General features: G+C 42.4%; 2 protein-coding genes across 5 annotated transcripts; both read left to right on the top strand.

Moving 5' to 3' along the window:
* The first annotated feature begins 2,554 nt into the window (after positions 1-2,554).
* Positions 2,555-20,877, top strand: fes (FES proto-oncogene, tyrosine kinase). 2 transcript variants are annotated; one of them, XM_079664651.1, is made up of 18 exons: positions 2,555-4,373; positions 5,968-6,141; positions 8,369-8,465; positions 8,600-8,783; positions 9,654-9,791; positions 9,887-10,006; positions 10,177-10,299; positions 12,052-12,247; positions 13,383-13,463; positions 14,297-14,506; positions 15,129-15,251; positions 15,561-15,614; positions 16,104-16,222; positions 16,408-16,502; positions 16,755-16,878; positions 19,555-19,712; positions 19,847-19,969; positions 20,061-20,877. In XM_079664651.1, exons 1-18 carry the CDS (start codon positions 4,149-4,151, stop codon positions 20,213-20,215), a joined length of 2,499 nt encoding a protein of 832 aa, XP_079520777.1. In that variant the 5' UTR covers positions 2,555-4,148; the 3' UTR covers positions 20,216-20,877. The 2 variants fall into 2 exon arrangements, with proteins under 2 accessions (XP_079520777.1, XP_079520778.1); XM_079664652.1 differs by having other exon boundaries at positions 2,558-4,373; positions 20,073-20,877.
* A 1,643-nt stretch (positions 20,878-22,520) lies between these two features.
* rhcga (Rh family, C glycoprotein a) lies at positions 22,521-50,532 on the top strand. Of its 3 annotated transcripts, XM_079666916.1 has the most exons (12): positions 22,521-22,621; positions 42,910-45,198; positions 46,169-46,361; positions 47,171-47,321; positions 47,432-47,579; positions 47,686-47,852; positions 47,950-48,087; positions 48,516-48,652; positions 48,805-48,929; positions 49,290-49,363; positions 49,486-49,562; positions 49,655-50,532. In XM_079666916.1, the coding sequence occupies exons 2-12, from the start codon at positions 44,973-44,975 to the stop codon at positions 49,686-49,688; spliced, it is 1,470 nt and encodes a 489-aa protein (XP_079523042.1). In that variant the 5' UTR covers positions 22,521-22,621; positions 42,910-44,972; the 3' UTR covers positions 49,689-50,532. The 3 variants fall into 3 exon arrangements, with proteins under 3 accessions (XP_079523042.1, XP_079523044.1, XP_079523043.1); XM_079666918.1 differs by lacking the exon at positions 42,910-45,198 and having other exon boundaries at positions 22,538-22,621; XM_079666917.1 differs by lacking the exon at positions 22,521-22,621 and having other exon boundaries at positions 40,357-45,198.
* The last annotated feature ends 10,884 nt before the right edge of the window (positions 50,533-61,416 follow it).

Here is a 61,416-nt window from a genome sequence, read left to right as displayed (position 1 = left end):
CCTTTCAGCAACAAGGCCCCAATCCAGGGTGCCTCCTCCCTGGACTGTGACGGTATGGAGAGGCTCGGCCTGCTCCGCATGCCGCCCATGGAACCGTTGGTGGCAGCCCACCTCCAACCGAGGCTGGCTTTGACACCGAGCAGGAACCCCACGTTACCGGCAAAGGCGAACCGTTTTCAGTCAGCGATGACCGAACGGGCCTATAAAGCCGGGCAATAAACAATAAACAGGCAATAAACAGTCTGACGTCTACGCCCCTTCTAAGAGTGGCTGCTACCTCTCTCAGAAGGCGGACGATGGACGGGACTGTGAAGGCAGTGTCGACTGGGGTTGTCAACCTGGGGTACCACCGTGTTCAGACACTAGAGGGCCCCATAACACAACAAATAAAGACACAGAGGGCAGACGACAGAGATGTGACATCTCCACTCGCTTTGAGAAGCGAAAAGTGGGGGATGCTCACAGATTCTGCTTGGGTTTTCAAGACAATAGCACGGGGTTACAGACTCCAATTCGCTGTCACCCCCCTTCACTTTTCGGGCATTCTGCATTCGCAAGCCCGGGGAGAGTCGGCCCATATTATGGAGCAAGAGATTCTCTCGCTACTAGAAAAGAAGGCTATATCTATAATACCCTCCGAACAGAGTCAGAGCGGCTTTTATTCCAAGTATTTCCTCGTTCCCAAACGGGGAGGGAACGGAATTCGGCCTACACTAGATTTGAGGGCTCTGAACAAATATCTCAAAAGATACAAATTCAGAATGTTCACTCACACATCTCTGTTGCATCTCGTGTGCCAAAACGATTGGTTCACATTTGTCGACCTGAAAGAGGCTTATTTTCCACATCCCAGTATATTATTATCCTGGGGCTCATGGCGTCAGCCATCCTGGTGTTACGATTGGGACGCTTACACATGAGGGAGTTTCAGCGCTGGGTAGCTGCCCTCAGACTGGACCCCGTGCGTCATGGCGCGCGGAGAGTGATGGTCACTATGAAATGCGTAATGGCACTGCGTCCACTGGCTGCACCCGACTTTTCTAGTACGGGGCGTGCCTATGGGTGCTGTCCTATCACGGAAGTTGGTCACCACAGACGCATGTCTGACGGGCTGGGGGGGTATATACAAAGGTCGACCTGTGAGGGGTCTCTGGAGCAGAGACCTCCAATGGTCACACATAAATTATCTGGAGCTTTTAGCGGTGTTCCTCACCCTGAAACGCTTTCTGCCTTTTCTCAGAGGACATCATGTCCTCGTGAGGACAGACAACACGACCACAATATCGTATATAAACCGCCAAGGGGGTTTGCGTTCTCTCCAGTTACACATGCTGGCACGCAAACTGATCTTATGGAGCTGCGGACGTCTCCTCTCTCTGAGATCGACGCACGTACCAGGAGTGATGAACCTCGGGGCAGATCTGCTGTCCAGAGGTGCACCACCAGTGGCGGCTGGTGGAAAATATCTTTGGTGGGGTTGTTGATATAGTGAATAAAAACATTTTATTTGGGAGAAATGACCCCTTAAATTGGGTACTTCTGGTGATGTAATGGCCCCATAAAATCATGGTTCTAGGGCCAGGAACAACCAGGCTGAGTCGGGCTGAGTATGCTAAACTAACTGCGGTCAAGCCAGCCTCCACTCGGGAAAACCTAGTCAAGCCAGTCCTCACGTGATATTGTGGTGCGCGAATATCCTATGCATTACGGTAGAGTAAAAAAAAAACATCCCTCTGTGTTTAGATGAGAATAAAACAAAAACTGTCCTGCAGGACATCCCATCTAGTCACTCAGAAAAAATCAGGACATTCTGATCTAGGGTTTCAAAATAAAAGACCTTTGAAATCTCTATTGTATGAGCTATCATCCCTGTTTTTAGATGAGAATAAAACCAAAACTGTCCAGTATCATAGATCCATCTCACTCCAGGGTGATAGCAGGACACCCCATGTAGTCACTCAGAAAAAATCAGGACATTCTGATGTAGAGTTTCAAAATAAAAGACCTTTGAAGTCTCATATATGAGCTATCATCCCTGTTTTTGGATGAGAATAAAACAAAGACTGTCCTGTATCATAGATCCATTTCACTCCAGGGTGATAGCAGGACACCCCATGTCGTCACTCAGAAAAAATCAGGACATTCTGATGTACAGTTTCAATATAAAAGACCTTTGAAGTCTCATATATGAGCTATCATCCCCAAAGGTCTTTTATTTTGAAACTGGACATCAGAATGTCCTGATTTTTTCTGAGTGACGACATGGGGTGTCCTGCATAGGATATTCGCGCACCGCAATATCACGTGAGGGCTGGCTTGACTAGGTTTTCCCGAGTGGAGGCTGGCTTGACCGCAGTTAGTTGTTTAGCATACTCAGCCCGACTCAGCCTGGTTGTTCCTGGCCCTAGAACCACGATTTTATGGGACCATTACATCACCAGAAGTCCCAATTTAAGGGGTCATTTCTCCCAAAAAAAATGTTTTTACTCACTATATCAACAGCCCCACCAAAAATATTTTCCACCAGCCGCCACTGCATGCATCACTGTGTTAATAACATCCTGTGGTAGCTTAAATAGTCCGGTGATTCAGTCCATTGTACAGTGTTGCTTAACTCTATGCCCAGCTTTTTAAAAAATTGTATTTCACTTCCCTATCTAAATTACTTCCGAGAGTTCAATACCACCTCCACAGTTTAAATATAAGAACAGTTTCTTTGTTGAGCATGATTAGTGAACTACTGTAAAACGTCCTCTCGCAGCGTCCACAGGATGTTCTGCTCTGTGTGGTTGTCATCACGTAACCTGAAAGCTTTGTTGACACTGAATCTCAAGATAAAAGCAGACATTTCCTCTGCGGTTTGTAAAACCAGCGTGAGAAATTAGCTGCATTGTTCAGCACATTGCTGTCCCTTCTTCTCTGTTATGTGTATTTGATGATGTGTGGCTGGTGTAATTAAGCCAATACGTTTACAGCATAGAGACTGCATTCAACACTAAACAAGTCATAACTGCGAGTAATGAAGGGAGACTGCATTCAACCTGTGGTTAAAAAGAAAATTCCAACATTTTATTTATTTTATGCAAGAAACATTATCAGTTTCACTGCGCTGGTCATCGCTCAAAGTTAAGTAGCACTGGGAACTATAGTCAAATGATTCTGTCTTCATTTCTGTACAGTAGCATGGAGCTGCCTGCCCTCATCTGACTCAAGGACACACAACCTGCTCTGCTGATCATATAGAAATGTATAACATCAAGACAATAAAAGCCCCTTGGTTGCTAAAAAGAAAAAGATATTCAGATAAGTTACCTTAGTTGCAATGAAATACCACCCTTAGACATCCCCAACTCCACCACTGACTCAAATACGCCACAAAGGCACTTTTTAAACAATTATTGGATCTATGCAAACAATGCAATGAAAATCCTAGACTAAGAGGCATCAAGACCAACAGGGAACATATAAGTAACTTTACAAATTAAAAGTTTTGCATTCAAAGCTTTGCAGTCACGATGTACTTAAAGTATTTAGTCATTTAAATTGCTCCTGTGGGTGTTATAATTTTATATTGTTGTACTTTATTATCACTGTTTGAAGTTAAGGCCTATACTTAACATTGTTAATACCTGAAGCAAATATAGGGCCTACAACAAAGTAAATATATTGCTGTTAAATTAAAGTAGAGACATAAAAGCTGCAATAATTGCCTCTGAAATACAGTGACGTATACTTTTAGAATATAGTAACACAAAATGCTGTTTCTAACACACACGGTGGAGAGATGAACATAAGTGACCACATTGTGTCGTGTTTAAGGTAATGTCTTTCTGTTGTTTCTAAATGTATGTGGATATTTGAGACATGTGCAACAATGGCAAGTCATTGCGCCAGTAAATTGAAAGGAAGATTAAAACATTGCAACAATAACCACATTCAAACATACATGAGGAAGTGCTGCCTCTCATGAACAGTGTACTCGTTGTGGGGAAGTGAAAGCGGTCTTAAGTTACAGAGAAATAACTTCTCTAGGTCATTATAGCCACAGCTCCAGCTCCACGCTCTGTTTCTGTCCCGGAGCAAACACAGAGCTGCTGTAGGACAGACTGGCAGACACTCGGCAGGGAGGAGAGTTTAAACATCCAGAGATGGGCTTTGGGGAGGATCTGCGCTGCCCCCAGGCACATGCAGCTGTCATGCGGCTGCTGGACTCAGAGCTTCACCTGATGGAGGTCATGAAGAAATGGATGAGTCAGCGGGCCAAGAGTGAGCGGGAGTTTTCAGTGCAGCTGCACCACATGGCTGCCATGGGAGAGAAACTGGAGAGGCCGCAGCCCGGAGCGGGACAGGACTACATCAGCCAGCTCAACAAGGTGAGGGATCCTTCTGTGGCCTTTCATTCATGCAAAAACAATTATAATACACAAGGTGTGTGACTCAGTTACTTCATTTAATATACAAAATTAAGGTCAAGTTAAAAATCCTCACACCAATAAGAACCATTTATTTTGGAAGGCCATTGAAAAAAGGTTTTTTCTCCATCCTTAAAAATATATGTTATTATATTCAATTATTTGTGCAACAAAAGGTGATGATGGACTGAAACATCTGACTCATATGATGAACTCATATTAGTCAGTCCATCATCAACTTTTGGAAAATCACAATCAGAATTTGTTTGCTTTCAACACAAATGTCTGGATGGACAGGGATGTCTGTTAAAAACAGTAACGTTGGTCTTGTTGCTGTAGTTAGAGCTGTAGGTGAAATACTAAAGTTTTTGTTCTTGCTGAATTTTTTGAGATTTTTCGACACACTTGACCGACACCTGAATTGTTGCGAAGTATGTCAAATAGATCATGCCTACAATTGAAACCATGCACAGGAAGTATTATGCCATGAAGGAAACCAAAAGAAAACATGTTTTTTTAAGAACCTGCAATATCCACCGAAGATTACAAAAATTGGAAGAAATAGTTAGAGGAATGGTAAAAAATATATATTTTAAGAACATAATTATCTGAATGGAGCAGAATGAGCATGCAATATATTGTTGGATCAACAAAATAAAAATAAAAGATTATATTTCTGCAGTTCGAAAAACATATTGGTGAAAAACATATTAAACATTTGGTGGCTCGATGCATGACAAGAACCAACCATTTGTTTCATCTCATTTTATTTAAAGATCCCATGTCATGGCCATTTCTACTGATCATAAATCCATTGTTGAAGTATACTAAAATAGATTTATATTGTGCAATTTTCCAAAATCACATTGTTTTCTCATACAGCATCTCTGTATAGTATGTGTATTCACTCTCTGTCCTAAACGGCTCCTGCCCCCCCCATCCCTATGAGCCCAGTGGCCGTCTGCGAGACAGCGGGACACAGCGAAACCCAGCCCGAAACCAGCCCGAGCACACACACCTGCAGCCTGGCTGGGAGTTTGTGTGCTCACACACCGACTCACAGCCTCGCCGCGCCCCGCCGTCTCAGGGAAGAGAAATCGTTAGGAGATGCAGCTGAGAAAATATTGAGTGTGTGTGTGAGGAAGTCCGCGGGATGGTCCATTTGGACCAATCCGCGGACTTAACCTAACGGCTCCGCGGACGTAACGTAACGGCTCCACGGATTGGTCCATTTGGGTATGGGCACATCACTGTAACCAGGAAGAAAAAGAGAAATCTCCAGACAGTTATTTTCTGTGTTAGAGTTTTACTCGCTACAGGGTGTACTTTGAGGGTTTGTGACTTTGCAGACCGTTTACATGCAGAGAAACCTTCATAACACACAAGGGGATGGGTAATAACCGGAAAAGCATGACATGGGCCCTTTAAATGTAATGAGTATTTTTAGATGTATTACTCACTAGGAAAGAAATCCAAACAGAGGTTAAAGCATGTTCTTTTGTCCTCCTGTTTGAATTACCTGTTTTTCTCCCTGACCTTTGCCCCTGCCCCTCAGTCGTGGGGGGTGCTGGTGTCTCAGACGGACGTCCTCAGTCAGGTGATGAAGAAGCGCTCTGAGGATCTGCTCGACGGTCCCATCAGTAAACTCACGCTGGTCATCAGAGACAAACAGCAGCTCCGCAAAACCTACGCAGAGCAGTGGAACCTCCTGAGGCAGGAGCTTGGCAAGGTGTGTGACACACACACACACACACACACACACACACATACACACATACACACATACACACATACACACATACACACACACACACACACACACACACACACACACACACACTCAAATACACCTACAGCTAGTTTTAATGACTTTGTATACTGCAGGGTAGCTTGTGATTTGCTCCAGGTGTAACCAAAGTCTTATTTAACTGTTGATTATATTTCACATTATCGATCAAAATCTGTAAAGTAACTAAAGGTATTAAATAAATGTAGAGGAGTAAAAGTAAACGATTGAACTCTAAATTGTAGTGGAGTAGAAGTACAAAGTAGCATGAAATGGAAATACTTAAGTGGTGTACAAATATCATAAAAGTGTACAGTACTTGAGTAAATAAACTCAGTTACTTTACACCACTGCTATTTCAATGTGGTCCATGAACTGATACTACTTAAAGTTATATCTAAACAAAAATGACATTTACTTTGCATTTTAAGTGACATTATATTTAAAATTAACCATTCATTGCTGTTGAGCAGAAGAGCTTGAGTTTAGGGATTAGCCAACTTCATCATTCTCACTACCGTGTTCTCCTTCTGGGTGCTCTGGTATTTTTGTTTAAAATGAAGTCATACTAAATGAGTATGCAACAGTTAGTGGCAAAGTGTTTTTTGTATGTGGCATGATTCTCATCAGAGAGAAAGCAGAAGTTGTTGCTTTAAAATCTGGTTGTTGATTCTCCTCCAGTAAATAATCTTGACTTGCAGATGGCCATTGCGGCAGCAGCATTATAAATAGACAGCAGTCAAATGAACTGAGGTACAATAGACTGGAAACAGTTTGTGCATATGCAGTTTGGTGCAATCTCAAACTGGTGGCTGCTTCACAATTTTATTACCCAATTACATCAGGGAAATTATGTGTTCATGTTCAGTGATCTGTACTGGTGGTTCGGCCGTCTTGCAGGCAGTTTGTTCATTTCAATTTTCTTACTTTATTGTTCAGTCTTTGATTATTATTGGAACTTGGATTCATGTGATTCACTGTGTGGTACAAGAGTGAACAACAATGTCACAGATGCTATCAGGTGGAGTTGAAGTATTGGCACAATAAATGCCAGATCACTTCCTCTTGTCTTTTCTCATGTTTGTGCTCCTCTGCAGTGAAACAACAGGGCCACTGATCACTTCCTGTGTCAGGCAGAGCTCACACCTAGAGAGGCAGCTTTTAACCACACATAGCTCCTCTCAGGGCCGGTTTTTGGCATAGGCGGTTGCCTATAGGGCGCCAGATCTGGGGGGCGAGAGTCCGAGCGAGGGAGAGAGAGAGGCCGCACCACACCGGTGATTGTTATGAACTTATTGTTAGCATCTGGTGCTAGCTGCGCGAAAATATTTCTACAACAAAGGTAGAGGGAGAGTCCTCTCCTGTCAGACTAGGAGTCTCTGTGAAGTAAAGGACTCTGAGTGTTTAGATAGTTAACTTTAGTCTATGTTATCTCAGTGGCTCTCAAACGTTTTGATCACACTTAATGTAAACACATATTTCCAAGGCACTCCTTTATAATTATTAGGATAAATAAAAACAGGTTTGAAATCATTCCAATGTATACTATAGGACAGTAAACCAAAGATATATTGTTTAAAACTGGAGGGATTTAAACAAAATGCATACCTAAATGTTAAGGTCAAATAAGATATAAATGAACAACAAAAATAAAATACGTTAGGCCTACATTTATTTCTTATTGGCTATGGGTTATTGGTTATGTTCACATACTTATTTGATTATTAAAATGTAAACCGATCTTTTTCATATGGGTGTTTAAAGTTGTACCATCTAGTCTCTAGTAATTCTGCTCAAAGTGCACCAGATTGAAGCATTTTACTTTAACATTTAAAAATAAAAATCTTCCGGGGGGGCATACCCCTGTCATACAATACTAAATAGATTTGAAGCCTTTTTGATGTATATTACCTATGTCAATAAGTTTCTGTTTTTGTAGTGTATTGGTGTTTTGTAGAGATTTTTCATTTTTTCTTAATATATTCTATTGGATATCTATTGATCTTTATCTTTTCTACTGTACAATTTTCAGGCTGGGGGGGGGGGTGGGGGGGGCCAGCTAAAATCTTGCATAGGGCAGCACATTGGCTAGAACCGGCCCTGGCTCCTCTGAATAACGCCTTACCTTCCACTGAGTGATTTTCTGTGTGTTTTTCTGTGTGCTCTTCAGGTGACCCAGACAGAGCTGGAGAGGCTGAAGAGCAGCTACAGGCAGGCGGTGAAAGATGCAGCTCAGGCTAAGAGGAAGTACCAGGAGGCCAGTAAAGGTGGGAAATCCTGACACACAGTAACTTTGTTATTTCAACAGAATCGGTTTCACACTGATGGCCATGTGTTATCTTAATATATCGTGTATTCCCATTTCCAAACATGACATTTATAATGTCTTCTCCCCGTGCAGATAAAGAGCGAGACAAGGCTAAAGAGCGTTACGTCAAGGCTTCTGTGAAACTCCACGAGCTGCACAATGACTATGTGCTGTCTGTGCGAGCTGCTCAGGTTTACCATCAGCACCACTACAGTCAGATCCAGCCGGCCCTGCTCGCTGCGCTGCAGAGTCTGCAGCAGGAAATGGTGCTCATACTGTAAGATCACACAAACCACTGAGTGACCACGTGTGAATGATATTAGAGGCAATACGTTGGCTTATTTCCATCCACAAACACACACATGTCAGACCCTTTTATCCAAAGCAACTTACATACTCAATACTGTGGGCAATCCCCACAGGAGCAATTTGGGGTGAAGTGTCTCAGGGACACAACGACTGCAGTGGGCTTTGAACCTGTGACCCCCTGAACCGAACACCAACGCACAACCCACTGCACCACACGCCTCCCACACATAAAAGCGAAAGGAATGCTGACTTCAAAAGCACCTTTTTAATTAACTACAGTACATGCACATGTTTTCCCATATTAAATGAACAGTTGTATTTCCTCCCCAAGCATTATGTTAATGTTGTTTAGTGTTGCATTTGAGACGGTTTTGACAGATTTTCCTTGTTTGTTCATTCAGAAACCCTGGATATAAATAGAACATCTCAAATCGTTAAAACACTACTTTTATATGAAAATAAAAATGGAAATCGGAGTTTTTATTCATGCATTAAATATTTGACAGTCAGCTGTCAGACCGCAGATGTCTCCGCTTGTTTGATCACAGAGTCTGCAAAACAGACACCGCTTAAAAGGACTCAAATATGACAAGTATTCAAACATCTAAATACTTACTGCGATGGACTGCTTATCTCAGAGAAGTCTCAGAAAGCAGATTATCTTGGCACTGATGTGAATCAGCCTGCAAATAAACCACCTGGAAAAGTTTGATATTGTACATCTGTGCAATGCAGACATGTAATGTAGTGTTTCAATCAATTTGTCTAAAACCTGTCCTCAAAACCACTGAATTTGAAGGATTCTGTTTTCATGTGGCCTCCCTGACCCCTGAACCAGAAAGGAGATCCTGCAGGAATATTTCGACATCTCCTCTCTCCTCCATCATGAAGTGGTGCAGATCCACCAGGAGATGTCTTCTGCTCTTACAGCCATCGATCCTCACAGAGAATACGAGAGCTTCATCCAACAGAACAGGTAGACTGAGGCCAAATTTCCTCTCAGATGGCAACACTGCGGCCGTGAAAGCCAGCCATGCAGAGTGATGATTCTGTGTGTTTGTGTTTGTATAGATCTGTAGGGGAGACTCCTGCATGTGCAGAGTTTGACTGTAGTCTCCTGGAGGACACTGAGGAGCTACAATCCAGAGAGATTGAACTAAACGACCTCACGCTTGAGACAGTTCAGCACAAGTGAGAACAAACGACGCAATTCCATCCAGATGACTGAACTCTAATTTCCTTTTTAAGTGTCTCAACCACTTCCTCCTCCTCCCCCTTCATGTTCATTTTTACCTCCAATTTCCTCTTACGGTTTTGCATTAATTTCTTCCTCCCTTCACAATTTATTCTCCATCTCGTAGACTGACTGCGGTAGAAGAGGAGCTGCTGAACTTGGCTCGGACTCTGGGCTCGCAGCAGACCTCGGGGGATCAGCTAGAGCTGGAGCTGGACGCAGAGCGGGAAGGTGTGAAAAAGGGCCAGAGGTGAGAGAACCACAGACCCAAGCATAACCACAAGTATGCCCGAATGTTGCTATGATTTTGTAATCAGAGGTCACAGAGGAGGTTTCAGACAATAAACACAAAACTGTTGTTATAACTGTGAAGATAAATAACTGAGGTTTGCCTCTCTGCGGGCAACCCCCCCCCCCCCCCCCCCCCATGGAGAGAGTTCAGAGCTAATAACCAGTGTGGTCTCAGGGGGCTGAAAGTGCCTTTATGAATTATTATACAGTGATATGGTCGGAGTTATGGAGCTCAATTTGTCTTGGTTGATGAAGCTGTCTGGAGGTGTTGGAGGTTTACAGTCCTGTGGGAGTGATGGAGTCATTACCAAGCTCCTGGAGGTCGGCTGGATACAATGTGTTTGTTTGCAAAAACTCGAGAAAAGCTGGGAGCACATAGTGGTGGTGTTAGTGAGGGAGGTGAAGGTTATGCTGGTCTTTGATTTGTATTTTGAAAAAACATTTTGTAAATGTACAGAGAGATGCTATATTATGCTAACGAGGGACTTCTTGTAGCTGAGAACCTGTGAACTTAGGGAAGGTCTACAGTCTGAAAAGTGAAGCAAAATAAAAAAAGTGCCTTTTACGTGCATGTTCTTTAATCACCTGCAAAGGGTTTGCAAAAAAGTCTTACTTTATAGATGTCTATAAGGAAATGACCTTATTTCTCACCTCATCCTCCTGACAAGCTTGTCGTCTCAGTCACTTTGATGTCTTCTTTAAAGCAGCATATTGTCCATTTCCTAAATGATGGTCCCATTTAAAATAAAATAAAGAAGTGAAAGCATGGGAATGGCATAGTGTCACAATTTCATTACAGTTTTTCATATCCAGTCTAGTCTTGCAGAGTACAAAAATAAGAATTTAATTAAAATGTTTTGGTAAAAACTATTTAACAAGCTCAAATCTATAGCCAAACAACTGGGGTCGGAATAATTACTTACTCTGAGATCATGCAAGCAATATGTTAGACAAATATCAGAAAACAGTGAAAGCTTTATTAATAATTACTTTTAATGTGAGTTTAGTATAAATATAAAGAAAAAACATGAAATCTTCACATATGAAAACCTTTTGCAGTTGTGTATGAAAAAAGGCAACAATCCAAATAGTTGCAGATCATTTCCTGTCGATTAATAAACAGTGTTATCTCTACCCTCTACTGACTTACTGAACACCTTAGTATTTCTGCAGCACAGTACTAGATGGTGTGGCAGATAAGTATAGTGTGAGCTGTGCTCTTTTTGTAATGGAAAAATGGAGGCCACATTGTGTATGCATAATGCACAGAAAACATTTGGGTGGGCACTGGGGGTCCAACAGCAAATTATCCCCCTGATGTCTTCTAATAGGTTAATCCAGCCGTGAACTGGCCATTCCTGTTTGGTTAAAGCTTTACATTTGTTACTGCAACTATCAGGTTTATTCTCCCATCTCGTTTCCCCTCACTAACAGGACTCCTGGGTCATTGAAAGGTTTACTGCTCTTGCATGCAGAGAATCCGGACAAATGCTGACTAAGCCATCGCCAGGGAAGCCTTCTTATTGACTGCCTTAGTCAATATGAAGCATCTGCTAACCTATTTGCATGGACTGCTTATTGATGTTGTGTTACGTTACTTGTTTTGTTTTATTGACTACTGGAACCCTTTGTGTTGCTTCCACTGAAAATGTCCCACTCATATACTGTGATTCACCTGCTCTGACGTAATGCTGCTCTCTGCCTCATTCAGGGTCTACCAGTTCAGCAAGAGGCATGCGATGGAGGAGTGCCGGCAGCATGTCGCTCTGAATCAGGGCTTTAAAGCCAAACTGGAGGCTCAGAGGCTTCTTTTGAAGGAGAAACTGGAAGAGCTGGGCTCCAAAGACCCTCCCTCTGCTCTGAAGCTCGACCAAGACAACATCTCACTTTCTCCAAACTCAAGCAGCGTATGTTCTCTCTGCCAGAGGCTTAGCAACTTTTGTCTTTTTTTAGCTCCTAATCTAATTAGAGGATTACTTTGTTGATCATCTTTCACTCTGGCCCCACCAGCAGGTGGATTAGTGATTTTAGTGACATGTTTCGACAACTTTGGATGGATTACCAAGAAAAATATTACAGAGGTTCATATTCCCCAAAACATCCTTTCTCTTTAAACAAGTGCCACCATCAGGTCCATCGTCCAACATTTTGTTGACCAAAACAACACAAATGACAACCCCATCAACCTAGGCTGTATTTACAAACTAACTAATAAGCCAATGTTAGCACAGGTATTAGCTAGGGCCGCAGGTGAGACTTTGGAAATGGGGGGGACGAAACTGAGAGAATTTTTTTTCACGATATTTACTTACGATTTGTTTTACTATGTGTTTTACAATCTTAAGTAATATTAACCGTTATTAATATTCAAGATAACATATAATACAATGTAAGTATGTATATGGATTAACAAATGAATTGGTATTTACCTTTAAGTGCAAGAAGAATAATACATAAGGCGTTTGAGGAAATAACAATTTAGAGGAATAACAATTAACAATAAGTAAAAGTAATCTATATATTACACATATATATATGCATATTACAACAATCTTGGGAACAAATATGCATATTGATAAAAATGATAACAAAAAAATCTAAATATATATATTTTTAATATAAATATATATATATACATATATCCCTATGAAATTGGGAGGGACGTTCCGTACGGCGGCCGATCCCTAGTAATCAGAAAGCGATAAGAGCTTTTATCACACCCTAAGCATGTTAGCATGCTGACATTAGCATTTAGCTCAACGCCAAAAAAAGCTTCACCGAGATACTAGTGTTGGAGTAGGGTTTTAGTCTCGTTTAATTTGATTAAGTCACCAAATGTGTTCCTTAAAAAAAGTCTCATGTTCCAATCGACCCTGTGCACTACAGATCAATGACTAATAACCAAGCCCATCATCTTAACCAATGCTACTATTTACCCCCATTTGGAGTACTTTTGATCTTAATTTGTTTCTGTTATATTTATATTTGAAAACATTTATTCACCAACAAGATGTGCTCTGGGTATTTTCTTTCCTTTTTCAGTTCCGCAGCCCACCTCCTTCCAAACTCCTCATGGATGGGATAAAAACCAATCTAAGTGGCCTGTTTAAACCCAAGTGGGAGGTAGGTTAAACATTGAATTCAATCAAAGCACAACAATTACACTCACAACAATGATAGATGGAGTACAAGTGGTTATGTTTGACTGTTGGCTCACATTGTATAAAAAGAACAATATATTTTCTCAGTTTTTTGTTGAAATACATGAAAAAGCTTGTTGAAGGCACTTCCCTTCCTCACCCTCCATCTTTGCTGCCTTCAACTTGCTGTCTCTGTTTGTATACACTCAACGCTCAACTACACAACAATTCATCATGTTTTGGAGACAGTGTATCCGCTGCACTGCTGAGCTCTCTGAGGCACATGTTCTTTCTCAGAGGCGTCGTCTTCCTGAAAGCCTTATTGGACTTATTGAGGTCATCTTTGTCGGTCATAGTCACTTCCGATATTCTTCATGACCTAAAACTGAGTTTACTTCTTAGGCAGCAAGTTTACATCGTTTCTCTTCGGTGACAGTTAGAGTTATGAGCCAGCTGCACACAAACTCTCAACAGGAAAAGGCCTTGTCATTCGGTTGTTAATCTGTCCGAAAGATAAAAATCACTGTGTGCATAATGCATGCTGTAAAAGATCATCTTGAGCAAATATAAAAATCTGTGTGTCTATAATCAGAGGACTTCCAGCCTAAATGATTGGCTGTTTAAGTTTAAGTTTGAACTACTTTTTCCCTGGAGGTATGAAGGTGGTGCCGTTCGACTTTAAAGTATTAGGACTTTTTGAAATATCTCCATATATTCTATGCAGAATCTCCCTTAAATCCACCTTCCATCACTTCATATTGTTTTATTATTCATGTCAGCATTAAAGATTCTTCTTGTCTGTCTTCCTGCCCCCAGGTGCCTCCAGCCGCCCCCCAGCTGCAGGAGGTGGATCGCCCTCTGGAGCAGCAGGACTGGTACCATGGAGCGATACCCCGCCTCGAGGTCCAGCAGCTGCTGAAGAGTGACGGAGACTTCCTGGTGAGGAAGAGTCAAGAGAAACAGGGAAATGTGCTCTCCGTGCAAGGGGAAGGGTCCTGCAAGCATTTCCTCATCCAGAGCGCGGATGTAAGTGAAGAGTTCTACAAAGACACTTTACAATAAATGTGTGACTACATCATATTTTCTCGAATATTTCTGTTGCAGTAAGAGTATGTTCTAACAGAAGTTCATGAAAGGTCACTGTTGTTTTTGATGCAAATTAAACAGAAGTCTGGATGCTAAGAGAGAAAAAATAAAAATGTATACAAGTTATTTAATTGATCTAAACCAGGGGTGTCAAACTCGCGACCCGCGGGCCAAATCCGGCCTGCGACCTCATTTTATTTGGCCCGCAAGAACTTGCAAAGAATATAATATACACTACAATTGGCGTAGTTCAATTATGTGCCCTAGACTTCTACTTTCAGACGTAGTTATTTATTACCAGAACTAATCCAATGCAGAGCCAATAATGTAATATAATACATTATTTTCTATTTATTATATATTTATATATGTATATTTATATAGCCTTGAAGTTACAACCGATCCTTTGAGTGCAACCATTGTGCTAATGTGGCCCGCCATGAAATTGAGTATGGCACCCCTGATCTAAACAATTGAAAAGCCTATTTTTGTAAAGTTATTCGTTCTTGCTGTGTGTTTGCACATCGGTTGACTGGAAATACTTCTCTATCTGTGTCAGTAGAATATGTACCGTCTGGATGGAGAGAGCTTCCCCAGCGTCCCACTGCTGATCCATCATCTGCTCTCCTCACGACAACAAGTCACCAAGAGGTCTGATATTGTGCTGAAGAAACCTGTGCTCAAGGTACACACACACACACACACACACACACACACACACACACACACACACACACAGACACACAGACACACAGACACACAGACACACAGACACACAGACACACACACACACACACACACACACACACACACACACACACACACACACACACACACACACACACATTTAACATACTGACTGCTTCAATGGTCGTCACAGATGAGCATACTTTCAAACCTAATCTCTAATAATTTGTCCTTCAAATTGTCTTCCATGTTCTGTCTTGCTGATGCTCTATGATGCATCTTTTATTGTTCATTTTAAACCCTTTAGGACAAGTGGGTCCTGGAACATGATGATGTTATCTTGGGTCCCCTCATCGGACGGGTAGGTAAACCTAAATCTATTGACAGAAAATGTAGAAATGAGAAAAAGCAAAGACTATTCTTCCTTGATAGATATCCACTTGCTCTATGTAAATCAGACTGCTGTGTATGATTTCATTTAAGCTGCTGCTGAACTTTGGCAGTCATTTTTTCATAGAAATTTAATTTTAGTACCTCATCACTCACAGTGAAATAGCGTTAAGAGCTCTCTTCACAGCCAGTATGGGCAGGAGGAACAGTTACAGCACCCAATAACCATTTATTTGAACCAATCATTCAAATGAACCTACCAATTGTACATAGTTTTCATAGATTGAACACTTAAAAGTAGTTAAAGTAGAAGAATTGAATTGCACATTCGTCTCTCATTTCCTCTCAAATTGTCAGCAAAGTGTCTACATATGGTGACAGTTCATCAAGGAGAATTTATCAGATTGAAAAGAGAATTATAAAAGCGGTAACAAATCATGCTGATGTTCGTGCCACACAGGGTAACTTTGGAGAAGTGTACAGTGGCCGTTTACGCTCCAATAATACTCCTGTAGCCGTGAAATCCTGCAAAGAGAACCTGGCCCCGGAGCACAAGAGTAAGTTCCTGATGGAAGCCAGGTCAGTACACGCACACGCACGCACGCACGCACGCACGCGCGCGCACACACACACACACACACACACACACACACACACACACACACACACACACACACACACACACACACACACACACACACACACACACACACACACACACACACACACACACACACACACACAACCTCTCCTGTGCTCTCTAGGATCCTGAAGCAGTATGACCATCCTAACATTGTGAAGCTGATAGGAGTTTGCACTCAGCAGCAGCCCATCTACATCATCATGGAGCTCATTCAAGGTAAATATAATCCTGTATCTCAGTTTATATAACCAACAAGCTGTGCCCCTCCATCATGACGTGTGTGTGTGTGTGTGTGTGTGTGTGTGTGTGTGTGTGTGTGTGTGTGTGTGTGTGTGTGTGTGTGTGTGTGTGTGTGTGTGTGTGTGTGTGTGTGTGTGTGTGTGTGTGTGTGTGTGTGTGTGTGTGTGTGTGTGTGTGTGTGTGTGTGTGTGTGTGTGTGTGTGTGTGTGTGTGTGTACATTTCATTAGGTGGTGACTTTCTTTCCTTATTACGGCATGGGAGTCACAGTCTGAAGCCGAAGATTTTGGTCAAAATGACAGAAAATGTTGCATCTGGTATGGAGTTCCTGGAGAGCAAGAAGTGTATTCACAGGTTGGTTACAAACACGTTTTTTATAAGGATCTATTCACTTAATCCCAAACAGGATTTTGAGATAAAAATGGTGCTCATTTTGACTGCGCTAGGAATACTTGTAACTTGTGTGAAATGACTTGGTCCCATGTCTGCCCATAAGCAACCAAGCTAAGAAAACGAATTTGCTTACTGACCTTTAGAAAGCTTGTTAGAGTCTATAAATTTTATCATTCCCAACTAAAGTCAGCCTTTAGTTTAGTGTCCGTTACTTCATGCTACCATACTATAGTAAATGTATAGTCTAACGCTTTACTGCTGGCAATTGCACTTAAAAAATCTTCAATGTTCTGTTCATTTGTAAAGACTATTTGCTGAACGAAACCTGTGAATAACTATCATACATGTGTGTTTGCCCAACAGCCTATTTTCTGCAATAATCAAAAATCCAATTAAAAAATCCCTTTGGTTTTGTGTCAAGGGAACCAGGCCAATGCTTACCTTTCTTACAAAAATAAATCATCCCTACACCACTATATTTACAGATTTACAAAATGTAATAAACAAGGATATACATAACTAAATAAGTAAACAAACTTACACCAATAATTATGCTTTTATCGGAGGACAGTGAAATTCATCTCTTAGTTGTACAGCATGGTGGATCTAAGGACACCACACAAGCGCCACAGAGCAGTGACAAGTAATGGTTCCAATGAAAATATATTACATATTGAAACATGTTCATTTTACACAGGAAAAAGTGTGGAACAAGCTGCAGGCAGATGGATCTGAAAGCCTTTACAGTGCATAATACAGAACATAAGTCACTTCCCTCACATTAACATAATCCAACTGTTAACCAAACTGCACTTTCCCCAAATCACTTCCACATATGTTGATGTAGCCGTCAAACTGTTATTGAAACAGAGACAAAAAGTATTTTTAAATAACTAAAAGCTGTTTTGTCTTCGAAGAAGCTGGAACCACGGTCTGCTGGCTGACCTACAACGTTTTTTCGTTTATATTAAAAAACATAGCACTGCCATTTATTCAGTAGCCCATTACGTTCGTTTGGCAACCTGCAATAAGTGCATTGAAACCAAACTCAAAAGAAAAAAGAGATAAGTGTCCTCAAGAACTGGAACTGCCCCAAAAAAACATTTAAAAGCTTGTTCAGAAAACTACAGTGCTGTATTTTTTATGGGTTTTGAAAATAATAATAAAACAGATACAAATAAGCACCAACGTATAATATAAAATCCACAGAAAAGAGCCTTGACTATATTTTCATAAAGTTGAACTTAAAGTGATTTTACAAAAAATAATTAAAAACACTTTGGAGCAAATGAAATGTGCCAAATAAAACGAAGCACTTTAAAATACAATAAAACATGGTCAAACGCAAACATAATGAAATAGGAAAATCTTTTTAATTATTAAAGATAAATATTTCACAGGTCCATAACAAAAGCTATATGTCTTAAACTCTATACTGTTGGTAGTTTAAAAGGAGAGACAGTGAACTTATCAAACCATTCAGAGTCTCTTATCTATTAACTTACACTAATGCGATTTTATACCAGCTGTAAAAGAGACAGGGAGGAAGCGCATTCTGTAATTGGTTCTGTTTGAACATTTTGTACAAGCTAAGTGTTACGACTGAATAAACGGGTTTGAACTCAATTGCACGACTCACACAGGTTTTTACAAAAAAGGTTTTATTCAAACCAAAACTCCACGACAGTGGGAAACAAAAACGAACTCACTCTTAATGAGGAAAAACAGTATCAAAACAAAGTCGCTCTTGATGAGGAAAAAACAGTAACAAAACAAAATCACTTCAATGAGGAAAACCACTAGGAGCATGAATATAAGAATACTTAGACAAGACGTGGCTCAAAGCTCTGTTTGGGATTCTTTCTGGCATGATACGCTGGTAGACTGTCACAAGAAACGAAACAAACTGGCACAGGACAGAGGGAGACGAGGACAATAAATACACCAGGTAATGGGGAACAGGTGGAAACAATCAGGGGCGTGGTCGACAATCACAGGAGTGGGAGACACACAAGGAAGGTAGGTCAGAGTATCTGAAACGAGAGGCAAGATTACTATTCAAAATGAAAGGGGAAAATCACTAGACAAAGACAAAACAACACTTAACTAAACTAACATAATTTGCAAGAGATGACACTAAGAGGAAAATCAGGCTCACACAACCTCTGAAGACTATCTCACAATGAGGCTGAAACTCATTTAAGGATCACACATTAAACATAATCCTTTAACATCAAAAATAAATTCTTATCAAAAGAGAAATGCGTGAAATGTTGCAACCAGGGTGTTTTAGTGGATCAGTTGCATGAGTTATTTCTTTTGGTGAGGTATACATCTAGGCTGTCAGTGACCTGCAGAAAACATGAGGTTGTGACACCAGGCTCATTACAGGAGCACTGTGAGATTTGCCCGGCAGGCACAGATCAGAGCTGTTGCTGCTCAGCCTGTAACGCTGCATGTCAATCTGCCTCACATGCTACACTGGAGACATGTTCTCTCATTTCTTAGAGTCCCCTCAGTTCTCTCGCCATGTCTTTTTTCAGACAGAGCATGATGCTTTTGTGTCTCTTTTTATTCAATGCTTTATCAGCCCATATATTCGTCACTGACATACTTTTCCCACTGTCTTGTTTTAAGGGACCTGGCTGCAAGAAACTGTCTGGTTGCAGAGCACAACGTGGTGAAGATCAGCGACTTCGGGATGTCCCGTCAGCAAGACGACGGTGTCTATTCTGCAGAGGGCGGCCTCAGACAGATCCCTGTCAAATGGACGGCTCCTGAGGCACTGAACTATGGTACAACACAACTGTTTCTGCCCTGCAATCACAACCAGCACACTACTCCTGGTTCTGTCTGCCAGCAGTCAATTGAAAACTAACAGATATGTGCCTGAGCCTTTGCTGATGCTGCCCCCTGCTGGTGTGTTCAGGTCGTTATACCACAGAGAGTGATGTGTGGAGCTTTGGGGTCTTACTGTGGGAGGTCTTCTCCCTGGGAATGACGCCCTACACGAGCATGAGCAACCAACAAACACGAGACGAGGTGGAGAAAGGTGAAGGCTCATCATGCAAAAAAAAATCCACTGTAAAAGTGTTTTCAGATTCCTGCTTTTTGTGATGCATTTTCTCAATTTCACATGTCAGGATGTGTTTCAGGATACCGGATGCCTGCTCCACACAACTGCCCCGTGGAAATCTCAAGGATTATGACCAGCTGCTGGCAGTACGATCCCGGAAATAGATCTTCTTTCAAGAAACTTCGGGCTGAGCTCGGTGCCATATATAACAAAATTATGTAATACAAGCCTGTTTATAGAACATATTCTGTACTTTATTATTATTTTGTCTGTTTGATTTGTTCTGTTATTGTGCATCTTATTTTCCTACCCACATTTTTTTTTCCAGTCTCAATTTCATAGATAATGCAAGATAACAAAATAAACAAAACTATTAATATACTTTTGTTCAAGAAATAAACTTCTAAATGAAGTTTTGAGGACTTGTTAATCACCTGTGAACCAGATGATGGCAGCACTCTTGTTTCTTCCCTTCCTGCCTGTGGGTCTGTGTTTCATTCTTTCTTCTTCTAAGAACAATAGGTTGTCTTCAACCTATCTGCAAAGATATGTGCTGCTATAAACACAACATACTGTGGTATGTTATTACCTTTACCGTCGAAACCAAACACCCGTGTGATCTATCTGAAAGGCTCCATAAAGATGTGTCAAACGCTGCCACTCAGATAAGGTTTTTGCCTTGTGTGCTGTTTATGTCAATTTGTGTTGCCTTTAAGGTTTTCATGATCGAACTGCAGATCTCCCTTTCTAGGATCATTTTTTGTCAGGCAGTGGGAACCATCACTACACAAAAATGTGCTGTACTTTTGACTACTTTTGCAAAGGATTTTTCTTTGTATGTGTTTGTGTTTTCTTTGTAAATGTACTTTCAACCGAAAATCTAACCGAACAGCAAAAGTGTGTATCTTACAAAGTCTGACTATTCCAATGAGCCAACTAACAAGCTAGCAAGCAAGCACCAGCAAAATACTGTTATACAACTGCAACCAAAAGAAAGAGAAAAAAGAAAGAGAAAAAAATCCAGACATTACAAAACGACATAACAAGAAAAACAATGACGAATGTGCTCCAGGCACTGTAGCAGGATTTTGACAGACGCACTCAATTAAATACATTTAAAACGACAATTACATCACATTACATTACTGCTTTTGGCAATGCAAAACCTTCAAAGTCTTTTAATCAACCTTCAAAGACTTGCCAGGCACAAATCTGTGTTTAGTAGCAAAGGTATAATATGATGTCCCCCCTGGTAACCTTACAACGCATGTCTGGTATGTCTTATTTTCCCATCGTTATGAGAAAAAAGCAATATATTGTATCACACATTTTATTTGTTCAGCCCCTGACCTCTGATAGAGAAAGTGTCACATTAAGATTTACCAAACTAAGAATTCTTTACTGACAAACACAATGTATGACTCGCTCATGACAAACTAATTTGACTCAAATTCTTGGAAAGGCAACCTGTCCTCAGCCTTCCAGTGCGAGAAATATTACCAATTCTAAAAATGTTGACTTTACCATCCCAGTTGACTGGTTGCTCTTTAGTCATTGTATCCCAGCACTGAATTTATAATGATTGCTGAAGAAAAAATTACACCTGATGCTGTAGATTAACAATCTGAAACTAGACTGTAAACTTGAAATCATTTTCAAATGCAGACACAAATATCTCTCCTTTTGTTATTTTTAAAACAACTGTGACAAATGTATATCATTTGACACATGATTAAAGTGAATCTATCCCCAGCAGTCCAGGGTGCGTGTTTTCAGATAGTCTTTAAACAAACAAAGCTCTTGGTTTGATTCCTACCCACATATTTCTTGCACAGAAAACACAAAGGCTGCTGAAGTCTGCTGACATGTATCTGTTTGTTGAATACACTAATGCTTTTCGTTACAATATCTAATCTTTTGGGGCCTGAACACTTTGCTGTGAATAAATGTTGCGTGTATTTTGAGCTTTGGACAAAATGTAACCTCAGCTTGCTAAAGATTTATTTTTTGCATTTCATCCCAAAAGTTAGGGAGCTAATATGAAGGTAGATATGGTGCAAAATGCGAGAGCGTGTAAAACCTGATGTGAGCACTTGCAGAAAAGAAATCTGAGTTTGTGTGCATACATTTACACTTGTATAAAATATCCACGTAACTGGGAAACAAATTTACACTTGTATAAAATATCCACGTAACTGTGAACCAAATTTGAAGTCACAGAAGAAGAAAAAAAGTTTTGTAGCTTGTAGAAAAAAAATGAACTTAGTGATGAAATGTTCACTTGCAGAAAAATACATATTTTTAAAATATATTTTCCATTACAACTGCAACTTGGTTATTACAACCTCTCAAATCAGTCATTACAACTTGACGAATCTGTTCTGTGGCAGTAAATCGACGAATCTGCGGTCTTGACTTTTGCTACACTTCTTGCGATAAATGTGTCGCAAAAGTAATTTTCACCTGTAGATGTGGGGGGAGGGGGGTTGGAGCGAAGGGGCGGAGCTATCAGAACGACGAGGCTCGGGTCAGTCACACAGTCACAGTCACAGTCAGGTCGAACCGGATGACTGCGGGGCTAACGGTTCGTGTCGCTACCAGTCCGCTGACATGGCGCATCAATCAACGGTAAGTTTTGACCATTACTTGCCCAGTTTTACTTTGAATATTATTATTGTGATTGAGGATTAAATCCGCTTTGAAGACCACCGTTTTATATCGTGCAGTTTAGCGGCAAAATAACGTCAGTTAGCCAGCTAACGCTAGCTTTGTTGAGTTTATGCTAGCTAAACAAGTATTGATTGTAGTCTACAGCAGTAATTAATATATTATAGCCTACTGCTTTGGCACTAACCGTTTATGAAAATAAAACCAATTGAACTGTACTGAAATAATGACAAGTTTTATAATTGTCTTGGGCTCCTGCTGTGTTTTTAAAGCCTTTGTAAATTATCCATGCTATTTTCTATTCTACCTCTCCCCACCTCTGCTGCTCACCCTCGCGTCAAAGTAAACTGCACACTGAATTCTGATTATTTATCTTTCTCTCGATATGGACATAAACGCGAGTGAAATCTGTGTGTTTTATTATATTATATAGAGTCGTTATTCATTTATGTTAAAGCTCAATAAATAACAAAGAAGACCTTTGACCGGCACTTTTATAATTTTGTACGGAAGATTTAAACTTTAATACACGTTGACTGGCGAAAAACTCTTTGTGGTTCACGACGCTGAAGTTGGCATCCGATTCGGCAGTTAAGGGGAAAGTTTAATTTACAGCGCTGAGCGAACAATCCTACGTGTTTGAACCTCTTAAATCGCTGCATAGCCGATTTATTTGGACTGGATTATCCCAGAAAATCTAACGATTATTTATAACCCAGTTTGAGATTTGTGAAACCTTTATTCTATTTGTGAAAATACAAAAAAGGGAGATTTCAGTGCTTTTTTCACATGTCGACCACATTAGACCAGGTCCTGATCTAAAACTACTATACCTAGACTCATCAGATCTCAACTGGATTATCCCACAGAGGCTAAAGATTCTTTATAACACAGTTTCAGATTTGTGAAACCTTTATTCTATTTGCGAAAATACAAAAAAGGGAGATTTCAGTGCTTTTTTCACATGTAGACCACATTAGACCAGGTCCTGATCTAAAACCACTAGACCTACACTCATCAAGGTTTCACAAATCTGAAACTGTGTTATAAAGAATCTTTAGACCCTCTGGGATAATCGAGTCCACGAAGGAGAAAAATAGTTGCTAAAACAAAACACGTTAGTGTACTTTGTTAGCAAGCTGACATTAACCTTAAACATTGCACTCATATTACTCACTGAAACCTTGTAAAGCCGGTCCCGCATGCTGGCTCTTACAGAACCGCTCCCTTTCGTGTATGTACTAGGGATGTGCATCTCCATCACTGAGGCCGATGCGATGCGCATCTCGATACGTTGCCACGATACGATACATTAACGATACATTTGAAACACCAGGCGATGCGATACGATACGATTCACCCCTGTTGCGATACAGTTCGATACGATTTGATTCAACATTATGCGATTCGGGGCGATACGATACGATTCAACACGATGCAAAAATAATGATACTTCAATATGGTACGACAGAGGATTTTTGTTTTATTCCTGATATGCAGCAAATCATACATTAACAAAAAAGTGCTTTACATATTTGGTACTGCACATCCCATCATGCCGTTTTTATTTTTTTACCTTTAAAAGCTCTGCAGAGTACAGTACAATTGTATAACACCTCACAGTTAAACAATGTAAGGATGCATTGCTCATGATTAACAATGTGCAAATAACAGCTACCATAGAGCAATGCCCATACAGCTGCCAGCCTGATGTGCTTAACACTCATTCATAGGCTAACTGAAACTTGGATGCGCTCCAGGTTGGAGAGGACGCTGGCGCTGGTTGTTCGCCGCTTCTCCAACGGAGCTAGTCTAGGGCTAGTTTAAGACTAGTTTTACATTCAATTTTAGATTGTATTTACTTATTACCATAGCTTTGTCACAGACCTTTTGAGAGTTTCTACAAGTCTGTGTGCGGTTGGTTTTGCTTACCTGCCCATCCATTACATCAACTGGTGGCGGATTAGTGACGGTTCGGTAGCCACTTTGTGTGGACGTTTTGTCCCTGTCCAGCGCTGCTGCGAGGATTCATCCCGGGCTCCTCAGCCCCGGAGCGGTGAGGCCTTTGTCGCCTGGGACCGCATCATCCACAGCCATACCAACAAGCGGCTGATCGCTGCAGCGAAGCTACCGTTCCAGTCCTCCATTCCTGTCCTGAGCCTTGGATCACGTTGGCTCTCTCCAGCGCTACTGTGCGAGATTCTATCCCGGGCTGCCCCTCAGCCCCGGAGCGGTTAGGCCTTCGTTGCCTGGGACCGCACTACTCTCCACAGCCAGCCGGCTGCCAGCCAGCAGCCCCCAGCGCGCCGGTTAGCCTAGCAAACGGCTAAAACTGTTCAGGACTTACATCCTGACCGGCATGATGCAGCAATATTCCATCTCGCGCCTGCTGGAACTAAATAAACACACCATCCCAGCCTGTGTTTCATTCATCAAAAAACTTGGACTCCTTCGCCGACCACGCTACATCCACAGAAGCACCCGCCGTCAGTTTGTTTACCTGCTGCCCGGCCACCATATTCCTTCCTTCCACACAGCTGTTCGCACCGTCGCTACTGTGACGTGTCATCAGAGCTCTGACGCTCCTCTGGTATGTAACACTGGAAACACCGCGAGAGTGCTGCAGACCAGGCAGCTGCATGGAAAACATGGAGTGGATTTCAATGGAAAATGTGGAATGGATCTACAAGGAAAACAAGGAGTGGATCTCCGTGTACTACGACCACTACAGAGATTCATTATTTCACCAACAGTTAAACTGGAACTTTTCAACACACATAAATGAACACATACTGGACAAGGACTTAGACCTCATGTGCCTCACAGAGACCTGGCACCCACCTGAGGTTTATTCAACTTTGAATAAAGCCTGTACTCCCGGCTATAGCTATATTCAAAAAGCACGCAGCACTGGGCGGGTGGGTGGTGGCTTAGCCATTTTTCACAAAAATGAGCTGGAACTAACATCTCTCCCCCTCCCCCCACCATCCTCATTTGAATGCCTTGCAGTCAAATGTAAACCACCTTTCAATCTTAAAATACTACTCATCTACCGCCCACCCAAACTGAAACCAAATTCAGTTTTCATCTCGGAAATACACAACCTCCTCACATCACTCTGCACTACATCCCCCAACATCCTAATTCTCGGTGACGTGAACATCCACGTAGACAACCCCTCCTCCCCTTTTGAATCTGAGTTTTTACAACTACTGGACTGCCTTAACCTCTCACAACACATCCATGTCCCCACACACATAAAGGGGCACACATTAGACCTAGTTATCACTGACTCAGCCCCGGTTAGTAACATACTAGTTTACGAAATGGGCGTGTCCGACCACAAGGTCATTTCCATGGAACTGCCATTTCCACCCTCCCAAACCCAAGCGTGAAATCCACTTCAGAAACTTCAAACACATCAACCCGGACACCTTGACCTTGGACCTCCATCATCTCGCCTCTGCAACCCATTCATCAGCAAATGAATCGGTGGACTACTACAACCAATCCCTGAGCAGGCTCCTTGACATTCATGCCCCAATAAAATCAAGAACAGTCACATTCTCACGCTCAGCTCCATGTTTCACCAGCGAGCTGCGGAAAATGAAGGCTGCTGGGCGTGTCCTGGAACGGCGGCTCAAGACCTCAGGGCTCACGATTTATAAAATGGCCTACAGGGAACACCAAAAGGCCTACACTAAGTCCCCCAGAGACGCTCAGTCCAACTTTTACTCAAACATCATCAATAACAGTCCCGGCAACTAAAAACAGCTTTTCTCAACCATAAATCACTTCCTAAAACCTCAACCCCCCTCATACAGAGCCATCACTGCAGAACAGTGCAACAACTTCATGGTCTTCTTCAAAACCAAAGTTGACACTATCCGTTCCTCCCTCTCCGGCCCCTCCACTCCATCTGCTCCAACTGCCATCCCACAGTCTGGGGCCTCCCAGCCTCTCTGCTGCTTTTCTCCCACCACGCAGCAAGAGGTTGAGGACACCATCCGCCGGATGAAGCCTTCCACATGCACCCTGGACCCCTTTCCCACAGCCCTGGTCAAATTACACATCCAAGCCATAAGCCCCCTGATCACCAAAGCAATAAACCATTCTCTACAGTCTGGTCACGTTCCATCAGCTCTAAAAACGGCCATTATCACTCCCCTCCTCAAAAAACCTACCTTAGACCCGGACGTTCTCGCAAATTACAGGCCCATCTCTAACCTACCATTCCTCTCCAAAGTGTTGGAAAAAATAGTCGCCACCCAACTGCAACACCACCTCAACAACAACAACATCTCCGAAAAATTCCAGTCTGGTTTCCGCTCCGCTCACAGTACTCAAACAGCACTGGTCAGGGTCACCAACGACATCCTCACTGCTTCTGACAATGGCTCCCCCTCCCTCCTCATCCTCCTGGACCTCACTGCAGCTTTTGACACTGTTGATCACACCATCCTCCTCAATCGTCTCCACTCCACCATCGGACTCTGTGACACCTCCCTGGACTGGTTCCGGTCCTACCTGACCGGAAGGACTGAGTGTGTCTCCATGGGAGGTGCTCATTCCCCCACCCAACCCGTCACTTGTGATGTACCCCAAGGATCCGTGCTTGGCCCCACCCTATTCACCCTGTATATGCTCCCCCTCGGCCGTGTCATCAGCAGGCATGGACTATCATTCCATTGCTATGCTGATGACACACAGCTCTACATAAAAATGGACCCCCCCTGTCCCCCCCGCTCTGCAGTCCCACTGTCATCCCCGTCACCATCACCTTCATCCACAATCACCATCTGCCTGGAGGAGATAAAGGCGTGGAGGAAACAAAACTTTCTACAACTCAACAGCTCCAAAACCGAGGCCATTCTCATTGGCACCCCACACCAAGTTAAATCATCCCCCATAACAAGCATCACCTTCTCCGACCAGGACCTTCCCCTCTCATCAGTTGTCACCAACCTGGGCGTCAAAATGGACCCCTGCCTCAACTATGAGACCCACATCAAACACCTCTGCAAAACATCCTTCTTCCACCTTAGAAATATAGCTAAACTCCGCCCCACCCTCACTCTTCCTGACGCCGAAAAGTTGGTCCACGCCTTTGTCTCCTCCAGGTTGGACTACTGTAATGCACTTCTCGTCGGGATCCCTAGCAAGAGCCTTCAAAAGCTCCAATACGTACAGAACAGCGCTGCTAGGATCCTGACGAGAGTGCGCAAATACGAGCACATCACCCCCATTCTCAAATCACTGCACTGGCTTCCCATCACCTCCCGGACAGAATTCAGAATTACCCTGTTAACACACCAGTGTATCCACGGAAATGCACCCCCCAACCTCAAGGAATTGATTGAACCACAAACCGCCACCCGCAGCCTCCGCTCGGGAAATACTAACAAGCTGAAGGAACGGCACACCAACCTCCGCACTATGGGAGATCAAGCTTTCTGTGCAGCTGCCCCCCGGCTGTGGAACTCACTCCCAGACCATCTCAGAGCTCCTCAACCTGTGAACACTTTTAAGAGAGCACTAAAAACCTACCATCTTAACAAAGCATTTGGTTAGCTTTTTAAGCCGGTTTTAATAACCCTGCCTCTCCTTTTTGAAATGTGTTTTTAAACTTGTTTTTTAACCTGTTTATACATTTTGACTCTTGCAAATGGTTTTCTTTATCTTTTTTTATTATGTACTGTAGCACTTTGAGGTTTGTTTCAAATGTAAAGTGCAATACAAATAACATTTATTATTATTATTATTATTATTATTATTAACTCACCAGTGAGCAGAAAGCAGTGGTTTCTATATGAACAATAAAGAATACAAATAACCTTTCACAAACAGGTATTTCATAACTGCTTACAGTAAGGAAGACATTTAAATTATTATTGGCCACAGGCTGCTGTAAACTAAACACCACTCTCTCTGACAGAACACCTCACTGAGTGATTTAACTCATATGTCTAACTTTCAGGTTTCTCTTTTCAGCTGCAGACCCCACGTCGCCTCTTTATGTGCGTCGCTAAGTTCCTCGAACTACTTTTGTACTTTAAAGCGGCTCGGCATCGTTAACAATTTGCGAGTGATTTTTCAAGTTGACCGTCTGTAGTAAATAGTGCCGCGCACATATACCATCAGGACGTTACTGATGGGGTGCGGCTGCGGAGTGATACTGTGTGTATGCAAGTCCGCATCTAGGACGGATCTATGTATCATGGCTGTAGACCTGTTAAGTAATAAAGATACCTCATACAAAGGTCTACGGATACCTTATTACTCTCCATGACTTCCGGTCAACTATATAGCATAAAGGACTTTTACACCGTCTTTCTTGAACAATCCGAAGTGTTGCCAAACGTTTGATTTGTAGGTATTTTTCGGTGCGCTGTGTTTCTCTTTCTCCTCAACTTCCGTGTGTGTTGATAACTAAGACTCTCGGCCTTCGTAGTGGCGAAGCAAATATCAAAGATCGTCTCTGCTGAGCGTTGACAAGATGAGGGGATTTTATATGAATGAATCGTTTTTTTACCGATGCAAAGACGCTACGCAATCGATGCATCGCAAGTTCAACCCAGTTCAACCCAAACTGTAGCCGATGTGCACTCTTTCAACCGGTGCACTCGCATCTTGAACGTTTATGCCGGTGCATCGATGCGAATTGGTGAATCTTAACATCTCTAGTATGTACAGCTCTCAACATGCCCAGACTTGTAGTGATTTTCACCTCTTTTTATACTTTTTCGCCTCATTCTGAAAGAAACAGGTGAAATTGACTAACGTGACAGCCATCTTTGTGATTGTGACGCGTATTGTGCGAGACCAGAGACCTGTAGTTCACTGAGCAGTTTCACACCAAAAAATTGTAACTTCACAGTTTTACGACACATTTTTATTTTTTTGACTTGCAAAATGTTCTTTTAATTTGACAAACATCATGTGTCATTCGTGGCACAATTCAAACGGGATCGAAAGATGGCTTTTCTCTCTCCATTGACGTCAATGTATAATTTTCCGCTTCCGGGGTCCCATGGGTCGGAAGTAGATGGGCGGGACTTCGCCTCTCTATTGTGGTTTTAGATCAGGACCTGGTCTAATGTGGTCTAGATTTTTAGAAAAAAGCACTGAAATCTCCCTTGTTTGTATTTTCACAAATAGAATAAAGGTTTCACAAATCTGAAACTGTGTTATAAAGAATCTTTAGCCTCCGTGGGATAATCCAGTCCAGATTTGATGAGTCTGAGTCTAGTGGTCTTAGATCAGGACCTGGTTTAATGTGGTCTAGATAAAAAAAAAAAGCCTCAAAATCTCCCTTGTTTTTATTTTCACAAATAGAATAAAGGTTTCACAAATCTGAAACTGTGTTATAAAGAATCTTTAGCCTCTCTGGGATAATCCAGTCCAGATTTGATGAGTCTAGGTCTAGTGGTTTTAGATCAGGACCTGGTCTAATGTGGTCTACATGTGAAAAAAGCACTGAAATCTCCCTTTTTTGTATTTTCACAAATAGAATAAAGGTTTCACAAATCTGAAACTGTTATAAAGAATCTTTAGACTCTCTGGGATAATCCAGTCCAAATAAATCGGCTATGCAGCGATTTAAGAGGTTCAAACACGTAGGATTGTTCGCTCAGCGCTGTAAATTAAATGTCCCTTAACTTTCCCCTTAACTGCCGAATCGGATGCTCTGAATCGGAAGCCAATTTCAGCGTCGTGCCCGGTTCCCTCTGCCCCCACCGCGGAGAATAAACAGAAGGGCAACCATGACAACCATGCTTCTTCTCTGCTTTTGTGGAGGAAGTTACAGCGCCACTTACAGGCTCCTGCATATGTACTGCAGCTTCTCCAGCGGTTGGAGCTAAACGGAGCTGTCTCGTGTGGACTTGTTTGAGACGCGTTGCGGCTCGCCTCGAAAGTAGACGAGAATAGCCGATCGCAGCCGGGGGAGGTTTGGCGGATTGCAAACAACTTTAAGGTGCATGCCGCCACCTCCGGAGTCGGCTTGACTCGGTTTGCATAAATAGAATGCACACATGTGTTTAATCGTTAATGTCAGATATGTACTAAGTAAATACATTTGTTCCTGCTCAAGATTAGATTCAACTTTATTGTTATTGCACATATTACAGATACTGAGACAACGAAATGCAGTTTAGCTTCTAACCAGGAGTGCAACAAGCAGTAAAGTGAAAAGTAATGTACACAATCTACACAATAAAAGATAGAATGAATTGAATGATGAACAAAGAGTGAGGGGTATGAATACACTAGATATATACAGCAGCCTGTGAGCAGTATGAACAGTGTGTATGAATATGCTAAGATATATAAAGTATGAAAACGGGAAGCAGTGCAAGTATAGTATAAAATATATAGATATTAATTTCATGATGATAAACATTGTGGAACAAACAAATAACCAGACCGTTCACGAGCCCCCCATCCCCCATGTTGATGTGAACTCTTTGTTTAAAACGAATTGGCCATCGGAATGTGTAGAGGAATTCACCCAAGGGGGATGGTCGCATTCCACAGCTCTCCCCCCCAGCCAAGACACACATTGAGTCCAGAAAATGAATGTTATTAAGAGCTGTAAATATAATAAGCCATTCTTCTTTTGCATACATATATTGTCTTCAGACATGCATATATTATGTTTAATATTAAATTTAGCCATTGAATGAATCTGCATGAGAGCAAAATGTATAAATATGAGCATTAAAATATATGAATATGAGAACAAAATGCATGAATGTGTGAGTGACAATATATGAATGTGTGCTGTCCGATAGTCCACCATTTCCACCGGAAATATCAAACATTTAATAAAAGTGAAAAACTATGAACAAGACTTAACCTATTAATAATAATCTATTATGTTTATTCCGTTTGGATGTAGGATTTTTGACTTTGTTTAGAGCAGTGATCTTCTCTGCAGCAGAGAGCCAAGCGCTGTCAGACCGGACCTAACCCTGAAAAGTATTATCATCTGAAATTAATCATTATGTTATTATATACACATTATGCACAATAATATGTATATCTTCGTCTCTCTCCATTTCCTGCCGTCTCTCTTCGGTTCCCGCCGTCCCTCTTCGTCTCTTTTCGTCTCGCTTCGTATCACTCTGTTTACCTGATTACCTCACCCCTTCCCTGGTAAATACATCCTGTTGAGCAGGATCTACAGTTTCCAGTATTTTCCGTTTCGTAAAATGATAAAATACGGCGAAGATATTAAAATATGTGCTTCCATTTTTCATACTTTTGAAATGTATTAACTTTATATCATCGTATCTCCTTGTTTACTGCGTCTTTTTGCATGAAACAAAGACTGGCATATCGTTTCAAGCCAGTACGTTCGGAAGAAACACACAGCAATGTTGTCCTGACAAGTGCTGCGTACCGGTACGCCGAACCGGTACTGGACTTGTAAAAAGTTTCGGTTCAAGTCCGGTTAAAACCGGAACGTCAGGAACCGGTACTTACGTATATTCAACTTTGTGTTCTAAACCATCTAAAACCTTCCATAGATCGAGAAATTTGCGCTGAGAAAAGACGAAAAACATTGTTTTGGCTTCTGATATGGCGGCCATTACTGAGCTCAAGAAGTCTCGCAAAATATCGCAACTGCTCGCGAGATCTGTGTGACGTCAAGGGAAGCTGGCTTAGACATAGTGGACACTGACAGCGTGGGATGCTGGTTGCCATATTTGGTAGTGTAGCTAAGCTAACTCCTTTGTATGTATGGTGATATAGTGTCTGCCGAAAGAGCAACACTTCACCCAGACAATGTCAATATGCTGTTGTTCTTGAACAAGAACACATAGACTTGTACTCTTGCATATTGAGTCTTGTATGTACATCACTATGTATGTAGTTGTGTTGTGTAGTTAATGCTAGCTTAACAAGAAATAAATATTGCCGAGGACAGTTACTCCCCTAACAATGATGCCGATTAATAATGAACTAATCCATACTTTGCTAGTTTACGGTAATCTCTAACCGATTGTAAGAACTGACAAACGTGCTAACGAGCTAGCTGTTAGAGTACTTTAAAGTTTGCAGCTTCCAATATTAGTAACACATGTAGAGTTCTAGAAAAGACATGGTGTAGACACAAGTTGGAAGGGGGCACAATAAACCTGACGAGTTTGAATTTGAGTTGATTATGAGTTTATTTACAATTGATAATTAGCTCACAATAAGTTCACTTTAGTTACTCACACAACTTGACACAAGTCCGGACTTATAAGTCCGGACCTGAACCTGAACCTGAACCTCTGGACTTTAGTCCGGACCTGAACCTGAATGTGAGTCCAGGTACACAGCACTAGTCCTGACTGTTGTTTTTATGCGGCACCGGCTTGAACAGGTCATGTGATCTGATCACGCCGGCGTGACGGTCGACTCCAAAGGGTTAATATTACATACATATAAGTATTGTTACAACTTGTATTTAGAAATACTCTGTTGTACTTATTGATGCATAAATGTGTTCATCCATTCAATGTGGCATCTGCTATAATGGGGTTAATGTATGATATTACTTAATAATACAATACATTAGAATATACAATATGATAATTACATTTGAGTTTTATTCATTTCTTATTTTATAGCTTCTCATTATTATTATTTTTATTTTTAATCGCTCATCTTATTTTTGATTTTATTAATCTGTGCTATCCTGTTTTTCACTCTCACTACTGTGTGAAAACACCCCAACAATAATACAAAAAATATACTGCATAAAGCAAACTATATACTTTATTTGATCTTGATATTTTTTCATTATAGTAGCCTGTGAAAACCATAACAAATAAGTGATTAAATGCTACAGTATTCAGCAAACACAACTACAGAGCTGCAAACATTGGAAACAGACTAAGTTCTACAATACCCAGTTGTCTTTGTGTATTTGTGAATGAAGCGCCATCTCATGGTTAAATCCTGTAATTCAACAAATGGAGAACTTTGGCAACGCCCTCTAGCAATTTGGCAACACTCCCAGCCACTGGCATCCGCTGGGTTTTTGACTGGGACACACCCATGAGGGTCCCATCTGGAGTGCTACATCTGGAGTGCTACATCTGGAGTGCTACATCTGGAGTGCTACATCTGTAGGGCTAACCCATACAGTGGTGGGGCTCAAGTCAGTATTTGTAATGTAATTACATACATGCTATATCGCACCCCTTGACAGTGAAACACCACGTGTGAGGCTTTTATTAGCTTTTATTAGTCTCCTTTAATCAGCTAAATTACATCGAGAGCAACAGGTGTGAGTTAAACAATACAATAGCCTATTCTGCTAATTCCACGTTGTTAAAACATGCTACGCAGCGGCAGAAACAAGAAAAGTTGGCATATAGAATTGACACGGAGAGGGACAGAGAGTGAGGGAGAGAGACAGAGAGAGAGACACAGACACAGGTAAACAGAGAGAGACAGACACAGCACACAACAGGTGGCCTGCTGTGTCTCTATTGTCATACAAAACACTTTTTCAAATGACCCATTATTACAAAATATATTCAAAACTCACTATTCACTCTTCAGGTGGGTCGTGTGACTCTGGCACCTGTTCGACTTGTACCTCAATGCGAGGGCGTTTAAGAACAAATGTATCCATCCGAAATATACAATTAATCCTAGAAGTTCTGCTTTCTGTTGGCAATTTACTCGACGCGAGTTTGGGGACTTTTCACTGTGAACGTGACGTATCAGGAATGCATGACGCAGCAGACCCAACGTTTTGTTGCTCTGATTGGCTGTAGGTCTAAAATTGCATTCGGAAGCATTTTGATCTGACCGCGGCCGCGCTGATATTATAACGCGAGAGAATTTCCACACCTTAGTGTATAAAACTCCCCCACTACTTAGACTATTCCTTGCACCCCTCTAGCATAAGCCCGAATGGTCTCAACCATATCGCGTGAGTAACGTGCACTTGTTGTTACAGCAGGATCAGTTTGTGTGTTGTGGACACGACCGGTAGATTTTCGCAATCCGTGTTCTCAACATGCTTACTTTAACATTCTTCACGGTCGGGCTAAGGTAGGGCTAAGCCATTCCTTGGTATGGCTGTAGCCTACCCCAGCCATACCCTGGCGCCGCCACTGGTCTCAGGGGATCTTAATATTTAAGAACCTATTAATGTGTTATACCAGATTAACGGGAATAATCTCAGCTAACTGACGATACAAACCATTGTTAACAAAACAAAACACAAGTCTCAACGTCTCATGAGAAGCATCTAAATGACCCCTGAGCGAAAAATGCTCACGCACTTTAGCACAGAACTCAAGATAAAAGATACCCTTATTACTTATTGTAGCTGCACATACAAGATATCCGATTAAAGCTGAGGTTCCACAGATTATTTAGGTATCATCACTAAGTGATCCGAACTCGAGACAGGGGAAGCAAACTCAGACATCACAACACGTACCTTTACGTAGCTTTTAGAGGAGATCGTCTCACCGTAGCTGTCAATCTGATCAAAAGACTTGTTCAATTTCATTAAAACGAGAAAAAACGCGGCTGAATCGGTTAATCCATAGGTTGATAATGTTTCTGGGTAATATTTTGTTTAATTTATAATCCATAATTCAATTTTTATGTAAATATCGGAGAGTAAAAGTTAGCTGCTAATGGTAGCCACCAGAGTTATCGTAGCTTCCGGTCTTGGCTAAGCGGCAGTCACACACACACACACATTAGCAAATAAGGAGTATGTGGGAGTTCCCCGCGATTCCATTTGCTCTGACGGTCAGAAAGAGATGTCAATCAGCAAAATCGAACAAGGGGGGCCAGAGATAGGTGAAATCCACCCAAATGACCCCAGAAGTGTTTTTTTTTGCTAAATCTCTCTGAAGAGGTCAAAAAGAGTTTTTGGACGGACACAATCATTTTCATTTTTTTACTGTGTTCAATCTCAATTTACTTTATTTAAAAACATCTATATTGATTCTGACACTTCTACATCCAACTCACAGGTGTAACCTTGCTTTGAGAAAAAAGATTATTAATTTAACCCTTTTAGAAGGGAAGATATGGTCATTTGTTCTGGGAATGTCATGTTCGAGCCTGAGACCTGAAAAATAGGCTCGGGGCTTAACAGGTTAACTGTAGTTGACACTTGACAATGACATCAGTTCAAATGACATCAGTTCAAAGTGCAGCAGGGTAAAAAAGCTGACCTGAGGCTGGTTTCACACTACGTTCTGTACATTTTGTACCTTTGACCAATTAAGTCTGTGTGTTTCGAAAAGTATTTTGTAAATAGACTTCAGAACAGATCAATCTTAAAATGATGGCTGCATATTTAATATATTTTACATCTCTTTGGTTGTTTAGTTGGTTTTAGGTTCTCGACCAACATACAGGATTATATGTTGTAAACTCACTATCATTATCACATATTCATAATCTAAACATCAGTGTTTTGCTTCCTCTTTAATGTAGTTACAAGTGTCTGTTCTATTATCTTTAATTACTCGTTTTCTATGAATATCCAGAAAACAAAGTTCAAGACTTAACTAGTTCATACACCTGCCAGAGGTTATGTCATGCAGGCTTACTGTATGAAAGTGCGATGAAAAAGCAATGCTTTTTACTTTTACGAAAGTGACTATTTATTGGTTTCAAATATCAGAATGGTCCAGCACATGTGTTTAAACGTGCAATAATGTTAATTCTGATGGACACTTAATAACAACTATAAAATAATTACTTTGTACCCGTCTAAAAATTCCTCTTCCGTTAAGCTAACATGGCTTTCAGGGACTCATGTTTGTTGCCTTATTGTAGAACTTCTTTTTCTTGGTGGTTGGTGGATAAACAGCCCTTTCTACAACAGCTCTGCCTACTATTAATGTAGCTTATCATTGCTGAACAAGAAATGTGAGATAAAATCAGGAAAATTGTTTTGTTTGGTCATTAGGGGAACGTCAAGAGAAAACCATCAAAATGATGCACCTCCTCCTTAACTGAGTCTCAGGCTTTGTTGAAACAAGGCAAGCCACATTGTTCAGTGACACTGACATGTTTCATTATGATGGTGGCGTGGGTGTGCCATGTCATATAGAGGTTACATTGATTTGATACTCATCTCCATGCAAACACTGATACAGGCGTTGCTGTTTAGCTCAGTGACCGGTTGGCTAAGCGCCTGAGTTGTGCAGAACGATTATTTTCAATTGTTGAAGTGAGCTTGCCGTCATGTAATCCTTATTTGTAATGGATTAGTATAATTGGTGTGGTTAATCTTTTTCATATTTCAGTGATAAGACATTTCATACCTATCAATCTGAGAATAATCCCACCACAGCGAATGATAACATGAATGTCACCGTGCAGAAGTAGTAAGCTTTGAGACAAAGTCACTCGACTTATTGAAATGAAGATTCTTCAGAACTTTATCAGAAGAAGCGATGCTAATAATTCCTAAATGGAGTGATTACAAAATCATAGAAAGTCTTAAAAATCTACACTTTAAAATCTAGCCTGCACAATTACCAAAGTTGAAAATGCCCAATTGATCTGTCACACACAGCTCAACGTGCAGTCTAAGTCTTGTCTATAGCTGCAGTGAGGCGGGTGTGGCTCCTCTCACTCTGACAGTTTCACTCATCACTGAACGGGTGTTGTGTTATTAATTATTGTGGCTTCTCCACCTGAGTTCTCAACCGTTTTGTAATGCTTAGACATGCTTACTGGTCGAGCATGTTCTGTAGCTTTTGGTTGTCACCTGATGTTAAAGCTTGTTGTGTCTTTATTTCCTTCCAAGGTAGTTGAAAGTTACCCCTACAAACAAACATTAAGCTGCTCTAGTTTGAGAATTTTAACAATTATCGGGCCGATTAGGAAAGCCATTGAGACAACAGTTGCATTTACATTGCATTGTTTTAAATGTTAGGTTGATATTGGGTACGTGTTGATGAGTTATCGGTTAATATTGATGATATTTTCAAAGTAGTTTTAACAGACTGTGATGCAACTTACCTATCAAGTGTCAAAGAAAGTGTTTCTGATGTCCTATTTGTGTCAGCTTAATCAATCCACATTGTTCATCCATCCATCCATCCATCCATCCATCTTCTCCCGCTTATCCGTGGTCGGGTCGCGGAGGTAGCAGTTCCAGCAGAGAGCCCCAAACTTTCTTTTTCCTGGCCACATCAACCAGCTCTGACTGGAGGATCCCAAGGCGCTCCCAGGCCAGCGAAGAGATATAATCCCTCCACCTGGTTCTAGGTCTACCCCTTTGTCTCTTCCCAGCTGGACGTGCCTGGAACACCTCCCTAGGGAGGCGCCCAGGTGGCATCCTAACTAGTTGCCCGAACCACCTCAACTGGCTCCTTTCGACGCGAAGGAGGAGCGGTTCAACTCCGAGTCCCTCCCGGATGACCGAACTTCTCACCTTATCCCTAAGGGAGACACCAGCCACCCTGCGGAGAAAACCCATCTCGGCCGCTTGTACCCGCAATCTCGTTCTTTCGGTCATGACCCATCCTTCATGACCATAGGTGAAGGTAGGAACGAAAATGGCGCGGTAGACAGAGAGCTTTGCCTTCTGGCTCAGCTCCCTTTTCGTCACAACGGTGTGGTAAAGCGACTGCAGTACCGCTCCCGCTGCTCCGATTTTCCAACCCATCTCATGCTCCATTGTTCCCTCACTCGAGAACAAGACCCCGAGATACTTGAACTCCTTCACTTGGGGTAAGGACTCATTCCCTACTTGGAGTGGACAGTCCATCGGTTTCCCGCTGAGAACCATGGCCTCAGATTTGGAGGTGCTGATCCTCATCCCAGCCGCTTCACACTCGGTTGCGAACCGATCCAGTGAGTGCTGAAGGTCGCAGACCGATGAAGCCATCAGAACCACATCATCTGCAAAAAGCAGTGGTGCAATCCTTAGTCCACCAAACTGCAGACCCCCTCCCCCACGACTACGCCTCGAAATCCGATCCATGTATATTACAAACAGGATTGGTGACAAAGCGCAGCCTTGGCGGAGGCCAACCCTCACCTGAAATGGGTCCGACTTACTGCCGAGGACCCGGACACAGCTCTCGCTTTGGGAGTACAGAGATTGGATGGCCCTGAGTAGAGACCCCCTCACCTCATACTCCCGCAGCACCTCCCACAGTGACTCCCTGGGAACCCGGTCATACGCCTTCTCCAAGTCTACAAAACACATGTAGACTGGATAAGCGTACTCCCAGGCCCCCCCCCCCCCCCCCCCCCCAGGATCCTTGCGAGAGTAAAAAGCTGATCCGTGGTTCCACGACCAGGACGGAATCCGCATTGTTCCTCCTCAATCTGAGGTTCGACAATCGGCCTGACCCTCCTTTCGAGTACCTTAGAGTAAACTTTCCTGGGGAGGCTGAGTAGTGTGATGCCTCTGTAATTGGCACACACCCTCTGATCCCCCTTTTTTAAAAAGGGGAACCACCACCCCGGTCTGCCACTCCTTCGGTACTGTTTCCGACTTCCACGAGACCACAGCTCCCCGCCGCGGCTTCGGCAATAGAGGCTTTGAACACCGACCACTCTGGTTCAATGTCCCCAACCTCCACAGGAATGCCCGAAAAGCTCCGCCGGAGGTGGGAGTTGAAGGCCTCCTGAACTTGGGCCTCCTCCAGACGTTCCCAGTTCACCCGAACTACACGTTTGGGCTTACCAGGTCTATCCAGAGGCTTCCCCCGCCACTCGACCCAACTCACCACCAGATGGTGATCAGTTGACAACTCCGCCCCTCTCTTTACCCGAGTGTCCAAAACATACTGCCTCAGGTCCGATGATACGATAACGAAATCGATCATGGACCTTCTGCCTAGGGTGCTCTGGTACCACGTACACTTATGATTATCCTTATGTTCGAACATGGTGTTTGTTATGGCCAATCCATGACTAGCACAGAAGTCCAGTAACAAACCACCACTCCGGTTCAGATCAGGGGGGCCGTTCCTCCCAATCACTCCCCTCCAAGTGTCTCCATCATTGCCCACATGTGCGTTGAAGTCTCCCAGTAAGAGTCCCCTTCAGGAGCCCCATACAGGACTCTTTTCAGGGTCTCCAAGAAGGCCGTATACTCTGAACTGCTGTTGGGTGCATAAGCACACACAACAGTCAGAGTTTTCCCCCCCATAACCTGCAGGCGTAGGGAGGCGACCCTCTCGTCCACTGGGTTAAACTCCAACAACGAAGCACCCAACCGGGGACTTGTGAGTATCCCCACACCCGCCCGGCGCCTCACACCTTGAGCAACTCCGGAGAAGAATAGATTCCAACCCCTATCCAGAAGTAAGGTTCCAGAGCCGACACTGTGCGTAGAGGTGAGCCCAACCAGATCCAACTGGTAACGCTCCACCTCCCGCACAAGCTCCGACTCCTTCCCCCCCAGAGAGGTGACGTTCCACGTCCCCAAAGCCAGCTTCTGTCGCCCGGGTCTGGTCCGTTGAGACCCTCTGCCTTCACTGCCACCCTTCTGGCAGCGCACCCGACCCCATCGCTGTTTACCGTAGGTAGTGGGCCCGCGGGACGGAGAAGCGGAGGTGTTGCCCACGTTGCCTTTTCGGGCTGTGCCCGGCCGGGCTCCGTGGCAAGCCCGGCCACCAGACGCTCGCCGACGAGTCCTCCTTCTGGGCCTGGCTCCAGAAGGGGACCCCGGGCTTCCTCCGGGCCGGGTATCCACTTCGTGTGTCGTCTTTCATGAGGTCTTGTGAACCACATTGTTCACAAATATACAAATAATATTGACTAATGTTGAAATGAGCTCGCAATGTGAAGACAGTATGCCATACTGAACTCCTTATTTAGAAACAGATAAACCATAACGGTTACTCTTAAGTGTTTCTTAAATGTCTTCAACAGTTTGGGTGCTTTGAAACAAGTATTGTGATATCAATTGAATCAATTGTGTAAAAAAATCTTTTAATTAGACATTTTAGAGAGATTTTTCAATATCGAAATTAACAAATAATAACAAACTATTTAATGGCTAAGCACCTTTGAAAAAAGCTTTTTTTGTTTCCCGCTCATGTTTTCGGTGGGGAAACCTATATTTAGGTTCATGCGCAGTGGCACAAGTTGGAAATTGTTTGAGTAGCTTGGAGTGAGTTTGCCCATGTAATAATTCTCTATTTGTCCCCCTGTGTCAAATTTAAGTAGGTACTTTAAAAATCACAAATTAGAGAAAAGGAACATAAACCAGTAAATAATTCAAATTACATTTTAAAAAGGATGAATTCATCATTTAATTACATGATAGAATTCCAAAAATATATCTGAAAAGGTTTGTGCATGTTATTTCAGTTTGTTCATGTAGTGTGCTCACATGTTTCCAGCTCCCAATGCTTTTTTTTTGGTATCAGTTTCCATTATTGCTTTAAGCTAATTTGAAAATGTGTAGGAATTTTTCCATAAATAAAATTGAATGATGTCAATACAACAACACAGAAACTGGAGCTCCAACAGGCTCGCCCATATTATAACCTTTTCTAAGAAACTCAGGCAATGCATCACCATCATCATGGGATTAATGTCTTAAAACTAATTTCTCTGAATATGTGACAGTCAATCTCAACATGTGCAGCCAATTAGTTATGCACTAGTATTGTATTTTATTGTAAGTGTACCTTCAATTCGATTGAGGATCCCATGGTAAAAAAGTCAGGCATTTTGTCATATGGTTTAAGTAAGGAGCTGCAAAAGATGCTAAAGAATATTTATGTAATATTGTTACTCAGTGTGGAAGGTAATAAAATAATGCCATCCATTAGGTTATGATCTTGTATGAACACATGTACAGTATATCCTAGTTGATGCATGTTGCACACATTATAAAGACTTGTTACCTACTTGTTATGAAAAAATAACAATCATATCATAATTCAAATATAAGTTGCTGGTGGGAAAGAAGAAGAATGCAATGGAAAATGGCTGTGTTCATGTCTAATGTTATCATGAGTGTCCTTATTCATTAGAAGTCATGTGACTTTATAGATCAGTCACCTGAGTTGCCGACTGAGATGCACAAGATTATTTGCAGGTGCGTGAACTTGGAGTCTCATGATGGATTATGTGAGAGACACAGATGTTGTGCAACTAAGTAATACTTGTTTCTGCAGATCGTGACACTGTTGTCTTGGGGTTATCTGAGAGCCAAATCCGAGGTTACAGTAGTTTCCTGTCACCAAGAAATATCCGACTGCCTGACGCTCTCCTATCTGTGTGGCATCTGCCTGCGTTTGCTGTGATGTTCGAGGAAATTCTTTTCGCCTTAGTCACACTCCTCTGGCTACTCCAGACGGAACAAATCAAAGTGGCAAACATTTGACTGACATTTTATTTCCTTCAACTAAAAATACAATTAATTAGCTCTTCTATTAAGATCCACTTCAAATAATTGGCTCACCTTTCATTGGTCTGGCATACTGCACAAAAGAAGATTCAACAGTAAGTGATATTATTTATGGGCTTCATAGTCGCTTCAACAAAAACATCTTTCATCTTTGTGAGAGGAATCATTTGATGCATTTTCAATTCCTCGAGCATGCTGTTGGTGTGGTAGGCCTATAGTTTCCAAAACACACACTGATAAAAGTGGCCAACAGCTTGTGAGTGAGGATTTGCATGACAAAGTGACAGCCTGTGCAGGCGGTACCGCAGCATCAGGTCTAAAACCACCAGAATCAGGGACAGTTTCATTCCACAGGCCATAAGACTGTTAAACCTGAACTTTTGAAAGGACATCCATAACATTCATCTGTCTGCAACTTACAAATTATGTATCTAATATATAATATTCCAATTACTTGTAGACTCTCCTTGCACTATTTATATTATATTTTATTTGTATTACTTGCACTATTTTAATGTTGTCTGTTTTATTATGTTACACCATTGGAGGAGCCTGTGACCTATAATTTTCATGACATATCTACACTGTAGCTATGTACAAATGACAATAAAACTCTTGAATCTTGAATCAGTTCGAGAGCGAAATGTAAAGAAAGAGTTCTCAAAGTTGATATAAATGATATCAATGTTTAATTCAAACTGGTTTCACCTTTCCTGTGGTTGCCTTGTAAGGGAAACCTTTTGGCAGGTCTGACGATTAGTTGGCTCTGTTACTTTATTTATCTTGGTAAATAGCATTGAGAGTCTGTGTGTCTTAATATCTGCGGTGCATTGATCCGTGTCTCACTTACCTGTAGACTGACAAGTGCTTTTAATCTCTCCAGCGGAATTGTTCCAGGGCTCTGTGTGGCTAAAGCATACCACACACCATGTGACAGGAACATCGCTGAAATGCCTTCAAAAGATAAGATCTGAAACCTCCATATGATCCCTCTGTAACATGTTCAACAACTCTAAGCCTCACCAGTTTTTAGGACCACACATTTCTGCATCTATTAAGTTGACAGATGTCCATTTTAACTTCACCGTGAAAATATTTATTTGACAACCGCTGTACTGAAATTCATGATATTGTATTTGTTGGGTGTTTCCCAAAAACACAACCATTTATCCTTAGGGCAAATGCTTATTGTGAAAGTGATATGACTACTGTCTCGCCTCTCAATGCCACCCTTCTGCCAAGGCTTTGTGCATCAGACGATAGAGATGTTTAATGAGGAACTAGAAGTCTTTCTTCTACGATCACTTGCCAGTAACCTGATATCAGTAACAAAAGTAGTCTGCTCAACAACAACAAAAAAGGTTAACCTTACACATCAGTGGCAGGATTTGTAGGAAATACTGTATTACAGTGAGAAGGAGGAGACTGCGAGAAACTCAGGGATTGTTGTATGCAACCTGCCAGCAAGCAGGTAACGTTAACTCTCTTTCTAGAACTGAAAACAAAATGTTCCCTTACCCCAGGCCTAACAATCTCAGATTTTTCATAAATCTGGCTTTCTGCTCCGGGGCCCTGGATTCTACCTGTACATATAACATTTGTGAACCTGTGATTACAGTGAAAACCACACATATCAACATTATCCAGTGTAAATATCATGAAAACACAAGGCCATAATGTTGTGATGTCATGCATGTTAAACCTACCTTTAACACAACTTAAGTATAATACACATAAAGTCTTTTTTTTTGCCTAATCAAAAATAACTAAGAGTAGTATAAATCAAAGTGTATTTCATCAGTGATTCTTTAAATGTCACATGATGAGATGACAAAGTTTAAATGTGTAGAAGAATGGAAGCAGATATAATCTGGAATGTTCTGAGTTTCACCAAGAGTCATTCATTTGGATGAATCCTTAAACTGGAATCTCTTCTTTTTGATAAGCATCACATACACACGCTTTGCACGAGGAGAACAAATAACCAGTCGGCATGTGATGCACCAAGTGAACATGAGTCTCTTTGCTTATTATAAAGATGCAGAGCTCTAATAAAAATATATCTGACAAAATAATAAATAGAAAATGTTTTCTATTGCCTCTCACTCATTCATGCTGTAGTAGACTAATTAAAATGAACCTAATGGATAGGAAGGGAGTTATCAACTATACAAAATATGCAAATTATTAGGATGTCTTTGGTCCTGAAACAAGGTAATTTCCCCCCAGCTACTTTATTTGAGATACAGTGCAACGGCATGAGAAGTCAACCTTTTTTGCATTTTGTAAAATAAGCATTTCAAACTATAACGATTATTTTGAGGGGAGACCAATTTAGAAATGATATTTATTTTACATGTTCTTAAAAATAAATATTGTCTCTTGTAGTTTAAAGGATGTAAATAAGTCCAGAAAAGATTCCTACGTTTACTTACCTGTAAAACACTTCTGTGTCTTCGGTACAACAATAATACATTCCTAAATGAAGTGTAAGATCTGTAGTGTTTAATCGGTTGTGTCTGACTGACAGGTGTATTCCCACAGGACCAGGTAAATGGCTGACAGTCAAAAATCATTTTCAAAACAGGACAATGTTATCAGCCCTAGCTAGTGATTATTTCAAAAGCAGTTACAGGAGTTGGGTTATAGTGCTGAATATCTTAAACCGTTACCCTAGCCAAATCACAAATTTAAAGTGATGCACATCACGTGATATCGTACCTGTTCTTGGAGTGCTGCCAACTGTATCCTGTCTGTGGAAGGAGGGTTAGTAAGTTAAATGGGGAGTGGTTAAATGGTGAGGGGTGTCCACTTTCAGTGCTGAGTTTTGAATTTAAGCACACACCCTCCCAAGTGTATGCATATATATACCTGCACAGAAGCTGCACTGGAAGCTACAGCAGGGAGTCTAGCTGACGATTGATCAGGGCATCAGCAGAGGTCAACATGGGGAACTTGTGTGAATGCTTGGGGAATTTCTTCGGGCGGAAGAACACCAATGTGCGTGTTAGTCTGCCGGCTGTCTGCTTCATCTGGCAGATTGCTATGATTGTACTGTTTGGAATTTTCATCCGGTATGATGAGGAATCAGATGTGAAGAAATGGTTGGAGCTAAAAAAAAGTGACAACATCAGCAGCAACATCGAAAATGACTTCTACTTCAGATATCCAAGTAAGTACATTAATAGGAAGCCTGTAAACAAATGTCATCTTTTAATGCAGGTGAAGAATACTGAGAGAAGAAGGCTGTTTTTCCAATGAGATAGAATATTTAAAAAAGTTAACAAACTTGGTTTCATAGCTGAAACTTGTTTTGTAGGCCCTTTCTTTGTTAAAATATTTGCACTGCAATACAAAATATGACTTTTCTGGGTTTACTTGTGACGCAATCTTTTGCAGCTCTATTTTTGTGCGCTTTGACCTCATCATAAATTATCCACCTCCAAGAAAGAGAGTAATCAGTTTCAACAAATCAAACAGATACAATCTCAGCTTGCAGGCAAATCTATCATTTTGTAAGAAACTTCAATTCGACATTTAAAGTGGACCTATCATGATATATTTGAATAATATAGTGTGGGACCATACCTATATAAGGCATATTTATACTTTTTATTTTTCAAAATACCAAACAGATCATGCATTTTAGCCATTCCTCATTTCTCTCAATTTAACAGTGTCTTTGCATGGGCTGATTCTGTGAGAACAGCACCATCTACAGGCCTGGCATATGTACTACAGCATCTCCAGCGCTTTCAAACGGCAATGTCCGTGGCTGTCTCCTCCTGATTGGTGGAGTTGGCCCAATAGCCGTAGCGCCACTTCTGTTACGTCATATAAGTGTTCAAATCTGTATCAGTCTGTATCAGATCTGTTGCAGCCCCTTTTTAAGAGATTTGGGTATGGAGGAAAATAGAGAGGGTTGTGTTTTCTGACATTTGGTGAGTTCCCTGGAACACCGGGGACACATATTCATGTATAAAAGACGTACAAAAGTGCATTTTGAATGATAGGTCACCTTTAAGTTACCCTATGAGCTAATTAATGTGAAGCAGACAGTTTAGAGTTCAAGAGAGAAAGAGATTTTTGTCATAGTCTGATATGTTTTTCTTTTTTACAAATGTGTTATTTTCTTTCTTCAGGTTTCCAAGACGTCCATGTCATGATCTTTGTTGGATTCGGTTTCCTCATGACCTTCCTGAAACGCTACAGCTTCAGTGGGGTTGGCTTCAACTTCCTGATCGCTGCCTTTGGTCTGCAGTGGGCTCTTCTCATGCAAGGCTGGTTCCATTCTCTGGACCCCGTCACTGCAACAATCTCTATCGGAGTAGAAAGGTAGGTCTTCATTTTAAGCAAAATCATCAGTTTTTTTATGTGCTTCATTTAGTCACTTGAAAGATGACTGGTGAGTCATGTAACTCAAAAATGAAAACACATTATTTGACGCTACAAGGCAAATGTTCTTTGAAGATGGACAGGAAGGTTTCTCTTTTCTTACACTTTAGAATTTTTGTGCCAGCTGTCACGTAAACCTTTTCACTTTTGTCTGGTCCTGTCTTGTGGCACCTGTCGTAGCAACTTAAAATCAGCTGTTGTCTAGAGAAAACGATCAGTTAGGTAACAAACGTACAGCAACACAATATTCGTATTAAAAGGTATCAAAGATATATTGTAATGCTTGCAAGTATGGAGTCTCCACCAAAGAGAGCGTCCTGTTCTGTGTGTAACAGACTCTTCCTATAGGAAGACACCAAAACGTATTTACATTCCAATCAACATAATTTGGGACCATGTGGTCGCTCCATGGCAGAAGGCAAAACTCGCTCTACAAAGAACTGTATATATAGATAACCCCTAGAGCTAATTCCTTCCTTTGTCCCTGTCCTTCCTGTAGTAACACATCTGTTATCACACATACATTTATATGCAATTCCCAGGATACCACTCATAGAGAAACAGATTACAGTAGCAATATTAATCACACAATTTCATTAACACGTCATAGAAGGAAAGCAGTCATTCTTGTCATTGCAAAGATAAAGTTTACTGCCCTTCTTTTGTCAAATCTATAAAATGCAAATGTGCTTGTTTGGTCTTCTCCACTTATTGTGACTTTGCCTTACCTTTTACCTCGCCTTCGACAGTATGATCAATGCAGACTTCTGCTGTGCCGGCTCTCTGATTGCCATGGGTGCCCTGCTGGGGAAAGTAAGCCCCGTCCAGCTGATGATTGTCACTTTATTTGGCGTCACACTGTTTGCTGTGGAAGAATACATCATCCTCGACCTCCTTCATGTGAGTTTCACCAAAAACAATGATTCCGCAGGAAAGTTATGTGTATGTGAAGAGGGAAAATGTTCCACCACACTTTGCAATTTATGTTGTTGTGCTGCTTGTTCCTTCAGTGCCGAGATGCTGGGGGCTCCATGGTCATTCACGCCTTTGGAGGGTACTATGGTTTAGCCATCTCCTGGGTCCTTTATCGACCGAAACTGCACCAGAGCAAAAGACTCAATGGATCTGTTTATCACTCTGATATGTTTGCCATGATTGGTGAGTGATTTATATATATACACATGTGTCAAGGTTTTCTTTTGGACACACATTCATCCCCTAATTACTTGTGTAATTATTGTGGTTTGATTGGCTCACCTCACAGGCACACTTTTCCTCTGGATGTTCTGGCCCAGTTTTAACTCAGCCATCACAGACCACGGCGACGGGCAGCCTAGAGCGGCCATCAACACTTACCTGGCGCTCGCCTCCTCTGTTCTCACCGCTGTGGCCATCTCCAGCGTGTCTCAGAAGAAAGGAAAGCTGGACATGGTACTGCCAAGTCCCTGCAAAACATGAAATGAATCAACAATTAATCAATGCATTTTGTTTCCATTCTTGTGACTAACTTGCTGTTTTTTTCTGACAGGTGCATATCCAGAACGCCACTTTGGCCGGTGGGGTTGCCATGGGAACAGCTGCAGAGTTCATGATCACTCCTTACGGTTCACTCATCGTGGGTTTCTGCTGCGGCATCATCTCCACCTTTGGCTACCTCTTTGTCACGGTGAGCCTCCATACTTTTTGATCTGACAAATGTCCTGATGTCTGTGCAGTGGCCAAAAGACGGTTCATTAAAAACTCTGAAGGGAGCGGCATGAAAAAGAGAAGGAACATGTTTGTGCATTGTGTTTCAGGACGATGACATGATTATTGGAAATGGTGTTTTATTCTTAGAGCAGACACTAAGTACTTTCAAATGTGCATGTAACATGGAAACAGTCTAACTGGTTCATGTAGTTGTGTCAACATAGTGAAAGTGCTGCTTATTAAACAGGACCCATGTCCTTGGTTTCAAAGGGTTGTTTTAAAGTGAAGGGAAGCTTTAACATTACAATCAAACACATTACTTACCAATGATTTTACGTTATACAGTTTTTTATGAGGCCCTGGGTACTGATCAAGAAATCAATGAATACATGTTTGCATTCTCAGCCCTTCTTGGAAAAGACCCTCAAGCTCCAGGATACATGTGGCATCCACAACCTGCATGCTGTGCCAGGGATGCTCGGGGGCTTTGTAGGCGCCATAGTTGCTGCATTCGCTAATGAAGACGTCTATGGCAAAGAGGGGCACGTGAATGACACACACAAACACACACAGACTTGAAATTCTAAAAACCTGACTCGCCTGTTTGTTACCTTTGCCGACAAAAACACTCCCAGACATCAGGCGTAGTCTACATATACACTGTTTTCTAAAAACAATATTTTTTTCTGCCTAGGTTGAAACATGTATTCGACTTTGAAGGCGATTTTGCAAACAGAACGCCAGGAACCCAGGGAGCCTTTCAGGCGGCTGGCACATGTGTGGCTATTGCATTTGGACTTGTTGGAGGAGGGGCTGTTGGTAAGTTGTTCAAATGTGTTGTGCATTAATATAACACTTATATATTTATACAGTTTGTTTCAAGGATTATATTACTGTAAAGGTGTCAAGAGGCATGATTATGTAGAATTTTGGAGAATTTAATCCTAAATTGTTTAGAAGCCCAACAATAGTTCAATCTAAATGTCCTTCGACTTTTATATTACTATAATTATTACAATTATAAATCATACTTTTAATTATGTGATACTTAAGAGAGATTTGATTACAATATTGCAAGTGCAAAGTTGTATTCATGATGGAAAACAGTCATGGCCAAAAATAACGAATTGTGTATACCTACTTAATGCCGTTTTCCCTTTTTGTTCTCTCTCTTTAAAGGTCTAATTCTGCGGTTCCCTATCTGGGGTGACCCTGCTGATGACAACTGCTTTGATGACGACGTTTATTGGGAGGTAAGGGGTATTTTCCAACTCTAAATGTTGTTCTCGCCCTTTCTTAAAGCTAAAATACACATGGACATTGAAATTACTTTGCTGAGTTTCGGGCTCATGATCTTTTTCAATGTGTGTTTTAGGTTCCTGAGGAGGAGGAGGAGATCATCCCTCCTGTTTTGGAGTATAACAACCACATGATTCACAAGCACCAAGACATGTAAGCTCACTCACACTGAAACATCCTCATTCACTCATTGCTCTCTCCTGAATTCTCATTAATTGTGAGATTGTTTTCCTTTTTTACGACAGATCGGAGTCAAACTTTTCTGTGGAGCAAAGTTAGAAAGATCAACCCGCCTCAGAGAATTTAGAACTTGATACATCTGTGAAACGACACTAATTTATGAAGGAGCCACCCTCAAAAAAAGGGAAAATCTACAAGACAAGGAAAACACACTGAATCTGCCACAGCCACACTCGTCAGTGATTGGAAGCCCTAAGGTTGTGATAATGTTGACCAAATATCTTATTAATGTTTAAAATATTTTTGAATCAAACTTCTTGAAGGAATTTTAAATGATATTTTCATTCCCTTTTCTATTTTGGATGAAAACTATTAAACTTGCAGATTCTTAATGTATGTTAAATATCATGTACTCGATTAAAGCATCTAATACATGATCAGAAATCAAAGACACTTTGTTCATCTCATGCACGCTGATCATGAAGGACATAAGAACTGAAGAAAATGTGTATACCAGTTGTTGTATTTCTTTTTTCGTTAAATAGCCACGGGAACTCCTGCCATTAATTGTTGAATAATGTCACTGACAACCTTTGCCATGTTATTTTTAATAAATTAAGAGTCTGTTGACATGCAGTTTATTGAGTGTTTGTTCAACAAATAAGGTTCAGCCAAATTAGGCATTTTATGAGTTTTATGTCTTACTTAGTTATTTCTTTAAAATAATGTATAGGTCTTGTAAGCTGCTGTACATATGATTATATCACTCTCCATTTGTTTGGAAAATAACTTCTTAACTATTACTTTGAATGATTCAGTTGCTGTAGTGTTGATATATATAATGTGATTGTATATGACTATATCCAGTTTGAGATGTACACATTCATAAATCACATGTAACTGGCATTGATCAATAAAGTTGTATTATTGTCATTATCAAGCACTTCATGAGGAACATGTCACTTTTTTTTATACCTTCTGTGTTCCTCCTCTCCCAATGTGAATGTGGTTGTAAAGGTTGAACATAAGTTTAACATATGTAAACATTAGTTTGAAACAAGTTTAAGTAGGCACGCTCCATTGACAACATTGTTACGTTCAGGGTCAAATTGACCCGTTTGAAAATCTACGAAAAATACTTTCAAGTATTTTTTTTTAATGAAACTTCTTCTACTTACCTTAATTAGTGTAATAAACAAGTAACATGAAAATGGTTCATGTCATGCGTTTGGAACCCCCCCCCCCACATGTCTATATCACAGATGGTATTCGGGTCTGACCCGGCAGTGAAAGTGGATCACGATCACTCACACACACACACACACACACACACACACACACACACACACACCTGGCAGTGAAAGTGGAGGCTAGAAGGGGTCAGAGGGTTCAAAAGTGATTTAGTACTTTTAGGCAGCTTTTGATATTGTTTGCATCCTTCTGGTTGCCTTTAAAGGCCACACAACGCTGCTTGGTTTCAGGACAGAGTTCAAACAACGTCTTTTTAGAAGTCTCGATCCATTCGGAATCTAAGGTGTTAAAGGCTACAAGGACTAGCTCATCCTGGGTCATAGTTTTAATTTTAACCGCCAGGAAGTTGAGTAACTCATCCAACAGTGGTCACCAACCTTTTTAAGCCCAAGATCACCGACCTCGGCCTAGGTGAAAGGCGAGATCTACCTACATTGAGTGAACAAGACGGCCAAGACAATGCTTCCAATTTGAGGCCTTTTATATAGGCTAATTTTATCTGAATTACTCTTACAATGAAGGCTCCATAATCAGGTCACGGCATATAGGCAGGGGTAAAGTGCTATTGGGGGGCGGACCTCACCTCCTCTAGGGGGGTCCTCACTACTGGGAAGATATTTTTTTGAATCTCTCTCTCTCTCTCTCTCTCTCTCTCTCTCTCTCTCTCTCTCTCTCTCTCTCTCTCTCTCTCTCTCTCTCTCTCTCTCTCTCTCTCTCTCTCTCTCTCTCTCTCTCTCTCTCTCTCTCTCTCTCTCTCTCTCTCTCTCTCTCTCTCAAAATGCGCTATTGCCACACACACACACAGAGCCGAGCTTGAATCACGCAAGCACATGTGTATTTCCATGCAACTCTCTGATTGGTCTGGTGTCTTGCCTCTGTTGCGTTCACTGAACACGGGAAATTACAGTTCTGCCGTCGTCTCTTGTGTCATGATGAGGTTCACGTAAAGCATGGTTAATGTATTATATTATTGAGGTGTCTCGAATATACGTCAATCAAGTAGCACCTGGTAACGGGGTGGTGGATGATAGGTTTACATCTAAAAAAGTATTTTTCAAACATTATTATTTTAATTTTATTTGTCTTCTTTTGTTACTTTTTTTTTAACGGTCCGCGATATACCCGCACCACACTCGCGATCGACCGGTCGATCGCGATCGACTGGTTGGCGACCACTGGGCCGTCAACAGTCTTGTATATTGTAGGTTTTAAATCGAGACTGGTGGTTTGAATCAGGAGCTACCGAGCCACGACACACACCATCAGCCATCTTTGACACACACTGTAATCAATTTGAACCTGAACAGAAGAGGTGTCTCGTCTCTATTTATCAACATCAACCAATTGTAAAACAAGTTGGAACATTTTTTAATTAATTTAAAACATGTTATGTTATGCAAAACTAATGTATTTTATATCAAGGTTTTTCCAATGTAAAAAATAAAATAGAAAAATGTGTTTGAATGTATATGTTTTGAGAAAAACGAGTGACTTATTCTATTGGAATCATGATCTGTGAGGGGTGAATAACACAATTGCACTAAATATTGATTTCATTGATAGTAATAAAAGGTACAAACTATGTAAAAAAAAGAAATCTGGATTTTGGGGCTTCTGACCATTTTTGGATAATTAAACATGCACTGGGTCAAATTGACCCACACATATAACAGGAGGGTTAATGTATCACAAACGTGTCAAATAATAATTAATTTTTTTGAGTCTGGATTCCATAACCAGTCATTTAGCCGCAGCTTTAACCTTAAGAACCAAGGATAAGGGGTTAGACCTATTTAGAAAAATCCCCAGTTATCGAAGTTGGGATGATATTGTGATAAATAACTATATCACAATATACAAAATGTAATAAGAAATCTAGTCTCATATCACAATCTGAATTACTCTTAGGATGGAGCCACACCCCTCTCTGAAGAACCAGCACCTTACCGTGGTAGAGAGGTTTGTGTGCCCTGATGAACCTGGGGGCTGTGTTGTCTGGAACCTTGTGTTCCTGGTAGGGTCTCCCATGGCAAATTGGTCTCAGGCAAGGGGCCAGACTAAGATTGGTTCAAAAGACCTCATGAAAGACGACACACGAAGTGAGGATACCCGGCCCGGAGGAAGCCCGGGGTCCCCTTCTGGAGCCAGGCCCAGAAGGAGGACTCGTCGGCGAGCGTCTGGTGGCCGGGCTTGCCACGGAGCCCGGCCGGGCACAGCCCGAAAAGGCGACGTGGGCAACACCTCCGCTTCTCCGTCCCGCGGGCCCACCACCTACGGGAAACAGCGATGGGGTCGGGTGCGCTGCCAGAAGGGTGGCAGTGAAGGCAGAGGGTCTCGACGGACCAGACCCGGGCGACAGAAGCTGGCTTTGGGGACGTGGAACGTCACCTCTCTGGGGGGGAAGGAGTCGGAGCTTGTGCGGGAGGTGGAGCGTTACCAGTTGGATCTGGTTGGGCTCACCTCTACGCACAGCGTCGGCTCTGGAACCTTACTTCTGGATAGGGGTTGGACTCTATTCTTCTCCGGAGTTGCTCAAGGTGTGAGGCGCCGGGCGGGTGTGGGGATACTCACAAGTCCCCGGTTGGGTGCTTCGTTGTTGGAGTCTACCCCAGTGGACGAGAGGGTTGCCTCCCTACGCCTGCGGGTTATGGGGGGGAAAACTCTGACTGTTGTGTGTGCTTATGCACCCAACAGCAGTTCAGAGTATACGGCCTTCTTGGAGACCCTGGAAAGAGTCCTGTATGGGGCTCCTGAAGGGGACTCTTTAATCTTGCTGGGAGACTTCAACGCACATGTGGGCAATGATGGAGACACTTGGAGGGGAGTGATTGGGAGGAACGGCCCCCCTGATCTGAACCGGAGTGGTGGTTTGTTACTGGACTTCTGTGCTAGTCATGGATTGGCCATAACAAACACCATGTTCGAACATAAGGATGCTCATAAGTGTACGTGGTACCAGAGCACCCTAGGCAGAAGGTCCATGATCGATTTGGTTATCGTATCATCGGACCTGAGGCCGTATGTTTTGGACACTCGGGTAAAGAGAGGGGCGGAGTTGTCAACTGATCACCATCTGGTGGTGAGTTGGGTCGAGTGGCGGGGGAAGCCTCTGGATAGACCTGGTAAGCCCAAACGTGTAGTTCGGGTGAACTGGGAACGTCTGGAGGAGGCCCAAGTTCAGGAGGCCTTCAACTCACACCTCCGGCGGAGCTTTTCGGGCATTCCTGTGGAGGTTGGGGACATTGAACCAGAGTGGTCGGTGTTCAAAGCCTCTATTGCCGAAGCCGCGGCGGGGAGCTGTGGTCTCAAGGTCCTAGGTGCCTCAAGGGGCGGTAACCCTCGAACCTCCTGGTGGACACTGGTGGTCAGGGAAGCCGTCCGACTGAAGAAGGAGGCCTTCAGGGATTTGTTATCTCGGGGGACTCCCGAGGCAGTTGCAAGGTACCGACAGGCCCGAAGGGCAGCAGCCTCAGCCGTGGCCGAGGCAAAGCAGCGGGTGTGGGAGAAGTTCGGAGAAGACATGGAAAAAGACTTTCGGGCGGCACCAAAGTTGTTCTGGAAAACTGTCCGACACCTCAGGAGGGGGAAGCAGGGAACCATCCAAGCTGTGTACAGTAAGGATGGGACGTTGTTGACCTCAACTGATGGAGTGTTAGGGCGTTGGAAGGAGCACTTTGAGGAACTCCTGAACCCGACAACTCCGCCCTCTATGTTAGAGGCAGAGCTGGAGTATGAAGGGGGATCGACACCAATCTCCCGGGGGGAGGTCACTGAGGTCGTCAAACAACTTCACAGTGGCAAAGCCCCGGGGGTGGATGAGATCCGCCCAGAAATGCTGAAGGCTCTGGGTGTTGAGGGACTGTCATGGTTGACACGTCTCATCAACGTTGCGTGGAAGTCGGAAACAGTACCGAAGGAGTGGCAGACCGGAGTGGTGGTTCCCCTTTTCAAAAAGGGGGATCAGAGGGTGTGTGCCAATTACCGAGGCATCACACTACTCAGCCTCCCCGGGAAAGTTTACTCTAAGGTACTCGAAAGGAGGGTCAGGCCGATTGTCGAACCTCAGATTGAGGAGGAACAATGCGGATTCCGTCCTGGTCGTGGAACGACGGATCAGCTTTTTACTCTCGCAAGGATCCTGGAGGGGGCCTGGGAGTATGCTTATCCAGTCTACATGTGTTTTGTAGACTTGGAGAAGGCGTATGACCGGGTTCCCAGGGAGTCACTGTGGGAGGTGCTGCGGGAGTATGGGGTGAGGGGGTCTCTACTCAGGGCCATCCAATCTCTGTACTCCCAAAGCGAGAGCTGTGTCCGGGTCCTCGGCAGTAAGTCGGACCCATTTCAGGTGAGGGTTGGCCTCCGCCAGGGCTGCGCTTTGTCACCAATCCTGTTTGTAATATACATGGATCGGATTTCGAGGCGTAGTCGTGGGGGAGGGGGTCTGCAGTTCGGTGGACTAAGGATTGCACCACTGCTTTTTGCAGATGATGTGGTTCTGATGGCTTCATCGGTCTGCGACCTTCAGCACTCACTGGATCGGTTCGCAACCGAGTGTGAAGCGGCTGGGATGAGGATCAGCACCTCCAAATCTGAGGCCATGGTTCTCAGCAGGAAACCGATGGACTGTCCACTCCAAGTAGGGAATGAGTCCTTACCCCAAGTGAAGGAGTTCAAGTATCTCGGGGTCTTGTTCTCGAGTGAGGGAACAATGGAGCGTGAGATGGGTCGGAGAATCGGAGCAGCGGGAGCGGTACTGCAGTCTCTTTACCGCACCGTTGTGACGAAAAGGGAGCTGAGCCAGAAGGCAAAGCTCTCTGTCTACCGGGCCATTTTCGTTCCTACCCTCACCTATGGTCATGAAGGATGGGTCATGACCGAAAGAACGAGATCGCGGGTACAAGCGGCCGAGATGGGTTTTCTCCGCAGGGTGGCTGGTGTCTCCCTTAGGGATAAGGTGAGAAGTTCGGTCATCCGGGAGGGACTCGGAGTTGAACCGCTCCTCCTTCGCGTCGAAAGGAGCCAGTTGAGGTGGTTCGGGCACCTAGTTAGGATGCCACCTGGGCGCCTCCCTAGGGAGGTGTTCCAGGCACGTCCAGCTGGGAAGAGACCAAGGGGTAGACCTAGAACCAGATGGAGGGATTATATCTCTTCTCTGGCCTGGGAGCGCCTTGGGATCCCCCAGTCAGAGCTGGTTGATGTGGCCAGGGAAAAGAAAGTTTGGGGCTCTCTGCTGGAACTGCTACCTCCGCGACCCGACCACGGATAAGCGGGAGAAGATGGATGGATGGATGGATGGAGCCACACCCCTGCTGAAAAAAACAGTTTAGACCAACAAGGCTGGCCTGACCAGCCAGTCAATATTAGGCTGGATTAGTCTGCTGGTTAAGAGGGGGTTTGGATAATTTAGCTGGTTTGGTCACAGTGGTCTAGCTGGTCACCATTAGCTGGTCGGGATAGCTGGTTTAGCTGGTAAAAGCTGTTGGTCACAGTGTTCTAGCTGGTCACCATTAGCTGGTCAGACTGGTATGATCTTGAGTCAAACTTTAACTGGGATTACTTGATGGTTAAGCTGGTCATATATGATGATGAAACACTCTCACCCAATTGTAGTAGCTCAATGAACATCTATCATTTCAGATCAGAGCACCTACCTTACCAGAAAGGTACCAGAATGTATAGAATGTCTGTAAATAAATACTCATACATCAAATGATTAGAAGCAGGAAAATAATTTATAACACACAATGAACATTAACACACATTTGAAAACATATTCAAAACACCCATTACTTCATATTTTTAAAACATTAAAATACTAATACTTTAGAGCGGCCTTTCTAAAGTATTCACTGTCTGACTGTCACACAAGCAGCTGATACATATCCCCAATTCCCCTTAAGTATGTGTGTTAGTCTGAATTGACGCCGTTTGGCATCACAACGCTGTTATTAAAGTTTCTCTGATATAAAATGGGTGATGTTAGCATAGCAACCGAAGGTAAACTGACTACTTGCTAACAGGGGCGCCGCCAGGGATTTTGGGCCCCATGAAAAGATATCACATAGGGCCCCACCACCAGGCACAGGCCACGCCAACCAAGTACAATTGCTGTAACCACACCTCCAGAACCCAACCGACTCATTTATGCTTTAAATAACTCTACCTGTACAGGCTTGCATCTATCTTGTAGTCCAATACTAACCGCACAATATTTACTGACACTGAGCAGTGAAAATATAACACTGTGCAGACGTGCAACATTCTACTGCAGTATAATTCACTATTTGATATAACACTAACATTCCTGACAATAGATCTCAATAGTCATTTTTATGGTGTACATGCCTTTTTAATAACATTTTTGAATGGAACATTCATAAATCAAAATAAATATAACTTAAATACGCATGACCTCTTAAATAAAATAAAGGGAACATTAACACCAATATTATCATTTATAAAATTCTATAACAAAAAAAATAACATAAGCAGCAGATTTTTTTATTAAATATACATACCAACTACAAAATAAGCTGTTGTTAAAGTGTAAATGGGCAACAAAACGGAAATGGAAATGAAAAGGCCTGATGCAGGTGCTAAATCAGAGCCTATTACCTGTTCTCAGTCTTTTTCTCATCATGCATCTTGTGTGTAATGATCCAATATCGTTACCATAGCTTTGCCCTTTAACAGTTATTACGAGCCCTTGCTCAGCCTAACTCACCAAGAGCCCAGCGCCTAGCCTTCTTAGAGACAAAGTCACTGATCAAGTCTTGAAGTCCAGCTTTCTAGCCAACTGGCTTTCAATGGACAGCATGGCAAGACTGCAAAGCCTTATGGGGGGACAGGGCTGCTGAGCCTAGAGATGGATATGTTGGTCCTGGCAACAGGGGGAGTGACAACTGATTTAGTATAAATAGCTGCTAAAAATGTACCTGCATTTATTAAATGTCAGCTAAAAGAGCAGTGAAATGAAAAATCTCAGCATTTTCTGTGAAGATATTAACAGTATACTTAATGTCAGCAAAACCTTACAATTACTATTTACAATGTACTACGCTTAGCTAATGTAGTACCCCTCACTGCAGTGCGCAGTACCTCGACGCCCCTCCTTCTCAACCTCAAGATCGCCCCTCCTTCTCAAGAGAAGACCCTCACTGCAGTGCGCAGTACCACACGCCCCTCCTTCTCAACCTCAAGATCGCCCCTCCTTCTCAACCTTTGAGACACATGACGGGACGGCCCCTCCTTCTCAACCTTTGAGGCACGTGACGAGCTTCACTGATGACGCGTTGCATCCTGTTTCCGGGGTAGCAGTTCTCTTCCCTCCCTTCAATCTAACCCTTCCCTTCCCCCCATCCTAACCCTAACCACTCCCTACCTTTTTACCTAATCCTAATCTTCCTTCCTCCCTCCCAAACCTAAACCCCAAAACCTCTCCTACTGTAAGAAATTAAAAATCATTGTTGATATGACGTAATTTAAATTAAATACAGGGTTTTAATATAAAGCGTTTTTATTCTGAAAAAAACGGAAGTTCGCACTAACTATTAACTTAACACTTTTATTCTGAAAATTCTTCATTTCCGTTTAGCATTAGCATGTGGCTAACGTTTTGAAAACCGTGAATTGAAGGTGAAATGACATGTGATGTTGCACACTAAACACACTGGGATTAACACTCATTTATTGACGCTGAAATAATGTTTATCAGGGAATGTTTAAATAACCACAGACATCAGAATTATATATATATTAATAATATAAGATATAATATGTTACTTTTGTGACTGGGTAAGTACACAACACGGGAGTCGGGACGTCACGTGCCTCAAAGGTTGAGAAGGAGGGGCGTCCCGTGTCGTGTTTCAAAGGTTGAGAAGGAGGGGCGTCCCGTCACATGCTCAAAGGTTGAGAAGGAGGGGCGATCTTGAGGTTGAGAGGGAGGGGCCTGTGGTACTGCGCACTACAGTGAGGGGTACTACCTTCTCAACCTTTGAGACACGTGACGGGACGCCCCTCCTTCTCAACCTTTGAGGCACGTGACGTCCCAACTCCCAAAGTGCGGTGCCGCACAGCGTTTGGAGGCAGGACCAAACCATTACATGTAAATAGAGGGGGTTATTCAGAGGCTTTGGATAATTAAAGTTAAATGAATCGTAAGTTTAGTGTGTAAATTATCAATTTAACGTTATATTAATGTTAATCTTTGATGGTTGGTGAAAGGCTACTTAAACATTTTTTCTTAATGTTCTAAAAATGTTTGGGGCCCCTGTCAGTCACGGGCCCTTAGAATCGTCCTAACTTTTCACCCCCTTACAGCGCCCCTGCTTGCTAATGCTATCCTATTGTGGCATAAGCAGTTTTCTACAGGCACATTTTACCGGCGTATTTTTCATTATGATTTCACTTGTGATAGTCGGACACGACAACCTGTGCAGCCCATGTATTGATTCCATCCGATAGCTGCTATAATACAAAACAAAACGTCTGCCTGCTCTCCACAATGATCAATAACAGTGAACGGATGGTCAAAGTAAGGTGCAAATAAACAGAATCACACGAAGCCTGGTGAGTGTTGCCTGACTTTATAAAGTGTGTTTCTTTTTATAAATGTGTGGTTGCCTTCTAGTCACTTTCCTCAGCACTACTGCTTGTAGGCAGGCATGACGAGACTCTTCAGTCGACCCATGTTCAGGGGAGGTGGGTTTAGTTTCCTGCACGCCTCGACGTTAGCTCCGAAGCTCTTGCCTCTAGACCGACAATTTTTTGGAGCTGGAAGTGAACCGGATTCCGGAGCTAAGAGGCGGCGCCACTGCGGTGTGAACAGGAAAAAAACTGTACTTTTCAGGCTCCAGCTCCGAGTCGGAGGTGAAAACGCGTTGGTGTGAAAGGGGCAACAGGGCAAGCACAGTGATTGAATACATACACCAACCTTGTGTGATGCCTTGCGTTTGTTGTTCGGGTGCCGGAGACGGACTAGCTGGGCTGTGTCGACTGGGAAGTGGAGCTGCCGGTGCAGGGAAGCGGAGATCTGGGACGCCGGGGGCCGTGGCAGTGGGCGAGGGGAGCGTCGGGGACCGGGACCGGCCTGCTGCGTTCGGGCACAGCGTCGAGGATGCCCCGATGTCCTCTGACCCGTATGGCATTTCTAACTTGACCGGCTTGTGCTGTCCAGCAAACCCGGAAGTTGGATGTTGCGTTCAGGTGCAAACTCAGCGCGTGAGTCCGTTCGACAAACAACAACATGCTTACAAAAGCAACAGGACCGTAAATCCTGTTTTCAAAATACACCGCAAGTTCAATTGATTTAAAACTGTTAATCACTCTTTAGTGATCTGGGATCAACAACATAAACCGAAGGGCATCCTTGGAGGACATTTGAACATCCGTAGCCTCACACCTAAAGCTGATCAAGTCTATCATCTTCTTCATGATTCCAATTTAGATTTTCACTGCCTATCAGAAACATGGCTTCATACCAACTCTCCATCCGCTGCATTGCATGTGCCAGGCTATCAAAGCTTTAGACAAGATCGATCTTATGGAAGAGGGGGTGGGGTTATGATGTATGTCAAAGACCATCTCAACTGTCATCAAATATGCTGGCCTTGGCTTTTAACCATGACTTGGAATGTCTTGGATTAAAAATAATGCTGTCCCCTGAAATGTCATTTGTGCTCATTGTTGTTTATCGCCCACCATCTTCAAATAATGACTTCTACACCACATTCAAAAAAACTTCTTAAAGCATGTGATTTCAAAACAGAAGTAATACTGCTTGGTGACCTGAATTGTAACTGGTTAGACAAGACAAGTAGGAAAGCCCTTAAGCAAATCACAGATAACACAAATAACAGAAGGACAAACCAGAATAACCTCATCCTCAGAGACACAAATAGACTTAATATTAAGTAATAAACCTGAGAGAGTGGATAAACATTTAATTTCATCACTGGACTATCTGACCACTACTTAATATTAATATCCAGAAAACTCACAAAGAAACGGTTCCACCACTCTTACAAACCTCTGGAACAACTAAGAATACCAAAAAATGGATTTGCAAACTTTGAGCAAGCTGTGCAACAGACTGACTGGGAAAGTAAGCTAACTGGGAGCAGTGTAGAAACAAACAGCCAAATGTTTGCGACCAAGCTACATGATTTAGTGCAGATCAATCAATCAATGTTTATTTATATAGCCCAATATCACAAATGTTACATTTGCCTCAGTGGACTTCACAGTTTGTACAGAATATCAGTATGACAATACAACACCCTCTGTCCTTAGACCCTCACATCGTACAAGGAAAAACTTCCAGAGAAAACCCACAGTTTAAAGGGAAAAATGGGAGAAACCTCAGGGAGAGCAACAGAGGAGGGATCCCTCTCCCAGGACGGACAGACGTGCAATAGATGCCGTGTGTAAATTGAAAAGATAATACATTTGCAACATAGGTAGTCCAAATGTTTGGAAATGCATGTGTGTATAATAGGAAGATGAATCCACGAGGATATCCATCCAGGACTTATGATCCAGGACCACAGCCACGACTCAAGATCCAGGACTCGCG

Source organism: Notothenia rossii (genome assembly GCF_949606895.1).
Source record: "Notothenia rossii genome assembly, chromosome: 2".
Classification (NCBI taxonomy): domain Eukaryota; kingdom Metazoa; phylum Chordata; class Actinopteri; order Perciformes; family Nototheniidae; genus Notothenia; species Notothenia rossii.
This window is presented reverse-complemented; position numbering and strand designations above follow the sequence as displayed.

What these genes read in the sequence shown, in the direction of transcription:
- rhcga (XM_079666916.1), top strand. Translation starts at nt 44,973, where the DNA reads ATGGGGAACTTGTGTGAATGCTTGGGGAATTTCTTCGGGCGGAAGAAC. An exon ending in TCATCCTCGACCTCCTTCAT is followed by an intron (nt 47,322 to 47,431) that starts GTGAGTTTCACC and finishes TTGTTCCTTCAG; the next exon opens with TGCCGAGATGCTGGGGGCTC. An exon ending in ATGACGACGTTTATTGGGAG is followed by an intron (nt 49,364 to 49,485) that starts GTAAGGGGTATT and finishes TGTGTGTTTTAG; the next exon opens with GTTCCTGAGGAGGAGGAGGA.
- fes (XM_079664651.1), top strand. Translation starts at nt 4,149, where the DNA reads ATGGGCTTTGGGGAGGATCTGCGCTGCCCCCAGGCACATGCAGCTGTC. An exon ending in ACATCAGCCAGCTCAACAAG is followed by an intron (nt 4,374 to 5,967) that starts GTGAGGGATCCT and finishes CCTGCCCCTCAG; the next exon opens with TCGTGGGGGGTGCTGGTGTC. An exon ending in TCCTGAGGCACTGAACTATG is followed by an intron (nt 19,713 to 19,846) that starts GTACAACACAAC and finishes TGGTGTGTTCAG; the next exon opens with GTCGTTATACCACAGAGAGT.